The 66,722-nt window shown below is 37.2% G+C and overlaps 1 protein-coding gene across 25 annotated transcripts; it reads right to left on the bottom strand.

The window, feature by feature from the left end:
* Positions 1-6,907: 6,907 nt before the first annotated feature.
* Positions 6,908-52,985, bottom strand: LOC138306987 (CCR4-NOT transcription complex subunit 2-like). 25 transcript variants are annotated; one of them, XM_069247632.1, is made up of 20 exons: positions 52,857-52,985; positions 51,668-51,783; positions 45,880-45,915; positions 43,990-44,134; positions 41,763-41,855; positions 33,020-33,086; positions 32,597-32,753; positions 32,288-32,398; positions 30,340-30,401; positions 27,234-27,350; positions 23,401-23,487; positions 22,891-22,931; positions 21,780-21,894; positions 14,719-14,875; positions 13,752-13,813; positions 10,395-10,444; positions 10,060-10,160; positions 7,328-8,094; positions 7,086-7,183; positions 6,908-7,031 (listed from the first exon to the last, which is right to left on the bottom strand). In XM_069247632.1, the coding sequence occupies exons 2-18, from the start codon at positions 51,724-51,726 to the stop codon at positions 7,875-7,877; spliced, it is 1,680 nt and encodes a 559-aa protein (XP_069103733.1). In that variant the 5' UTR covers positions 51,727-51,783; positions 52,857-52,985; the 3' UTR covers positions 6,908-7,031; positions 7,086-7,183; positions 7,328-7,874. The 25 variants fall into 25 exon arrangements, with proteins under 25 accessions (XP_069103733.1, XP_069103750.1, XP_069103781.1 ...); XM_069247649.1 differs by having other exon boundaries at positions 7,114-7,183; XM_069247680.1 differs by having other exon boundaries at positions 6,908-6,948; positions 7,114-7,183.
* Between the last annotated feature and the right edge of the window lie 13,737 nt (positions 52,986-66,722).

Below are 66,722 nucleotides of genomic sequence, written 5' to 3'. Positions count from 1 at the left end.
ATATTCAGAACCAATCATTTACCCAGCGAACCTATCAGTATTCCAGAACCATGATCATTACCCAGAACCAATCATTACCCAGAACAATCATATTCAGAAACCTACCATCTACCCAGAACCAATCATTACCCAGAACCTACCAGTACCCAAAACCTATCAGTACCAGAACCCATCAGTATCCCAGAAACCATATCACTTACCCAGAACCTAATCAGTACCCAGACACCAATCAGTAACATCCAGAACCTAATGCAGTACCCAGAACCAATATCATTACCTCAGAACCTATCAGTACCTCAGAACCAATCAGTACCCAGACCAATCATTACCCAGAAATCTATCAGTACCCAGAACCAATCAGTACCCAGAACCTATCAGTATTCAGAACCAATCATTACCCAGAACCAATCAGTACCCAAGAACCAAACCAATCATTACCCCAGAACCTATCAGTATTCCCAGAACCAATCATTACCCAGAACCAATATCAGTATCCCAGAACCAATAATTACCCAGAACCTATCAGTACCCAGAACCAATCATTACCCAGAACCAATCATCACTATTTCAGAACCAATTCATGTACCCAGAACCTATCAGTACCCAGAACCAATCAGTACCCAGAACCAATCATTACCCAGAACCTATCAGTACCCAGAACCAATCATTACCCAGAACCTATCAGTATTCAGAACCAATCATTACCCAGAACCTATCAGTACCCAGAACCAATCAGTACCCAGAACCAATCAGTATCCAGAACCTATCAGTAACCCAGAAACCAATCAGTTACCCAGAACAAATCAGTACCCCAGAACCAATCATTACCCAGAACCTATCAGTATTCAGAACCAGAATACCCATTACAATCATTACCAGCCTGAACCTGTCAGTACCCAGAACCAATCATTACCCATAACCTATCAGTACCCAGAACCAATCAGTACCCAGAACCAATCATTACCCAGAAACCTATCAGTATTCAGAACCAATCATTACCCAGAACCTATCAGTACCCAGAACCAATCATTACCCAGAAGCCTATCAGTACCCAGAACCAATCATTACCCAGAACCTATCAGTACCCAGAACCAATCATTACCCAGAACAAATCAGTACCCAGAACCTATCAGTATTCCCAGAATCCATCATTACCACAGAACCTATCAGTAACCAGAACCAATCAGTTACCCAGAGCCAATCAGTTACCCCTGAAACTATCAGTATTCAGAACCAATCATTACCCACTACCATATCAGTACCCAGAACTCAATCAGTACCCAGAGCCAATCAGTACCCAGAACCTCTATCAGTACCCAGAACCAATCAGTACCCAGAACCTATCAGTACCCCGGAATACCAATCAGTACCCAGAGCCCAAATCAGTACCCAGAACCCAGAACCAATCAGTACCCAGAACCTATCAGTACCCAGAACCAATCATTACCCAGAACCTATCAGTATTCAGAACCAATCATTACCCAGAACCTATCAGTACCCAGAACCAATCATTACCCAGAACCTATCAGTACCCAGAACCAATCAGTACCCAGAACCAATCATTACCCAGAACCTATCAGTATTCAAAACCCAATCATTACCCAGAACCTTATCATTACCCAGAACCTCTATCAGGACCCAGATCCAATCAGTACCCAGAACCTATCAGTACCCAGATACCAATCATTACCCAGAACCTATTCAGTAGACTCAGAAACCAATCATTACCCAGAACCGTATCAGTACCCAGAACCAATCATCAGTACCCAGAACCTATCAGTTACCCAGAAACCCAATCAGTACCCAGAACCAATCATTACCCAGAACCTATCAGTATCACTCAGACCGCAGAACCAGATCATTACCGAGAACCTATCAGTACCCAGAACCAATCATTACCCAGAACCAATCATTACCCAGAACCTATCAGAATCAGAACCAATCATTACCCAGAACCTTTCAGTACCCAGAAACCAATCATTACCCAGAACCTATCAGTACCCAGAACCAATATCAGTATCCCCCCCCAGAACCAATCATTACCCAGAACCTATCAGTATTCAGAACCAATCATTACCCAGAACCTATCAGTACCCAGAACCAATCATTACCCAGAACCTATCAGTACCCAGAAATGATCAGAATTTCTGATCCAATCATTACCCAGAGACAATCAGTATTCAGAACCAATCATTTACCCAGAACCAATCAGTACCCAGAACCATTCATTACCCAGAACCTATCAGTATTCAGAACCAATCATTACCCAGAACCTATCAGTACCCAGAACCAATCAGTACCCAGAACCTTTATCAGTGACCCAGAACCATTCAGTACAATCCAGAACCTATCAGCTACCCAGAACCATATATCAGTCACTACCAGAACAAATCAGTCCCCAGGGAACCATCATTACCCAGAACACTATCAGTATTCAGAACAGAATCAATCATTACCCTGAACCTGTCATTACCCAGACTACCAGATCATTACCCATAACCTATCAGTACGCCAGAACCAATCAGTACCCAGAGCCAATCATTACCCAGAACCTATCAGTACCCAGAACCAATCATTACCCAGAACCAATCAGTACCCAGAACCAATCAGTACCCAGAACCAATCAAGTAACCCAGAACCAATCATTACCCAGAAGCTATCACATACCCAGAACCTGAATCACTACCCAGAGAGCCAATAAGTACATCCAGAACCAATAACCATTAGAACCAATCATTACCCAGAACCAATCAGTACCAGAAACCTATACCAATCAGTATTCAAATCCAATCACATTACCTCCAGAACCTATCATACCCAGAACTACTATCAGTATTCAGAGACCCAATCAGGACCCAGAACCTATTATCAGTACCCAGAAACCAATCAGTACCCAGAACCTATCAGTACCCAGAACCAATCAGTACCCAGAACCTATCAGTACCCAGAACCAATCAGTACCCAGAACCAATCAGTACCCAGAACCAATCATTACCCAGAACCTATCAGTATTCAGAACCAATCATTACCCAGAACCTATCAGTACCCAGAAACCTATCAGTATTCAGAACCAATCATTACCCAGAACCTATCAGTATTCCACAGAACCAATCATTACCCAGAGGCCATGATCAGTTACCCAGAACCCAACTCAGTAACCCAGACACCTATCAGTACCCAGAACCAATCAGTACCCAGAACCATCATTACCCAGACACCTTCATCAGTTATTCAGAAATCCAATCATTACCCAGAACCATCAGTACCCAGAAACCAATCAGTACCTCCAGAACCAATCAGTACCCAGAAACCTAATGTAATCATTACCCAGAACCTATATCAGTATTCAGTGAACCCAATTATTACCAGGAACCTATCAGTACCCAGAACCAATCATTACCCAAGAACCTATCAGTATATCAAGAACCAATCATTTACCCAGAAACCTATCAGTACCCAGAACACAATCATTACCTCAGAACCTATCAGTACCCAGAAGCTAATCAACTACCTCAGAAACCTATCACTACCCAGAGACCTATCACATACCCAGTAGCCAATAACCATCCAGAACCAATCATTACCCAGAAACAAATCAGGTACCCAGAACCAATCATTGTACCCAGAACCTATCAGTATTCAGAATCATTCATACCCAGAACCTATCATGTGTACCCAGAACCAATCAGTACCCAGAGCCAATCAGTACTCATGATACCTTTATCAGTACCCCAGGAACCAATCAGTACCCAGAACAGCTATCAGTATTCAGAACCAATACATTTCCCAGAACCTATCAGTACACAGGAAAAGCCAATCAGATACCCAGAACCCTATCATTACCCATTGAATCCTTATCAGTACCCAGAACCTATCAGTACAACCAGAACTCATCAATGTCAATCAGTACCCAGAGCAATCAGTACCTCAAAACCGTATCAGAGTTACCAGAACAAAATCCAGTACCCAGAACCAATCAGATTACCCAGCAACAAAATCAGTACCCAGAACCAATCAGTTACCCAGAAACCAATCAGTACCCAGAGCCAATCAGTACCCAGAACCAATCAGTACCCAGAGCCAATCAGTACCCAGAACCAATCAGTACCCAGAGCCAATAACTATGTGAGATGTCCATGTATGGCTCTGTGAGTGTATGTAATTGTTCTCCAACATTTCATTAAATTGCTGCTAGTTATCAAGGACCTTACCAAATATTTGACATATTCCTGGGGGAACTGATTGAATCACGGCCCTCTAGAGCAAGGTCCAGTAAGTTCTTTTAAAACTCTTCTGCTTTAGGAAAGCTTTGATTTATTTTGGTTTACAACGGCTGCAACTAAAATGGAATCAGTATTGTTTAGACTAAGGATCTTGGGAGAGGTGGGGACTTCATGGTTGATGCATCATGTTTGTTTCTACAAAATAAATTCCTTCTTCTGTTGAAGGACATGATGAGTGGTTTTCATTTGGGGCGTAAAACTTACTAGGGGAATAAACTGTTGAAAGTTATTATGTAACAAATTAATTTAGTCCATCGTGGACTGGATCAAGTAACATGCCTTGATTCATGAATACCTTCTTACGCAAATCTCTCCTCATATAACACTGCTGCTTTCTCCATTGCTATGTCAGGATGTGGGATAGACGCCCTTTCTGCCTCCTGTTTTTATTGGGAAAGAACTGAACAATAATAACAATGAAGTCACTGTCAGATAGATGTTTAATAACAGATGAACACAAATCATTCTAGAGACCAATGTGGTGAGGTCATGTTTATTTACCAGATGAACACAAATGATCTAGAGGACCAATGTGGTGAGGTCATATTTATTTACAGATGTGAACACAAATGATCTAGGAGACCAATGTGGTGAGGTCATTACAGCTTTGTCTCTCCAATGGATTGTGTTGGGCCAGTGTCGACTTTTGATTACTTAACCCAGCCACCTATAACTTGTATAACTACATACATTTATAAACAAACAAATGAAACAAATAACAATCTCGCTTTAGTCATAATTAGAAAACATTTCTACAATAGAGCTAAGGGTTTCAGGTATAATGAAACCATTTTAGAATCTTTTTTCTTAGCCAATCAAAAGTATGGAAGTATATGCTGACATTGATCTGTGATTGGCTAAGTCTAAACTTAGATCTAAACTTTCATTATCTTAATTAGGTGTATAGTGTATCGACCGACGCACTAGCGAAATACTCATCCAGAGACAAGAATTGTCCGCTCTAACTCCACCATTGTTTTATTTTTACATCCATAATGACTATGTTCTGGTGATTCTAGGTTGACGCAGAAGTCAAACGTGTGTAATTAAGTGCTCTACGTGAGAGAGTTTGAGAGGGGAGTAGGGTATATTTCCTGCATTGAAGCTTCTTGTCGGTTTTTTATACTGTTATCATTGTGTATGTAAAATCATTTCATTCTGAAACCTTGTAGTGACCTTTGATTTCAAGATGAAATGACGGGGGTGTAACTGTGGAGACAATGTAGACAAATTTGCCTGGAAAGTGAAGCTTAATAGTGTCACCAATACCTTTTTAAAGGTCTGTTTAAATGTTTTTGATTGACTGTTTACTTTTACCTCCAATGGATGTATGTAAACTTTTATCCTCCATGGGTGACTGTACACTTTTACCGCCCATGGATTGACTGTAGTATAATTGTATCCTCCCATGGAGGTGAATGATTTATACTTTTACCTGCATGTTTGGAATGTACACTATTTTACCTCCTCCATGGTGAGTGTACACTTTGACCTGCCACGGATTGTACTGGTTATACTTTTACCTCCTCCAGGGATTGATCCTTGTACACTTTGACACTGCCGAAGGATTGACTGTTATCTTTACCTCCCAAGGATGACTGTACACTTTACCTACCATGGATTGAACTGTAGTGTACTTATGACGCTCCCATGGAATTGTGACTGATACTATTTGACCTACTACTGCCAAGGATTGTACTGTATACTTTGAGCTCTGCCATGTTTGAAGGTACACTTTGACCTCCCATGATGGACTGTATGTACTTTTACTCTCCTTGATTGGACTGTGTATACTTTTACCTACCATGGATTGACTGTACACTTTTACCTCCTATGGTTGACTGTTCACTTTGGATACGCGCATGGATTGGACTGTATACTTTTACTCCCCATGGTATGAGACTGTATTGACTGTTTGTACCTCCCATGGTTGACTGTACACTTAGATATCTTCATCATGGATTGACTGTTACACTTTTACCTACCATGGATTGATCTGTACACGTTTTAGATCCATGTTGACTGTTACACTTTTGCGAGCCCGCGCTATTAGATTGACTGTGTATACTTTTGTTTTTCTACCCTCTGCCCGATGGTTGATGTAACACTTTTACCTCCCATGGATTGGACTGGATTTACTTTTACCTGTCCCATTTTACTGTATACTTTTACCTCCCATGGATTGACTGTACACTTTTACCTCCCATGGTTGACTGTACACTTTTACCTCCCATGGATTGACTGTATACTTTGACCTCCCATGGATTGACTGTATACTTTGACCTGCCATGGATTAACTGTACACTTTTACCTCCCATGGTTGACTGTACACTTTGACCGCGCATGGATTGACTGTATACTTTTACCTCCCATGGTTGACTGTATACTTTTACCTCCCATGGTTGACTGTACACTTTTATCTCTCATGATTGACTGTACACTTTTACCTCCCATTGGTTGACTGTACACTTTTACCTCCCATGGTTGACTGTATACTTTTACCTCCCATGGTTGACTGTACACTTTGACCTGCCATGGTTGACTGTACACTTTTACCTCCATGGTTGACTGTATACTTTTACCTCCCATGGATCGACTGTATACTTTGACCTGCCATGGATTGACTGTATACTTTTACCTCCCATGGTTGACTGTACACTTTGACCTCCCATGGTTGACTGTATACTTTGACCTGCCATGGATCGACTGTATACTTTGACCTGCCATGGATTGACTGTATACTTTGACCTCCCATGGTTGACTGTATACTTTGACCTCCCATGGTTGAATGTATACTTTGACCTGCCATGGATCGACTGTATACTTTGACCTCCCATGGATTGACTGTATACTTTGACCTCCCATGGATTGACTGTATACTTTGACCTGCCATGGATTGACTGTATTGTAACTTTTGCCTGCCATGGATGACTGTATACTTTGACCTCCTGTGGAGTATATTGACTGTAATTACTTTCCATGGTTGACTGTATACTTTGATCTGCCATGGATTGACTGTATACTTTGACCTCCCATGGATTGACCTGTATACTTTGACCTGCCATGGATTGACTGTACACTTTGACCTGCCATGGATTGACTGTACATTTTGACCTCTCATGGTTGACTGTATACTTTGACCTGCCATGGATTGACTGTACACTTTGACCTGCCATGGATTGACTGTATACTTTGACCTGCCATGGATTGACTGTACACTTTGACCTCCCATGGATTGACTGTATACTTTGACCTGCCATAGATTGACTGTATACTTTGACCTACCACAATGTGACCGTCTCCTCTCACACATTCACACGATGGCTTGTGTACGAGTTGACACAATAAGCTGGGTAGTTTGTTATCACACACGTTCATGCCCAAAAAGGCCGTGTTCATTTATCACACATACACGGCATCAGTGAAGTGTCTGTCAGTCCACTGTTGTACATAGGTTTCACATACACACCACCGGTAATGTGTATCTCTACCTCGCACACACACACACACACACATTGCATGTAAACATGTCCACCTAGTGTCCTGTCCATTGCACGTGACTGAGTTAAATATGAGGGCCTCTGTGCCCTGCTAACTGGCACTATGATGTAAGGTAGAGGGTAATGTGGGGCGCTCCTCAAGCTTGTCGTATTCAAGGTGGAATTCTTTTGGCACCTTCCGCCACCCCTGTGCATCAAAGAAGTAGTATGTACCGCGCTCATACGTATTGGTCTTCACTAGTGGCTCTAATCCTGGTGCTCGTGTAATCCACACCCTCTCTTCTTTGTGGTAGCGCCAGTCTCGCGTGTACCTTGTAAATAAAGGCATGACATGCATGTTATCTACAGAAGTTTATTTTCTTTATCCTCATTTAAGTATATTGGTATTTCAAAACAAGAGGTCCAAAGGGCCTGTATCGCTCACCTGGTTTGTAATGCCAAGTAATGTTCTGAATACAGGATCATTGTTTCTTTTCTGAAGGAATTTTTTACTCTAAATTTCCTGTTGGGCCCTACTCTTACTGCTCCAGGGGGTTAGAGCCAAACTTTATACAAATTCTGTTCCCCTTTCCCAGAGGAAGTTTCTGGCCATATGGGGTTACAATCTATGCAGAAATCTATGACTATATAGTAGCGATTTAAAGGAGTTACCTCTATTTCCCCTATTGGGCCCGCTCCTCCTACCCCCAGGGGTGTCAGAGCCAAAATTTATACAAACTTTGTTCCCCTTCGCTGAAAAATGTTTCTGGCAAAATTGGGTTACAATCTATGCAGAACTATAAGACGATAAAGTAGGGATTAAAAGGATTTACCTTTATGTTACCTATTCGACCTGCCCCTCCTGCCTCTTACAGGGTCAGACCAAAATTTATACAAACTCTGTTCCACTTCCTGAAGGATTTTCTGGCCAAATTTGTTTACAATCCATGTAGAGCTCTATGACAAATAGCGATTTAAAGGATTCACCTTTATTTCCCCTATTCTGCCCCACCTCTCCTGCCCCTGGGGGGTCTGAGCCAAAAATTTATACAAACTCTGTTCCACCACAGGTGTTCGTTTCTAGTATAAGTATAAGTATAATACTGGGTCAAGGTCTATAACTCGGCCGGCCATATAACACTACCCAATTTCAGAAAAAGTATGATTATTAACCAACCGTATAGGATATGACAATAGGAATACTCTCAATCGACAGCCAGATAATTTATCTTTAATTTGGTATATGATAAAATATAAATCATGCCATATAAATGTCACTAGGTATCCAGAAACATTGGAAAACAGCCAGATTTCAACTGGTCGGACACTGTGGTGTCCTCCGATAAACACGCCAGGGCTCTAATGGGTTGCTCAAAAACCACTGCATGTCAACACTTCAGCATCATAAGAATGAAAGTTTGGTAGAAAACAAACTTATCGGTTAGTTAATCCATGGACAAATACCATCCATTTGCCTAACGTAGCCCTTTGAAATTTCCAATTGAAAAATTTATGTCTCTAGCCGCCATGTAAGTATGTGTGCAGTAGATTTGTTTTGTCGGCGTTGATTGGCTCTCGAAAATTAATTGACCAATCAACGCCGAGAAAACAAATGTACTACACATATCAACATGACGGCTAGAGACACACATTTTTTCTATCGGAAATTTCAAAAGGCTGTATTGAGCAAATGGATGGTATATAGATAAACACTAACATACCGGTAAGTTGTTTTTTTTTACCAAACTTTAATTCCTATGAAGCTGAAATGTTGATATGCAGTGGTTTTTGAGCTACCCATTAGAGCCCTGGCGTGTTTATCGGAGGACACCACAGTGTACGACCAGTTGAAATCTGGCTGTTTTCCTATGTTTCTGGATACCTAGTGACATTGATACGGTATGATTTATATTGTATCATATACCAAATTAAAGATAAATTATCTGGCTGTCGATTGAGAGTATTCCTATTGTCATATCCTATACGGTTGGTTAATAATCATACTTTTTCTGAAATTGGGTAGTATTATATGGCCAGCTGAGTTATAGACCTTGACCCAGTATTATACTTATACTTATATTAGAAACGAACACCTGTGGTTCCACTTCCTAAAGGATTTTCTGGCCTAATTTGGTTACAATCCGTGTAAAACTCTATGAGTATTAGTGATTTTAAGGAAATGTTGACAGACATATGCTGCACGGACGAAGACGCCACAACATGACATATTTGACCAATGAATGCTGGTACTTTAGATTCAAATATTATTGAATAATCAAAAGGGAGAAAACTCTTACAATTCAAATGCTGCAGCTAACTGAAGAACATCTCCACCGTTCATGTAGAAAAGATAAAACAAGAGGTCCTCTCCATATCTGTTTAACTTGACTGGAGCGAGCTTTAAAAATAAACCAATAATCGCTTTAGGCCACAAAAAGCAGCTTCCATATCATGTAGGTTTATATTAAAACCTGTTTTTGAACTTACATTACAGTTACATTTTCTTTATGATCAAAATTTTACTCCTGGTACACATACTGCTGTTAATGAAGTCTATTTCAAAATTATTTTCAATAAAAGAAATTTACATAAAAACTGCCAACAGAAATAGTGCATCATGATATCAACCCACCTTGTCACGGATAAATATATTGGTTAGATATTCAGCTGGTACATGGAAATCTGGAGAATGGAAAAGGAAACCATTCATACATACATACACACATGACAGAAAGGGTCAATCAATATCAAAATTATCTTTTGAATGTTACTAAAAGAAATTTTGTGTATCGTAAAATAAAAGATTATGTACATTGAGATAGAAATATAATAGTAAGTATCCAACTAACTTTAACAAAACACTAGTAAATGACGTAGGCCAATCACTGATATTTACATAACCTAGTTATAGCGCAATCTATTAAAATAATGAACAATTAGATAAGGTAGATACAATTTAAAAGAAGGTAGATAAGGTAGATACAATTTAAAAGACGAGTTATTAAACCAAAAATTGTCGCCGAGATACCTTTAATGTTCGACTAAGAGATGAGTTATTAAACCAAAAATTGTCGCCGAGATACCTTTAATGTTCGACTAAGAGATGAGTTATTAAACCAAAAATTGTCACCGAGATACCTTTAATGTTCGACTAAGAGATGAGTTATTAAACCAAAAATTGTCACCGAGATACCTTTAATGTTCGACTAAGAGATGAGTTATTAAACCAAAAATTGTCACCGAGATACCTTTAATGTTCAACTAAGAGATGAGTTATTAAACCAAAAATTGTCACCGAGATACCTTTAATGTTCGACTTCACACAGAGTTATTAAACCAAAAAAATTGTCGCCGAGATACCTTTAATGTTCGACTAAGAGATGAGTTATTAAACCAAAAATTGTCACCGAGATACCTTTAATGTTCGACTAAGAGATGAGTTATTAAACCAAAAATTGTCGCCGAGATACCTTTAATGTTCGACTAAGAGATGAGTTATTAAACCAAAAATTGTCACCGAGATACCTTTAATGTTCGACTAAGAGATGAGTTATTAAACCAAAAATTGTCGCCGAGATACCTTTAATGTTCGACTAAGAGATGAGTTATTAAACCAAAAATTGTCACCGAGATACCCTTTAATGTTCGACTAAGAGATGAGTTATTAAACCAAAAATTGTCGCCGAGATACCTTTAATGTTCGACTAAGAGATGAGTTATTAACCAAAAATTGTCGCCGAGATACCTTTAATGTTCGACTAAGAGATGAGTTATTAAACCAAAAATTGTCGCCGAGATACCTTTAATGTTCGACTAAGAGATGAGTTATTAAACCAAAAATTGTCACCGAGATACCTTTAATGTTCGACTAAGAGATGAGTTATTAAACCAAAAATTGTCGCCGAGATACCCTTTAATGTTCGACTAAGAGATGAGTTATTAAACCAAAAATTGTCACCGAGATACCTTTAATGTTCAACTTCACACAGAGGCAGATAGATAACTTAAATCAACACATCTTTACTTGTGTATCTCACCAAATCTTTCCACATGCGTGCATTTTGGAACATTCAAACCAATAACTGAACAATCAATGTGTATCAAACTAAGACAACTTATATAAAATAATGAACAAAATTGGACATAAATTATGATCAAGTAAACTTGACACCTCTAATCATGAAAATCATGCAAGTATATCTACACAGTGTTAACCAGTCAACAAAATAAGTCAGCTGTCTGCATGCTTCCGCACATCATGTAACAAGCACTTCTGGATAGAAAATATCTTTGAAACAAATTTAGGAACATTGAGGTGATTTTCTTAAAGCTGCCACTTTGTTTAGAAGACATCATTTTCCCTTTATTTGTATAGGTTGTATCTAACTACCAGACCTTTCACCCCCATTATCACATCTACACTATGGGAGGTTGCATTCTGTATTGGCATATTACAAATTTATCTGCCCTTGCAGGTAAGTATTGATTGTGATGCCATGTGTAAACAAGTGTAACATCATACTTTTTAGAGAAAACGATGTGAACTTTGCTTACAAAATAATGACATCACATTGGATACCTACCGACGAGAAAGGATACTCTGTGGTACACAGATGGATTATTAGTACACAAGAATGATCCTGCACATGGTTTCATTACTATCATATCATAAAGTACCAATATTTAACATGCAACAAAAAGAAAACTTTCACAAGTGACAACAAAAGCTAACCTGATCGTTTTTAAAATGTTTTATGTACAGAGTATGACGAGAGTGGGGGATTTTAATCACATTATTATGCAGATCATGCAATTCAAATGTTAATACCCACCTAGCAGATACTGGGTACAAAAAGCATGCCCTACTACATCGGGTGTTGGTTGGATTTAGTTTTTTGTAGACTTTGATTAATGACCAAATTATAATGATTCAACTTGTAATGAATTAGACTAATAACAACTCAGATGGTATGTATCACAGAAGCATCCTACCACAGGTCACAATAAATATTTCACCGTGTACAACCTTAAACATCAGGATGTAGCTGTTCAAGTCTCCATCTATGAAGTTCATTGTCAACTGGTTTTATATCTAAGCAAGGCTGGAAACATCAGGTTATCAATTTAGCCACAGGAGTCTCGATGGCTTTTACAGGGTAACTTAGAATTTAGTTTTAGGCATCCTCTACTGTACCAGGTAAGCTACAACGTTGTAAATGATAAATATCTCAACAGAAATCTCTAATTAATGGTTTAGCAGCAGATGTATTTTACACTAGCTTGATGTCTACCATTATATAGTAAGAAGTGAAACATGAATATTAAATGCAAGAAAATCTTAAAGCTGATCACAAGTCACAAATGCATTCATATAATCCATGCTGATTTTTATTCATCTCAAAATGATGGGCAAAAAAGCAGAATAAGAAAATCATAGTATAACATATAGTATTGATTATGTTTAATCACAAAGAAGATTGTTTTTGTGTTAGACACCACCAGATAAACAATCATTAGAGGAGGCTATAGAGTTAACAAAAATGACTGATAATCAACAATCAAACCATCCGATCTATACACAACAGTCATTTAGTTTCATAATCCAGAAAAAAAAAACACAACAAAAAGTACAATCCACACAGATATTGAAGACGTGCTTTAAAGAATTTGTTTGAGACTGAATGTTAATGGTAAAACAAGTGTAGGTTTCATCTATAATGCACAAAAAGCACAGAATTCATTGGTAACAAGCCAAACAAAGCAGACAGAGTGAAATCAGACCTATATCCTGTGGCCTGCATGGGGAATCGGCCCACGGCGACTGAAATGTGCTGTACAGATTTCTGCAAAAGTCACAGGAACTAACTTATTGTGAGATAAATGTTATATTTTTTCTATTCACCATGATGGCTGTGAGCTCCAGGATTATCTCCGTGACAAGGTAGCTCACTCTGTAAAGCTGAATAAGAGACAGTTACAAAATGCTAACCTATATCTTGTGGTCTGCAAGGCAGGTCTACCCACGGCGACTGAAATGTACTGTATAAGTTTCTGTAACGATGGAAAATTACATGTTAAGAAAATGTTAACATGAACCTGGAAATTAAATTTCAAATTTTCATACATATACACAATATTTAGTGTAATAAATTAACAAGTTCATTTCTACTTTTTTATACAAATTAACAAGTTCGTCTCTACTTTTTTATACAAATTAACAAGTTCATCTCTACTTTTTTATACAAATCTCTACTTTTTTATACAAATTAACAATCTTTTATGTTCTGTATAGTTACTAATATTCCTGGGTTTTAATTTCGCCGATGTTCCAAACTTAGCGAAATTTAACACTTTTTTTTCAAATATCATATTACAAAACAAAGGCATGTATTGACTGCAAAAGTGATTTGCAAAATAAATGTAAGATGCGACATTTTATAAGTGTGAGATTTAACACCTATACAGAAGTAAATTTCATCTCTCCTTTTCATACAAGCAAAACAATCTTTAATGTAATATACATATTATTTTATAATTTCAAATCATAATCTCATGTTTAACTAAGTGTTGTACCGAAGTCTGTACCTGTTCCTTTGTCACTGTATGTTTGAAAACATTTCTGCTTGTATATTAAGATGAAAATGCATGTTTGACGGCCATCAATGAGATCACACATTTAGCATTCCCAACACCTTTCTTGTCATTGTACAAATTGGGGGGACAAATCCCAGAGATCAGCAGTCACCTCAATCCACTTCAATGCATGGAAATCTATACATCTCTGTCTTCATCAATAATTGTTTTAGAAAATGTTGAAATGGGAGAAATATATCTTAAATAATGGTTACAAAAATTACCATGAAATTCCTTAAATAAGTTTGATTATGCTTTATAACCTGATACGGTAAAAATGTCAGCAGTGTGTGTCTAAACCAGTAAAATAAACGATAACTTACTCTGGTGAGTTGAGATTTAGACCCAGCGTAGTCAGATCTATACCAGGAGCTAGAGCCACTAAGTTGGGATCATTTTCTGCTGCACGGATAAATGTTAATAATCCCACAATACCAAACTGGTCCGTTACCATGCCGGTCGGTATATTTGACACTGTACCTGTAGATTAGGAAATAAGATGATACAGTCAGTGTCTTGATTATAGAGAACAAGATGGACACTAGCTATAAAAAGCTTGAATTATAATGTTGTGTGTAAGAGAACAAAATGGACAGTAGCCATAAAAAGCTTGAATTATAATGGTGTGTGTAAGAGAACAAAATGGACAGTAGCCATAAAAAGCTTGAATTATAATGTTGTGTGTAAGAGAACAAAATGGACAGTAGCCATAAAAAGCTTGAATTATAATGTTGTGTGTAAGAGAACAAAATGGACAGTAGCCATAAAAAGCTTGAATTATAATGTTGTGTGTAAGAGAACAAGATGGACAGTAGCCATAAAAAGCTTGAATTATAATGTTGTGTGTAAGAGAACAAGATGGACAGTAGCCATAAAAAGCTTGAATTATAATGTTGTGTGTAAGAGAACAAAATGGACAGTAGCCATAAAAAGCTTGAATTATAATGTGTGTGTAAGAGAACAAGATGGACAGTAGCCATAAAAAGCTTGATTATAATGTACAGTACTAAAAAAGCTTGAATTATAATGTTGTGTGTAAGAGAACAAGATGGACAGTAGCCATAAAAAGCTTGAATTATAATGTTGTGTGTAAGAGAACAAGATGGACAGTAGCCATAAAAAGCTTGAATTATAATGTTGTGTGTAAGAGAACAAGATGGACAGTAGCCATAAAAAGCTTGAATTATAATGTTGTGTGTAAGAGAACAAGATGGACAGTAGCCATAAAAAGCTTGAATTATAATGTTGTGTGTAAGAGAACAAGATGGACAGTAGCCATAAAAAGCTTGAAATTATAATGTTGTGTGTAAGAGAACAAGATGGACAGTAGCCATAAAAAGCTTGAATTATAATGGTGTGTGTAAGAGAACAAGATGGACAGTAGCCATAAAAAGCTTGAATTATAATGTTGTGTGTAAGAGAACAAGATGGACAGTAGCCATAAAAAGCTTGAATTATAATGTTGTGTGTAAGAGAACAAGATGGACAGTAGCCATAAAAAGCTTGAATTATAATGTTGTGTGTAAGAGAACAAGATGGACAGTAGCCATAAAAAGCTTGAATTATAATGTTGTGTGTAAGAGAACAAGATGGACAGTAGCCATAAAAAGCTTGAATTATAATGTTGTGTGTAAGAGAACAAGATGGACAGTAGCCATAAAAAGCTTGAATTATAATGTTGTGTGTAAGAGAACAAGATGGACAGTAGCCATAAAAAGCTTGAATTATAATGTTGTGTGTAAGAGAACAAATGGACAGTAGCCATAAAAAGCTTGAATTATAATGTTGTGTGTAAGAGAACAAATGGACAGTAGCCATAAAAAGCTTGAATTATAATGTTGTGTGTAAGAGAACAAAATGGACAGTAGCCATAAAAAGCTTGAATTACAAGGAGGCCCAGAGGGCCTGTATCGCTCACCTGGTTTTTTGTTAGTAATTATCACAAGACAAGAAAAATAAGCAAAATTGACTACCAAAGTTTAATTTTGAATCACAACCATACAATGATGCTATTGATACTATACAAATATGCTATCCAATACATAGGTTCAGAGACAAAGTAATTTATATGAAAGTAGTAGCCTAATTGACCTTTTTGACCTCGCATCTATTGCCGTTTAAGGCCCCGGGGGTCAGCCCTATCATTTGTACAATTTCAAATCCCAAACCTAAAAGGCAGCTACCATTGCATTATAAGTGCTCTTCCATTCTTAGTTGCAGAGAAGAAGTCGTTTATATGGAAGTAGCTAAATTAACCCCTTTTGACCCCATCCTTCAGGCCCCCGGGGTCAGCCCCATCATTTGCAAAATTTTGAATCCAAACCCTATAAGGATGTAACCATTGCATTATGAGCGTAATCCCATGTTAAGTTGCAGAGAAAAAGTCATTTATATGGAAATTGACCACTTTTGACCCCGCCCCTCAGGCCCCTGGGGGTCAGCCCTATCATTTGCACAATTTGGAATCCCCACCCAATAAGGATGCTACCATTGCATTATGGGTGCTATACCACGCTTAGTTGCGGAGAAGAAGTCATTTATATGGAAAAAGCCGAATTGACCCCTTTTGACCCCGCCCCTCAAGCCCCCGGGGGGGAAGGGGGGGGGGGGGGGGGGCAGCCCTATCATTTGCACAATTTTGAATCCCCACCCTAGAAGGATGCTACCATTGCATTATAGGTGCTATCCCATGCTTGGTTTCAGAGAAGAAGTCGTCTATATGGAAATAGCCAAATTGGTCCCTTTTGACCCCGCCCCTCAGGTCCCCGGGAGGTCAGCCCCATCATTTGTACAATTTTGAATCCCCACCCTATAAGGATGCTACCATTGCATTATAGGTGCTATCCCATGCTCGGTTTCAGAGAAGAAGTCGTTTATATGGAAATAGCCAAATTGTCCCCTTTTGACCCTGCCCCTCAGGCCCCCGGGAGGTCAGCCCTATCCTTTGCACAATTTTGAATCTCCACACTATAAGGATGCTACCATTGTATTATGGGTGCCAGGAGGTCAGCCCCATCATTTGCACAATTTGGAGTCCCCACCCTATAAGGATGCTACCATTGCATTATGGGTGCTATACCACGCTTAGTTGCAGAGAAGAAGTCATTTATATGGAACAAGAGGCCCATGGGCCTTAACGGTCATCTGACTCATGGCACAAAACAACAAAGTCACAGTATAAAGTATTCGTTAACGATTAATATAAACAATACAAGGAACTCCTTAGTTGAATATGTAAGTTTCTGAAATAGCTAAATGTCATTTGTTGAACAAACTTGGTAGCCCTTCATCCATATATGGTTGTAACCCATTCAAGGATTAATATGAGGAGGAGTCAGATTTTAAAGCCAAATTTCAGCAAAGCTCCCATTTTGGACCTCCACCGTACTATCCCCATGGCTCTTAGCTCAGTCCTTTATAAAATATGATTGTCCTCACCTAAAGTTCCCCCTTCTGAATCAATTAAAACCCCTATAGACCAATTTTCATTGAGATCGGAGACTGAAACCTGAAAACAGGAAGTGGGCCAGTGGCCATCTTGGAATACCAAAATCTTTACAAAAAATGTTTTCATGTTGTTCGGCATCAATTAAAACCCCTATGGACCAATTTTCATTGATATCAGAGACTGAAACCTTAAAACAGGAAGTGGGCCAGTGGCCATCTTGGAATACCAAAATCTTTCCGAAAATGTTTTCATGTTGTTCGGCATCAATTAAAACTCCTATAGACCAATTTTCATTGAGAAAGGAGACCGAAACCTGAAAACAGGAAGTGGGCCAGCTAAAATTAAGAAAATTTGCCCTTTTGGGGCCCCACCTCTCAGCCCCTAGGGGTCAGACCAGACTCATTTATATAAAATATGATTATCCTTCCCAAATGATGTTTCACACCAAATATTGATAAAATCCATCCAAGGATAAAGGAGGAGTAGGATTTTAAAGCTAAAATAAAGAAAATTTGCCCTTTTGGGGCCCCACCCCTAAGCCCCTAGGGGTCAACAAGGCTCATTTATATAAAATATGATTGTCCTTCCCCAATGATGTTTCACACCAAATGTGGATGAAATCCATCCAAGGATGAGGAAGGAGTAGGATTTTAAAGCTAAAATTAAGAAAATTTGCCCTTTTGGGACCCCGCCCCTCTGCCCCTAGGGGTCGGACCTATCTCATTTATATAAAATATGATTGTCCTTCCCCAAGGATGTTTCACACCAAATATGGATGTAATTCACTCAAGGATTTAGGAGGAGTAGGTTTTTGTATAAATAGTTTTACGCACGACGCATGACGACGGACGAAACACGATGATAATAGGTCATCCTGATCATCATGCATGACCTTCGGTCAGATGACCTAAAAAGCCAAATTGACCCCTTTTGACCCCGCCCATCAAGCCCCCGGGGGGGTCAGCCCTATCATTTGCACAATCTTGAATCCCCACCCTATAAGAATGCTACCATTGCATTATAGGTGCTATCCCATGCTTGGTTTCAGAGAAGAAGTCATTTATATGGAAATAGCCAAATTGACCCCTTTTGACCCCGCCCCTCAGGCCCCTGGGGGTCAGCCCCATCATTTGTACAATTTTGAATCCCCACCCTATAATGATACTACCATTGCATTATGAGTGCTATCTCTTACTAAGTTTCAGAGAAGAAGTCGTTTTTATGGAAATAGCCAAATTGACCCCATTTGACCTCGCCCCTCAGGCCCCCGGGGTGTCAGCCCCATCATTTGTACAATTTTGAATCCCCACCCTATAAAGATGCTATCATTGCATTATGGGTGCTATCCCATGCTTGGTTTCAGAGAAGTCGTTTATATGGAAATAGCCAAATTGACCCCTTTTGGCCCCGTCCCTCAGGCCCCCGGGGGATCAGCCACATCATTTGTACAAGTTTCAGTTAGTAGCCCATAAGGATGCTACCAGTCAAATTTTGTTGAAATCCAACCAGCAGTTATGGAGAAATCGATTATTGACGGACGCTGGACGCCAGACGACGGAACATGATAGACAGTAGCCATAAAAAGCTTGAATTATAATGTTGTGTGTAAGAGAACAAGATGGTTAGTAGCCATAAATAGCTTGAATTATAATGTTGTGTGTAAGAGAACAAGATGGACAGTAGCCATAAAAAGCTTGAATTATAATGTTGTGTGTAAGAGAACAAAATGGACAGTAGCCATAAAAAGCTTGAATTATAATGTTGTGTGTAAGAGAACAAATGGACAGTAGCCATAAAATAAAAGCTTGAATTATAATGTTGTGTGTAAGAGAACAAGATGGACAGTAGCCATAAAAAGCTTGAATTATAATGTGTGTGTAAGAGAACAAGATGGACAGTAGCCATAAAAAGCTTGAATTATAATGTTGTGTGTAAGAGAACAAGATGGACAGTAGCCATAAAAAGCTTGAATTATAATGTTGTGTGTAAGAGAACAAAATGGACAGTAGCCATAAAAAGCTTGAATTATAATGGTGTGTGTAAGAGAACAAGATGGACAGTAGCCATAAAAAGCTTGAATTATAATGTTGTGTGTAAGAGAACAAGATGCCAATTTTCAGGGAGATAGACAGTAGCCATAAAAAGCTTGAATTATAATGTTGTGTGTAAGAGAACAAAATGGACAGTAGCCATAAAAAGCTTGAATTATAATGTTGTGTGTAAGAGAACAAGATGGACAGTAGCCATAAAAAGCTTGAATTATAATGTTGTGTGTAAGAGAACAAGATGGACAGTAGCCATAAAAAGCTTGAATTATAATGTTGTGTGTAAGAGAACAAAATGGACAGTAGCCATAAAAAGCTTGAATTATAATGGTGTGTGTAAGAGAACAAAATGGACAGTAGCCATAAAAAGCTTGAATTATAATGTTGTGTGTAAGAGAACAAAATGGACAGTAGCCATAAAAAGCTTGAATTATAATGTTGTGTGTAAGAGAACAAGATGGACAGTAGCCATAAAAAGCTTGAATTATAATGTTGTGTGTAAGAGAACAAAATGGACAGTAGCCATAAAAAGCTTGAATTATAATGTTGTGTGTAAGAGAACAAAATGGACAGTAGCCATAAAAAGCTTGAATTATAATGTTGTGTGTAAGAGAACAAAATGGACAGTAGCCATAAATTGAATTATAATGTAAGAGAACAAATGGACAGTAGCCATAAAAAGCTTGAATTATAATGTTGTGTGTAAGAGAACAAAATGGACAGTAGCCATAAAAAGCTTGAATTATAATGTTGTGTGTAAGAGAACAAAATGGACAGTAGCCATAAAAAGCTTGAATTATAATGTTGTGTAAGAGAACAAAATGGACAGTAGCCATAAAAAAAAGCTTGAAAAGCTTGAATATAATGTTGTGTGTAAGAGAACAAGATGGACAGTAGCCATAAAAAGCTTGAATTATAATGTTGTGTGTAAGAGAACAAAATGGACAGTAGCCATAAAAAGCTTGAATTATAATGTTGTGTGTAAGAGAACAAGATGGACAGTAGCCATAAAAAGCTTGAATTATAATGTTGTGTGTAAGAGAACAAGATGGACAGTAGCCATAAAAAGCTTGAATTATAAGTGTTGTGTAAGTGTAAAAAGCTGATTATAATGTTTGTAAGAGAACAAGATGGACAGTAGCCATAAAAAGCTTGAATTATAATGTTGTGTGTAAGAGAACAAGATGGACAGTAGCCATAAAAAGCTTGAATTATAATGTTGTGTGTAAGAGAACAAGATGGACAGTAGCCATAAAAAGCTTGAATTATAATGTTGTGTGTAAGAGAACAAGATGGACAGTAGCCATAAAAAGCTTGAATTATAATGTTGTGTGTAAGAGAACAAAATGGACAGTAGCCATAAAAAGCTTGAATTATAATGTTGTGTGTAAGAGAACAAAATGGACAGTAGCCATAAAAAGCTTGAATTATAATGTTGTGTGTAAGAGAACAAGATGGACAGTATGCCATAAAAAGCTTGAATTATAATGTTGTGTGTAAGAGAACAAAATGGACAGTAGCCATAAAAAGCTTGAATTATAATGTTGTGTGTAAGAGAACAAGATGGACAGTAGCCATAAAAAGCTTGAATTATAATGTTGTGTGTAAGAGAACAAAATGGACAGTAGCCATAAAAAGCTTGAATTATAATGTTGTGTGTAAGAGAACAAAATGGACAGTAGCCATAAAAAGCTTGAATTATAATGTTGTGTGTAAGAGAACAAGATGGACAGTAGCCATAAAAAGCTTGAATTATAATGTTTGTGTAGGAAAAAAAGTGACTTTTTACTCCAACATAAAAATATTTTATAACATTTCTGTGATAATGATGTAAAGAGTGTTTGAAAATTGTATGATAGCCTTTCACAACAAAACAGACAAACGTGCTTACCATCTGGATGTGTTTGTATCCCACGCTTAGATTGGGCATTGTTCGATTTGTCTCCTGGGAACTTTCCGTCTTTACTGACTGCTTGTTCATACGTAGCAGACGCCACACTTGTAGGCTTTTAAATACAAAATTTAGGCTTAGTTATAATAATATAAATATTTTATTCTAACAATGTTGTAAATACACATACATAACTTAAAGGGACATGAACCTTAAATAATTTGTTCTGTATGCTTAGATATGGTTTTCAGATGTTTATTTAATGTTTTATTACAATGATTGGTTATCTAAAACGACAGGAAAACGTGGGGAATACCTACCTCAAAAATGATAAAAATAGACCGTCATATTCTATATTTGGAACACAAAACGAAAGCTGGCCGAAAGCGAGGTTATAATGAACAACAAACTTGCTGACATGACAAGGAATAATAGTTTTCCACATATTAAGATTATTTTCTAATTTAGGATGGTTGACAAATGAAGTTTAAGCCATATTTGTTATAAAACAATTTGTATTTAGCGTAAGGAGGTTCCTGACTTATTGCACATATGTACATCAAGCAAGTATAAAGTGAGGAGTTGCTCCCGTCTCTTGCATTTCAGTGATCCATTTATATTTACCTACTTTTCCAATCGCGCACGTTACTGACTCTTGACATGCACTGTTTTCTATCGGAGTTCGTTTGTGTTCGCTTCACCCACGTTTTTGACCCACCATTTTGTTTACATGCATTCAATTTGCGCAGTGCATTGTGGGAGGTCACAAAAGTTCAACAACTCTATACTATCGTTACAAAATTCGACCGGGCCGGTTCAAAATACAGAAAGATGGAATTTCCATTATAATTATTTTATTTGACACATTTGCACAATAACCGAAATATATTACTTAGTAAGGTATCTGACAAGTCTTAAATTTTTACTCAAATTTACATGGTTTATTTAGGTTCATGTCCCCTTAAGAAATGACCCTCATTAATTGAAACTTTTATATAACAGACATCAGTAACAGCATTTTGCTGGTCTCCTCAAAACTTGACATTAACTTGAATATTCTTTTCTCTTGGTCTTACTATCTAAGATGTATATGGCGTTATAATGCACTCACCGTTTTTCTGGCACCATCTCCTGCTGAACTTGATGGGGGATCTGCAAGCACGATAAACATAAAAATGATTCTGTTACTAAGCACCTTTTTTTTTATTTATGGTTGTTTAAGGATGTGGCAGAGAAACATTCCTCGAGTCAGTAATAGTTACAGATCTACATTCAAACTCCAAATAAAGCATACCACATTTAAATTTCTATCTACAAAATTAAACATACAGCAACATTACTACTGAGGCACAAATAACACCAATAGCTTGCAAATATAACCGTGTTGTTTTTTAATCTTCTGCTTTGAAAACCTTTATACAGTAGATGAAAATACTGAAATAAAACTTTGCGAAAATTGGATGAAAATGTTTCCCAAATATGTAATTTTGTACTTACTTCAGTACTAACTTAAACACCTTTTGCCAGTAAGTTTATGAATTTGTTTTCCATATTTGTTTTCCATAACTATCCATAACGATTGAGCGGTGTACATGTATAGATATTTTAAAATTGTACTTACTCTGTGCTCCTGGTAACGCGGGGAAATCTTCTTGTTGGATCTGGAACTCTGGAGTCTGGTCTAACACAGGTTTACTGACCATCCCAACTACAAAACAAACCAAGATTACCAGCACCAGGCCGAACAGACTTAGTACAATCACTCAGCTCTATAGACATAAGAATTATCATTCTTTGGCTCCCCCCTTCTTATAATCAATCATTAATACAGTTAACAAATTATCATATCAATTTATCATTAAGTTTAATTTTGGTTTTTGTAGAAAAAAATCTTTCTGTTCTTATTTCAAAGTGACGAATTACATGAAAGGCATTGTCTAGGGTACACCTTGAGAGGTTTGAAATAAAGATTTCTGAAGTTCAACATGAGCTAAAATCAGGGCACCACACTTCACTCAGGGGAAATTACAGGGACGTGTTCCTGTTTACATTCATTCACTCGATAGACACGTTGGCTGGTAGCTGATCTAGTAGGCTGGTAAATGATGCAGTAGATTAGATTTTAGGTGGCATGTAACGAAGGCACTGATTGGCTGAAGCATCAGCAGCCCGACTGATTGCCCCCTGACTGACAAGGTCGCCTACAACATTGATAAGTAGGCGGAGCCAGCGGATCTTTGATGTTCATACCCCACTCTGTTGTACAATGTGTTTGATCACGTTGTGTACTAGAATCTATTTAATTTTTTACACTGTATACATTCAATCACTGAATCAAAAATTCGTAATTGTTTTGTTTCACTTATTAAGCGAAATTATTGAGGATGTTTTGTTCATAAATTATTGGCCATTTCTCTCGACTTCGGGGAGTAGTAATACTGTAGCGTAACGTTATGTATTTACCAACGTTCCAATGGATAAAACTTTTCATCGCGTTTATTAATGTGTTGGGTTTAGATCTATTGTATCCATTCTAATGTTACATGTAATGTCACAGCCGAATCTAAAGTTAGCTACTGTTGTACTTTCTGACTGACTTTTCCGCTGTGCAAGGTCCGTTTGGTGTGGAAAAACAAATCAGGTACGGCAGACAATAGATTATGTCTTATCAGAATATATTCCGATCAAACACGGTTTTGATACATACCTGGATGTAACATGTAGTAGGGATCTTATTCTAGTTGTAGACTTTAAGTTTGAATGCATTGCCTAAATATTTATAATTTAATTTGATTCATATTCGAGGTAATGTTCTCGGACATTGGCGCATGCGCGGCGGTAGTTTACAAAATGTAGGTTGATTTTAGCCAAGAAATTGTCAACACTAGATGTAAATGCTTCTCTGTGATTAATTACTGGTGACAAAGTTAAAAAAAATCTACGCCTACAGCTGGAATAGCATCCCCTACTAACATCCAGGTATGTGTCAAAGCCGTGTTTTATCGGAATATATTTTGACAAGACACGATGGTCGGTTGTACATTGTACCGAATTTGGTTTCACACACCTTGCGGTAAAGTAATAATTAGTCAGAAGCAGGTGATTTCTTTTCCGTACAATTTCTGATTGACTTTTCCACTACAACAGAAGCTCTTTCCATACGTAATTTACTGATTAGCGCCGATTTAGAGTCTATACATGAGGTAATTAAAATGTATTTGTGTAACCTTTTTACATTATGAAGCTAACGATGCCGATCATTTTATGTAGTAATCGACGACAGACATTTCCAACTGTTTTAGCTCCGTCCCTACATTGAAGTGACAGCCAATGAGAGCCATGCTTACACAGCTTTTGGAATGTCGTTGGCAAACTAACTAGCTACCATGCAACCTGGCTAGCTATCAATCAAGCGAACCACCAACTAGACTGGCCGTCACACATACGCTTATTGTAACGGCGCTGTAAGATATACTGTAAAACATTCACTAAATTTCTGGTAGTGTAGAATATCCTTCATGCAAATTCAAATATACATGCATATACCTCAATACAAGAGGCCCAGAGGGCCTGTATCGCTCACCTGGTTTTTTGTTAGTAATTATCACAATACTCTGACAATTAGAAAAATCAGCAAAATTGACTCCCAAAGTTTAATTTTGAATCACAAACATACAATGATGCTATTGATACCATACAAATATGCTATCCAACACATAGGTTCAGAGACAAAGTAATTTATATGAAAATAGTAGCCTAGTTGACCTTTTTGACCTCGCATCTATTGCCGTTTAAGGCCCCCGGGGTCAGCCCTATCATTTGCTCACTTTGGAATCCCCAGCCTACAAGGATGCTACCAATGCATTATGGGTGCCATACCATGCTTAGTTGCAGAGAAGAAGTCGTTTATATGGAAATAGCCAAAATGACCCCTTTTGACCCCACCCTTCAGGCCCACGGGGGGTCAGCCCCATCATTTGCAAAATTTTGAATCCAAACCCTATAAGGATGTAACCATTGAATTATGAGCGCAATCCCATGTTAAGTTGCAGAGAAAGTCATTTATATGGAAATTGACCACTTTTGACCCCGCTCCTCAGGCCCCCGGGGGTCAGCCCAATCATTTGCTCAATTTGGAATCCCCAGCCTACAAGGATGCTACCATTGCATTATGGGTGCTATACCATGCTTAGTTGCAGAGAAGAAGTCATTTATATGGAAATAGCCAAATTGACCCCTTTTGACCCCGCCCCTCAGGCCCCCGGGGGGTCAGCCCTATCATTTGCAAAATTTTGAATCCCCAGCCTACAAGGATGCTACCAGTGCATTATGGGTGCTATACCATGCTTAGTTTCAGAGAAGAAGTCGTTTATATGGAAATAGCCAAATTGACCCCTTTTGACCCCGCCCCTCAGGCCCCCGGGGGGTCAGCCCTATCATTTGCATAATTTTGAATCCCCACCCTATAAGGATGCTACCATTGCATTATGGGTGCTATACCATGCTTAGTTTCAGAGAAGAAGTCGTTTATATGGAAATAGCCAAATTGGCCCCTTTTGACCCCGCCCCTCAGGCCCCCGGGGGGTCAGCCCCATCATTTGTACAATTTTGAATCCCCACCCTATAAGGATGCTACCATTGCATTATGGGTGCTATCCCATGCTTGGTTTCAGAGAAGAAGTCGTTTATATGGAAATAGCCAAATTGACCCCTTTTGGCCCCGCCCCTCAGCCCCATCATTTGTACAATTTTCAGTTAGTAGCCCATAAGGATGCTACCAGTCAAATTTTGTTGAAATCCGACCAGCGGTTATGGAGAAGAAGTCGATTGTTGACGGACGACGGACGCTGGACGACAGACGCCTGACGCCGGACGCTGCGGTATCCCATAAGCTCACCTCGGTCCTTTGGACCAGGTGAGCTAATAATCACTAAATATTTAGCGGGGTGAAGAAAGTTAGCTTATAACAAAATTTACTGGAAAATGAACACCAAAAAATCAACAGGAGATACTGCTCAGGTCCTCTAGATTAAATTTTTGATTCTATATAGGTAAATCTGTAACCATATATGCAAGTAAAAATTAGCATTCTGGCACTATTTGTTAAAAAAAAACCTCAACCTACTGGGTATTGGCTCATAGTCAAATCAAAGAGAATGAAAGGAAATCAATACTTAATATTCTTTGAAAAGTTCAAACCTTCAGAGAAATCAATTAAATTAAAACGTAGAGAAAACTAAGAGAAGAAACAAAAGAAGTAAAGCTTTTCAACCAAGTTTTATGAAATTCAATTGAATTTTACATTAAAATTTGTGACTGATATTTGTTTAAACTTCAATAGCATTTCTGAAAAAAGCACTAAGTACATTTTACATAAAAACTCAATTGAATTTCAAAGTAAGGAAAAGGTAAAGAAATAAAATCAAATGAACGTTGGCTTAAAATGAAACTGACATTTACCGTAATTTCTTGCTGCTGGGATTGGATTTGAGGGCATGTTGTTTCGGTTGCCAAGCGTCGGGAATTCCGATAGGTCTAACCCAGGCTGTGAGGAGTCATCCGTTCCAAAAACTGGAAAAGAAATCATTGATAGAACCCCCAGGATGGACAGTGGACTCTCGATAATCCGGAAAACTCGTAATCCAGTCTAAACCGTCCGGATTACGAGTTTTCCGGACTGCCAAATTCTGTGCTCCTAGTCAATTAAATTGTCATGTACAAGTTACTCCCCTTGACCTTGTAATCGATGACAGGCTTTTATGTAATACACGTGTATTATAATCAATACTTTGTTTGTTATGTTTTATAGGTATTTATATATCATTACATTAAGAATAATAAATAAATGTATTTCTTTTTCAAAATACGAAACCTAAAGCCATAGTTAATTGTATACTATGTATGCATATATTAGCTACGTATCCCACTCTTGATCTGTTGTACGGCAAATTGCCTAACCAAGTATCAATATCATCTACGTTCTTGGCATAAAAAAAACCCTATGATAACAAATAGTTGTGAACATTTTAGGAACTCGTATAATTGTTATTTTGTATAATGTGTGTTTTTAATGACAATTTCTATAAGTCTTTGCTTTCTGACTTACAGACGTATGTAACAACCACGCGCCCGTTCACGTCTAACTTCGTGCACAATGTCACACACGTTATGGCATGTGTGGTTGCTGTAGCCTTTATATCTTATACCACATATGATGAATTCGAATAGATTCATATATATTTAAAATTCTTATTAATTTTGTAAGTATTATCTCACTTTACAAGCTAACCGATACTTACATTATATATATAATTGGCTTCTTAGGTAAAATCTGTGTTTTCGTTTAAATATCACATACAGTGTATGTAACAATAAAGATAATAAAAAAGCTAACCGAATTTTATAACATATATGTATAATTCATTTTTCACAAAAAATAATACGGGCAGCCACTTGAAACGTCATGATATACATGTGCATATCAAAAGTTCTCCAATACTTTTAAATGACATACGCATCAATTTAATCGTTTCAGTCATAATTTGCGTGCACCTGTGTTTTGGCTGAGGTGACCAAGATTGCATTTTACGGTCTCGGAATAGCAGTTGAGAGTGCTTGTTTTACACATGTTCATAGAAATTTAACTGTCGAAAACAGATATATCTAGATTTAATATCCGATGAAAAGTTACATAATACGTATAAGACCACGATCGAGAGTATCGTGGGTAGCGATAGGCCAAGGACACCTCCTTGCAGGCGGTGTAAGGGATTTGCAAATTATTAAGTCTAGATGAAATAAACGATTATTCTAATTACTGGTTTATGTAAATAATGAATGTACTTGCAATATTTCCAATTTTGGATATTTTTATATTGCTATAATTAATATCGATGCTGCTATGGTTTGTGCGATGAGATGAGATGGTGAGGTTTTGCGGTCATTTCGTTTTCCTGTCGAGTCCGTTTTCGGTTTTCCCTGTCGACACCAAAACAAAGCAAATGACCGTGTATTGCGAAACGCTTCTTTGATGATCAAGAAAAGAATGCATTCACTAAACCGAATGAGTGTACACCTTTTTACTACCGTGGAAATATGTAAGCGACGTCATTCCAGTGATTGTGACGTCAATGTTTGGCGGGTCTGACTGCCGTTTCATTCACTCCTACTAAAAGTGACGTCAGTGGAATGTTCGGGATCAAGTCATCAAATTTAGAAATTGAATCAAACGAAAGAAATTAAACAATTATTTACTGACATTGTAATATTTTCCTATTGCAACTATTACAGGAAATTCTTATTGGCCGGTATCGAGTTCTGTGCCCGACTAATGTCGATATTAGTGTTGAAAATGCATTGTTTCTTGATATTGTTCCGCTTCCTTTGTTGACTTCAAATTCGTAAAATGAACTTAACCCGGGAAGAGCGTCAGAGCGCTTGTTTTCAACAGGAATAAACACCGTAGTGATAAAGACATTCCAAGTATGGCAACAGTAAATATTTGCATCAGGGAAATAGGGACACAAAAAGTCGATTTTCTCCAAAAGTAAGTAATTTACACTACATTAATTTTGCTGGAACACTTAAAAAATCGTTCTGATTTCAGAACAATTGGAATTATGAAGAAACCTCTTACAGTATTTTTATTATTATTATTATATATAATGTAAGTTAATTATATCCGATACTCATAGCGATATATTCTGCATGCGAAACAAGTAAGGTATCTACAGCATACGTAAACCGTACCCAAGCTCAAACTTCATGTATAAAAGTGTATGGCTAAAAATATATATTGCGTATCTCAATTACAACACTGAAGTTTGATCTATAGAAAACCATGAACCGTTACATGACTGCATGTACCTGTGTGAAATGTGTTTAGGTAAACGCCCGTGGCTATGACCTGGCAGCAGTCGTCATGACAACTAACTCAGTGTCAAATGATAGTGTGTATTGTACACATGACTGTAACTGGTCTTGGATTTTCTCGGCACGTGGCGACAACAAATTGTCTGGATTATTGCGGAAATTTATTAACGAAAATTACATTCCTTTCCAAAAACGGGAGTTCTGGACTCGGAATACGAATTTCCGGACTATCGGTGAGTATAAATAACGTTACCTGACATTTCCGTCCGGATTGTGAGTTTTCCGGACTATCGATGTCCGGATTATCGCGGGTCCACTGTATATGTCCAATAACTTAGATCTGTACAATGTACAGTTGACCCCAACTATCTTGTGATCAATTAAACATGTGAGCTATCCAAAGTATCTAAGATATCAAATTATAAAATAAGACATTCTTTAGGAAGGAAGTGGTTTATTATTTTGTTTATTTGAAGTTAGAAATAGTGATGTTATGACAATTTAAACCTGGTGCAAGACCAAATAAAAATTAAAAAAATAAATAAAAGATTTTTGTTTTATATCTTATTTTACATTTTATATAAACACTCAAGTCTGAAACAAGTTACATACAAGCTGTATTAGAAATCATCAACACTCAAGTTTGACCAATTGGATTTCACCATAGCATAACATGTAAAAGCCTTACTTTGTCGACTACTTTGTCCGAAGTTGTAATTATTGTTGAGACTTGACAACGGAGTACTGGAACTGGAACACAACAAATAAATTCATCAGTTAAATCTGCACCATCATTTTCAAACTATTTTTTTTCCTAACCACAGTATCTTTTTATCTTCACACTTTTTAATACTAAATTCAGGATTACAGCTCTTCCCCAAACAAAGTTTGTATGTATTAATATTTTATCAGAAAAATAACACATGCATGAAGAAGCCTACTTGCCAAAAACTTGTTTTTATAAATATAACTATTTGAGGAATACAGACTATGACTAACTGTCCCAGATTCAGACTCAGTATATATACGTAGGTATAGGGGAGGCCTGACTTTCCAAGGATTCCCTGTCTAAAAACAGACTCAGTAGGTATAGTATCACAAGGTTTTCTTTCTAAATATTGACTCAGATAGTATAGGAGAGGCCTGGCTATCCCAGGGCTTGCATCTATAGATAGACATACTAAATAGACATTACTTGGGGAGACCTGACTATCACTTTGGTTTGTTTAGTTTTACGTCCTATTAACAGCCAGGGTCATGTAAGGACGTGCCAGGTTTGTTGGTGGAGGAAAGCCGGAGTACCCGGAGAAAAACCACCGGCCAGCGGTCAGTACCTGGCAACTGCCTCACATGGGATTCGAACCCGCATCCCAGAGGTGGAGGGCTTGTGGTAATATGTCGGGACATCTTAACCACTCGGCCACCGCGGCCCTCTACCTGACTATCACAGGGCTTTTCTCTATAAATAGACTTATTTGAGAAAGCCTGGTTTTCGCAGGTCACGTTTCTATAAATAGACTTACTTCGGGCCAGGTCTTGCTTCTATAAATAGACTTTAATACTTGGGGAGGCTTGACTATCCCAGGTCTTGTTTCTATAAATAGAGCTATTTGGGGCCAGGCCTTGTTTCTATAAATAGAGCTATTTGGGGCCAGACCTTGTTTCTATAATTAGACAATCTTGGAGAGGTCTGACAGCTGTTCCATGGCTCATTTTCAGAAATGGATTTACTTGGGAAGGCATGTCTGCCCCACGTCTCATTTCTAAATTTGAATTACTTGGGGAGGCCTGACTGTCCTTGTTTCTATAAATAGACTTACTTGGGGAGGTCTGACTGTCCCAGTGCATGTTTCTATAAATAGACTTACTTGGGGAGGCCTGACTGTCCCAGTACTTGTTTTTATAAATAGGCTTACTTGGGGAGGCCTGACTGTCCCAATGCTTGTTTCTATAAATAGACTTACTTGGGGAGGCCTGACTGTCCCAGTGCATGTTTCTATAAATAGACTTACTTGGGGAGGCCTGACTGTCCCAGTGCTTGTTTTTATAAATAGACTTACTTGGGGAGGCCTGACTGTCTCAATGCTTGTTTCTATAAATAGACTTACTTGGGGAGGCCTGACTGTCCCAATGCTTGTTTTTATAAATAGACTTACTTGGGGAGGCCTGACTATCCTAGTGCTTGTTTTTATAAATAGACTTACTTGGGGAGCCCTGACTGTCCCAGTGCTTGTTTCTTTAAATAGACTTACTTGGGGAGCCCTGACTGTCCCAGTGCTTGTTTTTATAAATAGACTTACTTGGGGAGCCCTGACTGTCCCAGTGCTTGTTTCTTTAAATAGACTTACTTGGGGAGCCCTGACTGTCCCAGTGCTTGTTTTTATAAATAGACTTACTTGGGGAGGCCTGACTATCCTAGTGCTTGTTTTTATAAATAGACTTACTTGGGGAGCCCTGACTGTCCCAGTGCTTGTTTTTATAAATAGACTTACTTGGGGAGCCCTGACTGTCCCAGTGCTTGTTTTTATAAATAGACTTACTTGGGGAGCCCTGACTGTCCCAGTGCTTGTTTTTATAAATAGACTTAGTTGGGGAGCCCTGACTGTCCCAGTGCTTGTTTTTATAAATAGACTTACTTGGGGAGCCCTGACTGTCCCAGTGCTCGTTTCTGTAGATTAGATAATGACTGGTTGCTCTGATTTTGATTCATGACACTTCGCTGTCCACCAATGGCTGAGATCACATTTCTAAAACCAAACAAATAAATATTACGTATATATAGAAAAGATTTCTTAGGAATAAGCGTATTTTTCTGGATAAGCAGGACATTTATGTCTTCCTATATTACTTGGTTTCCAATAGATATCACTATATATACTGAAGAATATGTTACAATCTACACAATACCATCAGAACATACTGTAATCATGATAATTTCTCTATACCTGTTTGGTGAGGGTTGCTGTGGAGGTTGCTGTAGATTCATCGGAAAGTTAGGGTTCATACTCGTGGGAGTTACATGTCCCTGACTTGTCCCTCTAAACTGTGGCCCTGTCACACCTGAAACTGGGCCCCTCGGCTGTAGGGCATAGTTGTTCAGACCTGACAGCAAAAGACATAACACTCAGACACACCACAGAAGAAACAAATGCTGTTTATGTATCTGACTGACTAAACAAATCCTTTGGAATCTTTTCTTTGAATGCTTTTATTTTTTGTATGCCATCATTTCTAATTCTAATTGCAAAGTTGTGGTTTGAGAAGTCATTTGGCTTTTTTTTATAACATGTTGATATTTCATCTGACACAGTGATCTTGAAAAGAACTTCATTATTCAAGAAACTACTACAAGAACATTAAATGTGCACCTCCTTGGTTGTAGAAGTTGTTTCCAAATCCTCCAGACAGTTGTGATGGTGACTGGGAATTCATAACCTGTAGAGAAAAGTTACACATACAGTCTGACACTATTCCACACAAAATATGTTTATGATGCAAAAGTACTAGATTCTGATTCTATAAGTACTGGTTAGTGAAATCCTTGAAATGGTCTATCTTATTAAGACAGTGCTATGTTTGGTAGTGATTAGTGATGAAGTTGTCCTTAGAAATGGTCTATCCTATTAAGACAGTGCTATGTTTGGTAGTGGTTAGTGAATTCCTTAGAATGGTCTATCCTATTAAGACAGTGCTATGTTTGGTAGTGGTTAGTGAATTCCTTAGAATGGTCTATCCTATTAAGACAGTGCTATGTTGGGTAGTGGTTAGTGAATTCCTTAGAATGGTCTATCCTATTAAGACAGTGCTATGTTGGGTAGTGGTTAGTGAATTCCTTGAATGGTCTATCCTATTAAGACAGTGCTATGTTGGGTAGTGGTTAGTGAATTCCTTGGAATGGTCTATCCTATTAAGACAGTGCTATGTTGGGTAGTGGTTAGTGAATTCCTTGGAATGGTCTATCTTATTAAGACAGTGCTATGTTGGGTAGTGGTTAGTGAATGGTTAGTGAATTCCTTAGAATGGTCTATCCTATTAAGACAGTGCTATGTTGGGTAGTGGTTAGTGAATTCCTTAGAATGGTCTATCTTATTAAGACAGTGCTATGTTGGGTAGTGGTTAGTGAATTCCTTAGAATGGTCTATCCTATTAAGACAGTGCTATGTTGGGTAGTGGTTAGTGAATTCCTTGGAATGGTCTATCTTATTAAGACAGTGATATGTTGGGTAGTGGTTAGTGAATTCCTTGAAATGGTCTATCTTATTAAGACAGTGATATGTTGGATAGTGGTTAGTGAATTCCTTGGAATGGTCTATCTTATTAAGACAGTGCTATGTTGGGTAGTGGTTAGTGAATTCCTTGGAATGGTCTATCTTATTAAGACAGTGCTATGTTGGGTAGTGATTAGTGAATTCCTTGAAATGGTCTATCTTATTAAGACAGTGATATGTTGGATAGTGGTTAGTGAATTCCTTAGAATGGTCTATCCTATTAAGACAGTGCTATGTTGGGTAGTGGTTAGTGAATTCCTCGGAAGGGTCTATCCTATTAAGACAGTGCTATGTTGGGTAGTGGTTAGTGAATTCCTTAGAATGGTCTATCCTATTAAGACAGTGCTATGTTGGGTAGTGGTTAGTGAATTCCTTGGAATGGTCTATCCTATTAAGACAGTGCTATGTTGGGTAGTGGTTAGTGAATTCCTTGGAATGGTCTATCCTTATTAAGACAGTGCTATGTTGGGTAGTGGTTAGTGAATTCCTTGGAATGGTCTATCCTATTAAGACAGTGCTATGTTGGGTAGTGGTTAGTGAATTCCTTGGAATGGTCTATCTATTAAGACAGTGCTATGTTGGGTAGTGGTTAGTGAATTCCTTGGAATGGTCTATCTTATTAAGACAGTGCTATGTTGGGTAGTGGTTAGTGAATTCCTTGGAATGGTCTATCCTATTAAGACAGTGCTATGTTGGGTAGTGGTTAGTGAATTCCTTGGAATGGTCTATCTTATTAAGACAGTGCTATGTTGGGTAGTGGTTAGTGAATTCCTTGAATGGTCTATCCTATTAAGACAGTGCTATGTTGGGTAGTGGTTAGTGAATTCCTTGGAATGGTCTATCTTATTAAGACAGTGCTATGTTGGGTAGTGGTTAGTGAATTCCTTGGAATGGTCTATCCTATTAAGACAGTGCTATGTTGGGTAGTGGTTAGTGAATTCCTTGGAATGGTCTATCTTATTAAGACAGTGCTATGTTGGGTAGTGGTTAGTGAATTCCTTGAATGGTCTATCCTATTAAGACAGTGCTATGTTGGGTAGTGGTTAGTGAATTCCTTGGAATGGTCTATCTTATTAAGACAGTGCTATGTTGGGTAGTGGTTAGTGAATTCCTTGGAATGGTCTATCTTATTAAGACAGTGCTATGTTGGGTAGTGGTTAGTGAATTCCTTGGAATGGTCTATCTTATTAAGACAGTGCTATGTTGGGTAGTGGTTAGTGAATTCCTTGGAATGGTCTATCCTATTAAGACAGTGCTATGTTGGGTAGTGGTTAGTGAATTCCTTGGAATGGTCTATCTTATTAAGACAGTGATATGTTGGGTAGTGGTTAGTGAATTCCTTAGAATGGTCTATCCTATTAAGACAGTGCTATGTTTGGTAGTGGTTAGTGAATTCCTTAGAATGGTCTATCTTATTAAGACAGTGCTATGTTGGGTAGTGGTTAGTGAATTCCTTGGAATGGTCTATCTTATTAAGACAGTGCTATGTTGGGTAGTGGTTAGTGAATTCCTTGGAATGGTCTATCTTATTAAGACAGTGCTATGTTGGGTAGTGGTTAGTGAATTCCTTGGAATGGTCTATCTTATTAAGACAGTGCTATGTTGGGTAGTGGTTAGTGAATTCCTTGGAATGGTCTATCCTATTAAGACAGTGCTATGTTGGGTAGTGATTAGTGAATTCCTTGAAATGGTCTATCTTATTAAGACAGTGATATGTTGGATAGTGGTTAGTGAATTCCTTAGAATGGTCTATCCTATTAAGACAGTGCTATGTTGGGTAGTGGTTAGTGAATTCCTTGGAATGGTCTATCCTATTAAGACAGTGCTATGTTGGGTAGTGGTTAGTGAATTCCTTGGAATGGTCTATCTTATTAAGACAGTGCTATGTTGGGTAGTGGTTAGTGAATTCCTTAGAATGGTCTATCCTATTAAGACAGTGCTATGTTGGGTAGTGGTTAGTGAATTCCTTGGAATGGTCTGTGTTATTAAGACAGTGCTATGTTGGGTAGTGGTTAGTGAAATCCTTGGAATGGTCTGTCTTATTAAGACAGTGCTATGTTGGGTAGTGGTTAGTGAATTCCTTGGAATGGTCTATCCTATTAAGACAGTGCTATGTTGGGTAGTGGTTAGTGAATTCCTTGGAATGGTCTATCCTATTAAGACAGTGCTATGTTGGGTAGTGATTAGTGAATTCCTTGGAATGGTCTGTCTTATTAAGACAGTGCTATGTTGGGTAGTGATTAGTGAATTCCTTGGAATGGTCTATCTTATTAAGACAGTGCTATGTTGGGTAGTGGTTAGTGAATTCCTTGGAATGGTCTATCTTATTAAGACAGTGCTATGTTGGGTAGTGATTAGTGAATTCCTTGGAATGGTCTGTCTTATTAAGACAGTGCAATGTTGGGTAGTGGTTAGTGAATTCCTTGGAATGGTCTATCTTATTAAGACAGTGCTATGTTGGGTAGTGGTTAGTGAATTCCTTGGAATGGTCTATCTTATTAAGACAGTGCTATGTTGGGTAGTGGTTAGTGAATTCCTTGGAATGGTCTATCTTATTAAGACAGTGCTATGTTGGGTAGTGGTTAGTGAATTCCTTGGAATGGTCTATCTTATTAAGACAGTGCTATGTTGGGTAGTGGTTAGTGAATTCCTTGGAATGGTCTATCTTATTAAGACAGTGCTATGTTGGGTAGTGGTTAGTGAATTCCTTGAATGGTCTATCTATTAAGACAGTGCTATGTTGGGTAGTGGTTAGTGAAATTCCTTGGAATGGTCTATCTTATTAAGACAGTGCTATGTTGGGTAGTGGTTAGTTGAATTCCTTGGAATGGTCTATCCTATTAAGACAGTGCTATGTTGGGTAGTGGTTAGTGAATTCCTTGGAATGGTCTATCCTATTAAGACAGTGCTATGTTGGGTAGTGGTTAGTGAATTCCTTGGAATGGTCTATCTTATTAAGACAGTGCTATGTTGGGTAGTGGTTAGTGAATTCCTTGGAATGGTCTATCCTATTAAGACAGTGATATGTTGGGTAGTGGTTAGTGAATTCCTTAGAATGGTCTATCCTATTAAGACAGTGCTATGTTGGGTAGTGGTTAGTGAATTCCTTGGAATGGTCTATCTTATTAAGACAGTGCTATGTTGGGTAGTGGTTAGTGAATTCCTTGGAATGGTCTATCTTATTAAGACAGTGCTATGTTGGGTAGTGGTTAGTGAATTCCTTGGAATGGTCTATCCTATTAAGACAGTGCTATGTTGGGTAGTGGTTAGTGAATTCCTTGGAATGGTCTATCTTATTAAGACAGTGATATGTTGGGTAGTGGTTAGTGAATTCCTTGAAATGGTCTATCCTATTAAGACAGTGCTATGTTGGGTAGTGATTAGTGAATTCCTTAGAATGGTCTGTCTTATTAAGACAGTGCTATGTTGGGTAGTGGTTAGTGAATTCCTTGGAATGGTCTATCTTATTAAGACAGTGCTATGTTGGGTAGTGGTTAGTGAATTCCTTGGAATGGTCTATCTTATTAAGACAGTGCTATGTTGGGTAGTGGTTAGTGAATTCCTTGGAATGGTCTATCTTATTAAGACAGTGCTATGTTGGGTAGTGGTTAGTGAATTCCTTGGAATGGTCTATCTTATTAAGACAGTGCTATGTTGGGTAGTGGTTAGTGAATTCCTTGAATGGTCTATCTTATTAAGACAGTGCTATGTTGGGTAGTGGTTAGTAGTTAGTGAATTCCTTGGAATGGTCTGTCTTATTAAGACAGTGCAATGTTGGGTAGTGGTTAGTGAATTCCTTGGAATGGTCTGTCTTATTAAGACAGTGCTATGTTGGATAGTGGTTAGTGAATTCCTTGGAATGGTCTATCCTATTAAGACAGTGATATGTTTGGTAGTGGCTAGTGAATTCCTTGGAATGGTCTATCTTATTAAGACAGTGCTATGTTGGGTAGTGTTAGTGAATTCCTTGTGGTCTTCTATTAAGACAGTGCATGTTGGTGTTGTGAATTCCTTGGAATGGTCTGTCTTATTAAGACAGTGCTATGTTGGGTATAGTGGTTTGTGAATTCCTTGGAATGGTCTATCCTATTAAGACAGTGCTATGTTGGGTAGTGGTTAGTGAATTCCTTGGAATGGTCATGGTCTATCTTATAAGACAGTGATATGTTGGATAGTGGTTAGTGAATTCCTTGGAATGGTCTATCCTATTAAGACAGTGCTATGTTGGGTAGTGGTTAGTGAATTCCTTGGAATGGTCTATCTTATTAAGACAGTGCTATGTTGGGTAGTGGTTAGTGAATTCCTTGGAATGGTCTATCCTATTAAGACAGTGCTTATGTTGGGTAGTGGTTAGTGAATTCCTTGGAATGGTCTATCTTATTAAGACAGTGCTATGTTGGGTAGTGGTTAGTGAATTCCTTGGAATGGTCTATCCTATTAAGACAGTGCTATGTTGGGTAGTGGTTAGTGAATTCCTTGGAATGGTCTATCTTATTAAGACAGTGCTATGTTGGGTAGTGGTTAGTGAATTCCTTGGAATGGTCTATCTTATTAAGACAGTGCTATGTTGGGTAGTGGTTAGTGAATTCCTTGGAATGGTCTATCCTATTAAGACAGTGCTATGTTGGGTAGTGGTTAGTGAAATCCTTGGAATGGTCTATCTTATTAAGACAGTGATATGTTGGGTAGTGGTTAGTGAATTCCTTAGAATGGTCTATCCTATTAAGACAGTGCTATGTTGGGTAGTGGTTAGTGAATTCCTTGGAATGGTCTATCCTATTAAGACAGTGATATGTTGGGTAGTGGTTAGTGAATTCCTTGGAATGGTCTATCTTATTAAGACAGTGATATGTTGGGTAGTGGTTAGTGAATTCCTTGGAATGGTCTATCCTATTAAGACAGTGCTATGTTGGGTAGTGGTTAGTGAATTCCTTGGAATGGTCTATCTTATTAAGACAGTGATATGTTGGGTAGTGGTTAGTGAATTCCTTGGAATGGTCTATCCTATTAAGACAGTGCTATGTTGGATAGTGGTTAGTGAAATCCTTGGAATGGTCTATCCTATTAAGACAGTGCTATGTTGGGTAGTGGTTAGTGAATTCCTTGGAATGGTCTATCCTATTAAGACAGTGCTATGTTGGGTAGTGATTAGTGAATTCCTTGGAATGGTCTGTCTTATTAAGACAGTGCTATGTTGGGTAGTGGTTAGTGAATTCCTTGGAATGGTCTATCCTATTAAGACAGTGCTATGTTGGGTAGTGGTTAGTGAATTCCTTGAAATGGTCTATCTTATTAAGACAGTGATATGTTGGGTAGTGGTTAGTGAATTCCTTGGAATGGTCTATCTTATTAAGACAGTGCTATGTTGGGTAGTGGTTAGTGAATTCCTTGGAATGGTCTATCTTATTAAGACAGTGATATGTTGGGTAGTGGTTAGTGAATTCCTTGGAATGGTCTATCTTATTAAGACAGTGCTATGTTGGGTAGTGGTTAGTGAATTCCTTGGAATGGTCTATTATTAAGACAGTGCTATGTTGGGTAGTGTTAGTGAATTCCTTGAATGGTCTATCTATTAAGACAGTGCTATGTTGGTAGTGGTTAGTGAATTCCTTGGAATGGTCTATCTTATTAAGACAGTGCTATGTTGGGTAGTGGTTAGTGAATTCCTTGAAATGGTCTATCTATTATTAAGACAGTGCTATGTTGGGTAGTGGTTAGTGAATTCCTTGAATGGTCTATCTATTAAGACAGTGCTATGTTGGGTAGTGGTTAGTGAATTCCTTGAATGGTCTATCTTATTAAGACAGTGCTATGTGTTGGGTAGTGTTAGTGAATTCCTTGAATGGTCTAATTAGGTCTATCTTGTATTATAGTGAATCAGTGTATAGACAGTGTATGTTGGTAGTGGTTAGTGAATTCCTTGAATGGTCTATCCTATTAAGACAGTGCTATGTTGGGTATGGTTAGTGAATTCCTTGGAATGGTCTATCCTATTAAGACAGTGATATGTTGGGTAGTGGTTAGTGAATTCCTTGGAATGGTCTATCTTATTAAGACAGTGATATGTTGGGTAGTGGTTAGTGAATTCCTTGGAATGGTCTATCCTATTAAGACAGTGCTATGTTGGGTAGTGGTTAGTGAATTCCTTAGAATGGTCTATCCTTATTAAGACAGTGCTATGTTGGGTAGTGGTTAGTGAATTCCTCGGAATGGTCTATCTTATTAAGACAGTGCTATGTTGGGTAGTGGTTAGTGAATTCCTTGGAATGGTCTATCCTATTAAGACAGTGTATGTTGGGTAGTGGTTAGTGAATTCCTTGAATGGTCTATCTTATTAAGACAGTGCTATTGTTGGGTAGTGGTTAGTGAATTCCTTGGAATGGTCTATCCTATTAAGACAGTGCTATGTTGGGTAGTGGTTAGTGAATTCCTTGGAATGGTCTATCCTATTAAGACAGTGCTATGTTGGGTAGTGGTTAGTGAATTCCTTGGAATGGTCTATCTTATTAAGACAGTGCTATGTTGGGTAGTGGTTAGTGAATTCCTTGGAATGGTCTATCTTATTAAGACAGTGCTATGTTGGGTAGTGATTAGTGAATTCCTTGGAATGGTCTATCTTATTAAGACAGTGATATGTTGGGTAGTGGTTAGTGAATTCCTTAGAATGGTCTATCCTATTAAGACAGTGCTATGTTGGGTAGTGGTTAGTGAATTCCTTAGAATGGTCTATCCTATTAAGACAGTGCTATGTTGGGTAGTGGTTAGTGAATTCCTTGGAATGGTCTATCTTATTAAGACAGTGCTATGTTGGGTAGTGGTTAGTGAATTCCTTGGAATGGTCTATCTTATTAAGACAGTGCTATGTTGGTAGTGGTTAGTGAATTCCTTGGAATGGTCTATCTATTAAGACAGTGCTATGTTGGGTAGTGTTAGTGAATTCCTTGAATGGTCTATCTTATTAAGACAGTGCTATGTTGGTAGTGTTAGTGAATTCCTTGAATGGTCTATCTTATTAAGACAGTGCTATGTTGGGTAGTGGTTAGTGAATTCCTTGGAATGGTCTATCTATTAAGACAGTGCTATGTTGGGTAGTGGTTAGTAGTGAATTCCTTAGAATGGTCTATCCTATTAAGACAGTGCTATGTTTGGTAGTGGTTAGTGAATTCCTTGGAATGGTCTATCTTATTAAGACAGTGCTATGTTGGGTAGTGATTAGTGAATTCCTTGAAATGGTCTATCTTATTAAGACAGTGATATGTTGGATAGTGGTTAGTGAATTCCTTAGAATGGTCTATCCTATTAAGACAGTGCTATGTTGGGTAGTGGTTAGTGAATTCCTTGAAATGGTCTATCTTATTAAGACAGTGCTATGTTGGGTAGTGGTTAGTGAATTCCTTAGAATGGTCTATCCTATTAAGACAGTGCTATGTTGGGTAGTGGTTAGTGAATTCCTTGGAATGGTCTATCCTATTAAGACAGTGCTATGTTGGGTAGTGGTTAGTGAATTCCTTGGAATGGTCTATCTTATTAAGACAGTGCTATGTTGGGTAGTGGTTAGTGAATTCCTTAGAATGGTCTATCCTATTAAGACAGTGCTATGTTGGGTAGTGGTTAGTGAATTCCTTGAAATGGTCTATCTTATTAAGACAGTGATATGTTGGGTAGTGGTTAGTGAATTCCTTGAAAAGGTTGATTTCTTCAAAACATAACTTTTTTCTTTTGATTTATGATAGTTGCTTGGTATATATTGCGAACAAAATATGTTTTTGTCATTATTTTGCATTGATGTTTTTGGTGACCAGAGGTAACATGTCTGTGATTATATATGGAACCGTGTACATACATCTCTGTCAGGTCTAAATACGGAAGATTGAAGACCAGACGAAGGTGGGAAGTACATACTGGTCTCACTGTCGTCATCCTCTCCAAACAAACCCTGCAACACCAAACACACAGCTTAAGTGATACTTAAATACATATATTGTATCAGTTAAGAGTATCTCTCAAGGGATTTTCTTTATTATTAATGAAAGAAAAAAATTCATACTGATAACCAAAACATTCCAGAGAACAAAACATAGATGGCAATACAATGATTTACTTTCCTGGGTTTTGAGGGTTATTAGGGATGAGGGGGTTGGTAAATGTTTACCTTCCTGGGTTTTGAGGGTTGTTAGGGATGACATGGTTGGTAAATGTTTTACTTTCCTGGGTTTTGAGGGTTGTGAGAGATGAGGGGGTTGGTAAATGTTTTACTTTCCTGGATTTTGAGGGTTGTGAGAGATGAGGGGGTTGGTAAATGTTTTACTTTCCTGGGTTTTGAGGGCTGCGAGGGATGAGGGGGTTGGTTAATGTTTTACTTTCCTGGGTTTTGAGGGTTGTGAGAGATGAGGGGTTTGGTAGATGTTTTACTTTCCTGGGTTTTGAGGGTTGTGAGAGATGAGGGGTTTGGTAGATATTTTACTTTCCTGGGTTTTGAGGGTTGTGAGAGATGACGGGTTGGTAAATGTTTTACCTTCCTGGGTTTTGAGGTTTGTGAGCTGGGTTTTGAGGGTTGTGAGAGATGAGGGGGTTGGTAAATGTTTTACTTTCTGGGTTTTGAGAGTTGTGAGAGATGAGGGGTTTGGTAAATGTTTTACTTTCTGGGTTTTGAGGGTTGTGAGGGATAAAGGGTTGGTAAATGTTTTACTTTCTGGGTTTTGAGGGTTGTTAGGGATGACATGGTTGGTTAATGTTTTACTTTCTGGGTTTTGAGGGTTGTGAGGGATGAGAGGGTTGGTAAATGTTTTACTTTCCTGGGTTTTGATGGCTGCGAGGGATGAGGGGGGTTGGTAAATATTTTACTTTCCTGGGTTTTGAGGGTTGTGAGAGATGACGGGTTGGTAAATGTTTTACCTTCCTGGGTTTTGAGGGTTGTGAGCTGGGTTTTGAGGGTTGTGAGAGATGAGGGGATTGGTAAATGTTTTACTTTCCTGGGTTTTGAGGGTTGTGAGGGATGAGGGGGTTGGTAAATGTTTTACCTTCCTGGGTTTTGAGGGTTGTGAGCTGGGTTTTGAGGGTTGTGAGAGATGAGGGGGTTGGTAAATGTTTTACTTTCCTGGGTTTTGAGGGTTGTGAGGGATGAGGGGGTTGGTAAATGTTTTACCTTCCTGGGTTTTGAGGGTTGTGAGCTGGGTTTTGAGGGTTGTGAGAGATGAGGGGGTTGGTAAATGTTTTACTTTCCTGGGTTTTGAGGGTTGTGAGAGATGAGGGGGTTGGTAAATGTTTTACCTTCCTGGGTTTTGAGGGTTGTGAGCTGGGTTTTGAGGGTTGTGAGAGATGAGGGGGTTGGTAAATGTTTTACTTTCCTTGGTTTTGAGGGTTGTGAGAGATAAGGGGGTAGGTAAATGTTTTAACTTCCTTGGTTTTGAGGGTTGTGAGAGATAAGGGGGTTGGTAAATGTTTAACTTCCTGGGTTTTCAGGGTTGTGAGAGATGAAAGGGTTGGTAAATGCTTTACCTTCCTGGATTTTGAGAGTTGTGAGAGATGAGGGGGTTGGTAAATGTTTTACCTTCCTGGGTTTTGAGGGCTGCGAGGGATGAGGGGGTTGGTTAATGTTTTACCTTCCTGGGTTTTGAGGGCTGCGAGGGATGAGGGGGTTGGTAAATGTTTTACCTTCCTGGGTTTTGAGGGCTGCGAGGGATGAGGGGGTTGGTAAATGTTTTACCTTCCTGGGTTTTGAGAGTTGTGAGAGTTGAGGGGGTTGGTAAATGTTTTACCTTCCTGGGTTTTGAGGGCTGCGAGGGATGAGGGGGTTGGTAAATGTTTTACCTTCCTGTGTTTTGAGAGTTGTGAGAGATGAAAGGGTTGGTAAATGTTTTACCTTCCTGGATTTTGAGAGTTGTGAGAGATGAGGGGGTTGGTAAATGTTTTACCTTCCTGGGTTTTGAGGGCTGCGAGGGATGAGGGGGTTGGTAAATGTTTTACCTTCCTGGGTTTTGAGGGCTGCGAGGGATGAGGGGGTTGGTAAATGTTTTACCTTCCTGGGTTTTGAGAGTTGTGAGAGTTGAGGGGGTTGGTAAATGTTTTACCTTCCTGGGTTTTGAGGGCTGCGAGGGATGAGGGGGTTGGTTGGGTTGCGGTGGTTGTGATGATATCCCCGACATGTTCAGGTTTTTTCTAGCTCCAGGTGATAATTCACCAGTAGTTTTTCTTCCAAGATTATTTAAACCATACCTGTAATAAAAAAGAATCAAATTATATACCTGCAAATATATGATTGTATTCATAATTATGTAAATAATACAAATAACTACAAAATTATACCTACAACTGTAAAACCAAACTGGTAATTGCAAAACTATCAAAGCAATAATATATCATGAATCACAAGGAATACTTAAAAAATAACAAACTATACATTTAGTTACAAACTGTACCTGTAATTACAAACTATACATTTAGTTACAAACTGTATCTGTAATTACAAACTATACATTTACTTACAAACTGTACCTGTAATTACAAACTATACATTTACTTACAAACTGTACCTGTAATTACAAACTATAAATGAAATTACAGAATGTACCTGTAATTATACCAAAATTACAAACTGTACCTGTAATTACAAACTGTACCTTTAATTACTAAACTATTTAATTACAAAATATCTCTAATTACCAAACTTTATAACTAATTACAAACTGTACATTTAATTACCAAACTATATATCTAGTTACAAACTGTACATTTAATTACCAAACTATATATTTAATTACAAACTGTACATTTAATTACCAAACTATACATGAAATTACAAACTGTACCTGTCATTACAAAACTACGGTAGATATAAATGGTACTGTTCCTGTAATTATCAAATCATAGATACCTGTTATTACAAACTGTAATTAAAAAATCACTATATATACTATTGAAATGCTACTGACTTGATGTTGCGTACAATGAACTAATTATAAATGGTAGTTGATAAAATTCAAGATACAGTATATTATATAAAACCGTGAGTAGTGTATGAACCTTTACAGCTATGGTAGAATTGTTGACACCTGTGGAAAAAATCACCCACAAAATTACCAATGGGAGAGATACATTACCCCAAATACATACAATGTCACATTAGACTGTGCTATACTATATATATATATACCAACCAATTACCACAACAATAACACCCCAAATTGTACAAGACATGATATATAAAAAAGGAGTTTATTTGATAATTCATAATTATTCTGTAATCCCAATGCATCATAATTAGTTATTGATACAATATACAAAATCTTTCATTCATCGTCACATTTGCATGACCCAGTGGGTTTTTTTTAGTGTTTTTTTTCCAGAACAAATGTTTGCTTTTAGTAGAAATCTAAGAAGTTGGAAAGTAAAGCCAATATTTTAATGTGTAAATTATTTTGAAATTAAGCTGAGTTGACTACTAATGGGCAAGTGCTTTTAAAATTTTAAGCATTGGGTACAATGAAATAAAGAGTTTGTAGTGATTAGGATATTGGCAGGATGTTGTAAACCTGTTGATTGTGTGAACATTATTGCTAACATTGATGTCAGTTCGGTCAATTTAGGTCAGAATTGTTTATTGTTAATTTTATTTCAGTAGAGTTTTACAAGTTTTTGTTAAATATGTAAAAATAAATCAAAGTGACAATATGAATAAAAACATTACAATATCTACCACAAAATTCACAATACAGTATAACTCTGCCACATAAGATGGTGTCTTAAACCCCATCTAATCTTATTTCTGTTCCTGCTGATACACTTTGTATATTTCCCTGTAAAAATTATTTTCAGGAAAGACAAAAAAATAATACATTTCTTTTAAAGTTATATAAATATTTAGGTTTAGGATAAGCAACAAGAACTGCATGCAGAACTGTTGGCATGCAGCCACAAGAAGCTGGGACTCTGCAACAGGAGTAGCTGTAATATCTACTTACTGAGTGTTCCAGGTAAACTGATCAGTTGTAAATCTTCTGGAGCAAGAGAGCAGAGCATCATCAATCTCTTCACACACAATTCTTATTTCATTATGTTATAAAAACTCAGGATATATATTGCACTTCCTATAACCACAATCTTCTACGCTTTTGGGTTTAAACTAAGCCACTATCCAGGTGAGTAACAACAATGGAGTAATATATATAGCAGTTATATTTCTAAACAGAATGATGATCAGTAATATATATAGCAGTTATATTTCTAAACAAAATGATCAGATGGCATATCTGTGCTTTAATCACTGTCAAGCTTAAGCTTTTAACATACAGGAAGCTCAACAGTTCATCAATAAAATCCCTAAACGTAAAAGTTTAATTAAAGGATTTCAATTATATCACAGTCAAAAAAAAGAAATTTTATTATTAATTCTTTACAACAGAGCAAAAATTAAATTCACCTTTTTAAATTTTGATTTGATTCAGAAAAGAAATGGCTTTACAAATTAAGATATCCCATGTTTTCCTGGAACAACTCAGTTATAATATATAAGAGCATGTGATAATTAATCTGTATGATATTGATATGAAGTTAGTGTTTCCCACAGGAAAAAAAAGGGCATGGTGCTGGGTTTTGAAAAGGGCACTTTGACCGCGATAAATAACCATCAGAGGGGCACAAAGGTTATATCGACGACTTCCAATACAAGGGAAAATCTTTAAAACTGTCTTGTTGTTTATGTAATTCTGGTCCAACTTAATATCATTTAAATGCTTTAAACTCTCTTAGTTGCTAAGTAATATCAGGACATCTATTTAATTATTCTGAGTGAACAAAATGATATTGGAAATAGTTATCTGCCGATCATATATGATCATGACTATAATTGATTCACAAGAAAGATCTAAATTTCATTTATATTAATTAAAAGAATGGGAAAAATGCAAAATGTATTCCTTTATTTCAATCCAATTACCTTTATTTTAATATATATCTTTATTGAAATATTAAAAATACTGTATTGAATTGAATAAGATAACATGTTTCATTATAATGGATATTTAATTACAAAAATGTTCTAAATTTACAAGCATTAAATTAAGAAAATACAGATAATTAGATTAGTATTCCAAATATTTTAATTTAATCTGATAGAGAAAAAAAATTATTTCTTTTTAATTTGATTTATTTTAATTACTTTGCCATTAAAGCGAATAGTCGGGCAAGTGACTGTAAAATCGGTAAAAATGGTATTAATATATCCGGTATAATTTCTTATGAATTAGAAAAATAAAACTTTCTGTCAAAATCGCTGTACATGCGAAGAAAATAATAATATCTATGGGAATCCTAAAAGTCCTCCCGACTGGCTATGAGTGCAGGTCAATCTTAACGCATGCGCAACATCCACCACTCTCCGTAGTAAACAAAACATGGCTACCGTAGTTTTGAACCAAAAGGTTTCCGCCAAAACAACCAACTGACTCACCTAAAATGCGAAAGGAAAGGCAATGGAGCAGCGACAATCCCAACAACTGACTCAGTAAACATTACGACGCATGGAGAGTGTTAATACAACTTGTTATAGTGAAGAGAACAGTTCAAACGAGCACGCGGCTCCGGACCGCTACTGTATGTACCTAGGCCTACTACCCGGTACTCCCTGCTCAGCTGATAGTGAGTGAGTCTTCGTATTTTGATCATTATGTAAATAGTCCCTAGCAGTACTTTTTCATAAATGAGTGGTCACATATGGTCACATGTTTCATACCTGTTCCCCAATCGCGTAAAACGTAACCCTGGGGGTAAATAGCGGTTCTTTCGTGGGGCCTCTTTAGGGGTAATGAATGCCCTGTACAGTTAGAATGTAACAGTTAGAATGTAACCGCTAGTGCATTATCAAGCTAAGATTTGTTTCAATTAATCTATAATATTATGCTACCGGTCAATTCATACAGTTCTGATGTATATATTTATAGATTTTTAATTTGTAAATTTTTGTTCTGTACATGTTCTGGTAGTGTTATACACATACATTGTATATAGGATTTACATTGTAGGTTAATTGGTAGAATTGTATTGTATATGTTCTGATATACACATATACATATGTACATGTAGGTTTTAGCTTGTTCTTTAGATATATTTGGAGGACACATACAGTATTATTTCTGGTCATAATAATAAATAGTGTTTGTATATTTATTACAACTGTACCTGGTTCATGTGTATATGACAAACTTTACAGAGTTGAAATGTACTGCAGCCATGTATCATTTATAATTATTCTGAATTTTTGTTGGAACTATAGATAATGAATTTTGTATCTTTTTTGAAACAATATTTGATTCTATCAAATGCATCTGTGACACATTCACAACTTATAAAATGTTTTATCTAAAATAAAAAAAAACCTGTAGAATGAACCTACATTTATTCATTTATATATATTTGAAATTGATCATTTCAATTTTTGTCATATTCAACAGATATAAAAAAAATTGTTGGTTCTTTTTTTCAGGCACCATGCATGCATAGTGACATGAATACAGAAAGTTCATCCCTTGGACCTGTATACAAGTGTATTTATACATATACATACAATTAGCATCATATGAAGACTGAAGAATGTTGATATGAGTGCTCTTGAAAGTAAACTTTTCCAATATGGACCTAGAAGATCATGAACAGAACATTTAAACAGTATTAATTTATTAAATGTTCCTTTCAACTGTAATCATTAAATAAAATTATGATGCAATACTTTTTCATTGTTTAACTTTGTAGAAATATTTGTTTATATTAGTCCTCTAGATCCAGTGATTATAATTCTTGCATCCATATGCCGGCCCATTTGTTTGTCAGGGCTTGTGAGATAGCTTTTCAATTACTTTTAAAATATAAGGATTTTTTTACATATAGCAATATAGATACCATTGTCTTAGCATTTCTAAATTCTACTTTACAAGAGAGTAGACTCAACATATAAATAAAACCATAAAACTAGCAAGTTATCTGAAATGTTAAAAATCTTTTTGTCTGAACCAAATTTCACATTTATTGTCTATGTGTAACTTGTACATAGACCATTTATGTATTAATACTGTAGTAACAGTGATTACAAACACATAGACTAAAATGTAGTATGTAGTACTATGTACATCTGTCTTTGATTTGAGTTCTAAACAAAAAAGTGGTACCTATTGGGAAGTTGTGACTTGGGCGGAGGGTGAAATACAGAAGAAATAGCTACACATGGAAAAAAGAAAGATATACAGTACCATATGGATTCAAAGTTGCTCCAAAATCAATGAGACTAAATAACCAAAAAAAAGCCATGTAAACCCCAAATATGCAATGACCAGATCAATGATAAAGCACCCTTCCACTTCCAGTTATCTGTAGCTATTTCTTCTATATTTCAACCCCCCACTCAAGTTACAACTTCCCAACCTCATGATTCTTCTGTCTTTTAGCCCCCCCCCCCCCACCCCCACCCCCACCCCCACCCCCCAACACACACATACCTGATTGATTGTCATGTTATTTCAGGTTCCTATTCAGGTATTATTCCTAAAAACCAAAAAGGGTATACACACTGTGTACTCTCAAAGGAGGGGAACCACTTCATTCAAAAATGGAATTTACAATTTCATCTTAATTTTTGAAATTTTCAATTTAATTATTAATTACTGGACTATTAAAACAGTATAGAACCCCCTCGGCTACAGACAAAGTACTGTGGTACACATTTCTCTTAATTAATTACTTTTCTTCAACTCAATCATCTTTTTCTTCAGAGCACAAAAAAGAACAGGAAACAACAGAAAAGGAAAGTAACATACATGTAGGCCTATATGTTTTCTGGAAATATATATGATGTGTTAATTCTCACAGCATAGGCCTACATGAATGTGAAGAATTAAATATTATCAATGTTTGAGAGAATTTCCTAGTTGTAATTCTATAGCAGCTACATGGAATGTACGTTTACATATATACATTGTACGATACATATACATCATAAAAGTTTCTTTCCTTCCAGCTGGACATTCATGTCATCTCTCTCCAGAACTCAAATATTGTTTACAAAAAAAACCAAACAGAGACATAGATAATTTAATTTAATCTCTGCAAAAAACTACACAAATAATTGAACACATATATTGTACTTGTAAAATATCTATGTATGAGCTAATTTATTTTCACATCTTTGAAAGCTACATGCATGGACGTTCTATGGAACGTTTTCGTGTGGTTTTAAATGGGAAATTATGTTACGATTATTTGTACTTAACCTTCATGATTCGGTTGATGTAAAATACGACGAATGCGATGCTGCAATAATTGCCCCTTGCCGGGGCCCCATCTCTGCATCGGCCGAATATTTGTGTCGATTTCCATGTACAAGATGCTTTTATCGAAAAATTATTACAAAGCATTGTCATTAATGTAAGAATACTTCATTTGCATCAAATGTATCATCTCAAAACAACAATTTGCATACCGCATTAGTGGTTTATCACACGAAACGAAACCGACACGACTGAGAAACACATGTCCATGTTGACATTTCCACGCAGCCTCGTTTTCAAAGAGTTTGGCGAATTTATATTTAGAACTGTGCTAAATTTACACGGGGCTTCCCCAAAATTTCAATGGTCAAAACTGGACACCGTAAGCAGAACTTGACCATCATTATGGTATACAATGACTTTTGGAAGGCCAAAGAACGCATTTAGACTGGTTTCCTTTGCCCGACTATTCACTTTAATAATTTTATTATTATTAATATATCTTTTCTAAAAATAAATTCACATCGAAATTCTAAAAAAATTATACCGTTTTTATTTTTAAAAACGTGTACATATTAGTAAAAATCCTGAAATTCAATACCTCCGGATCTACTTTTACAATACACCCAAAATGGCGGCCATTACGATTGCAAATTTTGTGACATCCATCAGATATAGATAGGGCTATTTAACATTAAAAACGTGAGTAAATAATTTACAGTTGTAAGCAGTATTTGTTTTTGAAGTAATGCTCACTATCTGTAGTCATAAAACTTATTGAAAGACCAGCTGATTGTTTTCTAGGCTGCCGATCAAGATCGGCTGCTCAGACTTCAGCTTACGTAATACACAGACCTGAAAGTGACACCACAAGCCAAGGTGGAAATAGCCCAAGGCTGCTAATTAGGGCCACTGGGGTATTGGTCAGGGGGTCTGGGAGTGGTCACACCTCTTTTGTTTACTTAATTATCAAGCCACTGCCTGGTATTTTGGTAGTTTAGTAAAAGTGTACTGGGGACAAACGGGGCAGGGCGTTAGGTTATAGGGGCATGGCGTCAGGTAAAAAGGGCACGGCGCGGCGCCATGCTAATCGGGGCTGTGGGAAACACTAGAAGTATGTGATATTGTTGTGACCATAGTATAGATAGCTAAACACATGCTCGTTTGGTATAATAATATAATGTAACATTTTGTACACCATACCTCTATGTCTATTACCTCAATATTTAGTCTGAAATCTAGTTTTAGATTTTGAATAATATCCTTATATATTATGATATAGAAAACATACCGGTACTCTATCAAGGTGGAAAGAGCCAGCACACTGAGAGTCTAGATCTACAATTATGATAGGTTTAGATACAGTGGTCAAGTACTAGTCCATATTGGAAAAAAGAAACAATATCCAGTTTTTTGAAAATCACTTTCCAGATAAATGAATGTAATCAATACCATATACATACTAAAGTGGTCAAAGTAGAACTGTATTACTTACTGTCCCATTCCTGCCATGTTATTGACATTGTTGTCCAAGTTGCTTCGAAACGCTGCCATTTCAGCGTTCAGTTTTCTGTTCCACTAATTATAAGTGAAGAATTATGGCAGTCACTCCTGAAATTACAATAATAAATTTAAAAGATATTTAAATTCATCCATACAAAACTGGATATTGATGAAACTTATTTAAATTTTCCGTTGCATATACACTTCCCGATATAGAATTATAGATCTATAATCAGACTTCAGATAATAATGACAATTAATGTCTAAACTTCTAATTAGACTCTATTGGATTTCATATATGGGGCAGAATTCTGTCTGTAATGGATTCAGAATTTCTCAAGTAATCCATCTCATTCTGTTTTAGCAAATCTTAGACCATCTTGATCACATTTACTAAAATATAACTTCACTGTTGAAGTTTCGTACTGTAGTTGAATATTTCATGAGTTCTTGAAAGTCTCCACCTAAATATTTGTAAGCCTGCTTGAATTGTTGTGTATGTTCTGGTTTAAATGAAATTTCAGGAACACAGGTACAGGTAACAGGACAGGTGCAAGATTATTCTTGACAACAAAATTCTTGTCGATATCAATGATGCTTATCAGATATTTCTCATCGCGGTTAAACAACAAACTTTGTTGTTTGACTTGTTAATTGGCTTTAAATTTGATTGACATATTACATGATCTTATTTTTATTTACAGAAAATGGCGTTTATTTGGTCATATATACACATTTTGATTAATTCATGTAAAGTACAAAATGTAAACTTTCAAGTTTTCATATATAAGTATGCAATTGATTTGTAGGCTTATATTTGATTCAATGTAAAAATTTATCTTTTCGTTAAAATTTTGTTTCAATTCAGTGGATTCACTTTTATCATCGTGCACACATTTGCAGTATTTGTGAAATCCGTAGGTCCACAACTGAAAATAAACCACGATCAATGTGCAATTACACATTTTATGATATAAACAGCTTTAAACAAATATCGAAGTTAGCAAGTGCTGATATTATCACCATTTTGGCTATTACTCAAACGCAAATATTTCGGAAATGGGTGATTTAGATATTTTTATCAACCTTGACCTTACTCCAAAAAACTCGATACCATAATGCAATATTAAGCTTCCGTTATCCAAACTGGATATGCATCTGTATAGGGAAACGGTGTTTACCATTTAGAAATAAATACTCCGACAAAGAAGGGTTTCACGATCAGATCAAATAAAACAATGCAGTTTTCACAAAACCGGTGTTCTTCTTCGTTGTAGCATCGGAACTCTTTCGTGTTGAAGGTAAAAATTTATCGCAGATCGTGCTGCCACCTAGTGGCATCTTTACTTTAGACAATGCATGCACAAAAAGAGCAGGGTTCGAAACACAGCAAGGGCAGAAATGTGTGTGTGATGATTTTATTTATTTATTTATTTATTCTTTTTGACAAATTATTCGAATACATCCAATATGGCATAAATGATTCCTCGCGTTTTGATTAATTTGTGACATCAACCGTGTTGTGTGGCTCTTTACAGTATTTTTTAAAGATGCTCCACCACTGACAGAGCAAATGATAACTTATTTATCATTTGAACAATAATTGGTGTTAAATCGTGTATATATATGCCTAGTCAACACAAAAATAATATGAAATGATTTATTTCGCCTTTGATATGCATGCGCAATCAGTACTTCATTCCATATAGGATATAGTGCCACGGAATATTTTCGGGATGCAATTAATTATTTTTCATATTTTTAACCTGAAGTAAAATTAGAAGCTCGAACTTTTCAATGGTGGTAATGGTGTAAAGTAAGTAACTTTTGTAACTGAAGAAAAATACTAAATCGTCTGCTCCTGGTTTAAAGGCCCACTACCTTTCCGAAACGGCTTTTAATTTTTAAAATAGAAATGTAAAACGAGATTGATAATTTTGTAGAGTCGCAAAAGTTATCAACTTACCGGTAATGCTACACTTATCATCACCTTCTGAACAATTTAATTTAAATAAATAAAATGTTAATTTTCATAACGCGGGTCGTCTTATGTTTCCCGCCGTCGTCCTAAATGCCGCGCGGTAGTTGACTATCACTGCCCCAGAAGGCAAAACAGTGAAATGAAACTCAACTGTCATCATATATTACGCAGGAAAACTTGCATAAGCTTCATGTTATAACCTCATCTTAGGCCATTGATATATATTTTCTTATGTTATCTATGATTTTTAGAAACCTTTAAATTTTGCTCCGGAAAGGTAGTGGGCCTTTAAGCCCCTTTGATAAAAATACCATTTGTCAGCGGTGGAGCTAGCATCTTAATTAATATTCCTAATTACACATGTAAATCATTTTGATTTCCGGGGAATTCATATTCCAGGGGTAACTATCATTGTATATTCACGATGAGACGATCGTGAAAGTAACCCGTGAAATATCTAGGATGCGAAGGATTCCAAACGGGTGAGGATAGGTAGACTTTTCTTCGTCCGCTAAACATGCCTATATTATTAAACTATTTTTAAAGGCCCACTTCTTTTCCGAAACAAAAAATAAATAATATAAAAGGTTACAAAGCCAAACAAATGCAAATTTTCCTGCGTAATCTATGTTTAGAGTGAAGATTCATTTAGCTGTTTTGCCGTCTGGCGCAGTGATAATGGTATTTAAGACGACGGCGGGAAACATTATACAACCCGCAATATGATTTCTGATTTAAACATATTTTATTGCCAAATGTGCAATGGGATTGGGCACAAGTTGTACAACTTATATAAAGCCCGTCCCAAAAACATTAAAACATTCAAATTACATAGACAAGATGGCGTTTACAATAAAAGAAATACATGATATATAAAGCTGTATTTGAGAGAGAGAGAGAGAGAGAGAGAGAGAGAGAGAGAGAGAGAGAGAGTGAAGAAAGAGAGAGAAAGAGAGAGATGGGGGGAGAGAACTATTTTATATTTTATAACAAGTATGCTCCTCAATGTGATAATTTCACCTCCTAATGTACTTTTATTTAAAAATCTATCCCTCCGATAAAGACGACAGAAGTTCTAAACAACTTTTCATAACTTTCAACTTCTCAATGTTCATATCATCCTTTCCTTCGTTTGTCTTTCTCCTGGTCACTCTAGGCTCCCTTTGAATATACGTTTCTCTTTTATCGTCAGGATCGGAGGGTTATACAAATATGATTTAAGTGTAAATACAAAACCAGTAAGATGCTGGGAAACCGCAATGACATTTTTGATCTGTTACAATATTTGCTCTGAATAAATGACTACGTAAGGAACTTGAACGATTTCTGAACTTTGTATGTATTATGTTTAATTTACGGTCTCCAAAATAGAAAAAATCGGGTACTACAGGTAAGTCTTGGTACCGGATAGCATGTTTAAAATCAGAGAAAGACTCACAATGTCTGGTGTTTATAGGCAACTGGTTCCATAAACGAATGGTAGAAGGGGGGAAAAGAAATATTTGAAGATTCAAGTCTATTTTTAGGAAGAGTATAATTTTCTGCATTACGTAAATGTGTTGGGTTTTATCAGTAACTATAGAAGGATGGAGTGTTTGTAGATAAGTTGGGGTTAGCCCATGATGTATTTTATAAAAGAGTTGGTGTTTTCTGCGAGACCGTCTGTTAGACAAGGGCTCCCAGCCAGATTCACAATAAATAGAGTTTCTGCTTGAGAACGATGGTAATCCCGTAACAATGCGACCTGCCTCTAATTGTAATTTTTCCAATATTTCAGCTTCAGCGAACTTACACCCGTCTTACAACTCACAACAATATTCCAATATAGGAAAAATAAAAGTTCTATAAATTTTGCTTAACGTATGTCTAGAGAGAATGAATTTTAATTTGCGAGGAACTTCTAATTGAAATTAACATTTATTTTTATTAGGTTGTTTAGGGATTGATAATAAGTATAATATTAACGTTAAGTCAACAACTTAATCAATATCGTTTTACCACAAACATATATCTAATATTTCTAATATATGTGTCTGGTTTTACATTACCATTTTCCAAATCCAGAGCCGTTTCGGAAAGGTAGTGGGGCTTAAAAGATAAAATTGCCTAATATAAATATATAAAAAGCATGATAATATAAGCAGGTGTTTCTGATGTTCATATTAGAAATTGTTAGGTGAAGATAAGAGTTATAGTTACCATGTAGACAAAGTTATTGTTCGTACTCTGGCGTTTTCATTTTAGTCGTTAAGTATCAAAATATCTGGGATATTGAGTTCCATTATCTTTACAAGAGTGCATCAAATATGATATAGAAAATAAGGTACATGGGTTATTTCAAAATGTAGGTATATTAATGTTAAAGGTTGTATAATGGCTAACAGTCAAAGGTGGAGATGTGCTGATTTTCAAAGAGATATGTTATAAATGATCTGAATCAATTAAAGGAAAGTGGTAAGGGTTGTAGAGTAATGGGAATTCCCATGAATGTCCCTTCTCAGGCTGACGATATAACATTCATTTCTAACAAGCCATTGATCTCAAAGCATGAGTGTCAAGTTGGGCCCTCTGGTGGTCATGACCGATAAGCATGACTTTTTTTGTTTACAGATACCCTGGGTTTAAAGGATTTGTGCAGCCAAAATTTTTTTTGATAATACGTCAGGATATTGCTTTGGATGAATGAAAAATTAAGTCCCACCCAACGAATCGCCTAGCTTTTAGCGCTATCGGTTGGTTTTGGTCGTGATTTACGGGTAGTGTCGACTACGGTTCAGAGATAATGAGCTAGGCGGTCACGTGGTCTTGTGATGTCACAGTAGTCCGCGGCTACACAAGGTAAGCCTAGTACTATACATATATACAGCATATATACGTATATGTTAGATCTACGATTTGAGTTTTTCGAGTAAATGGTTATTCTAGCTTTATGATGTAGATATTTTCAGTTTCAAAACATTCCATTTACACCATTTCAAAAATTCAAACAAGCATATATCTAACTTTAGATTAGATAATCAGTCCAATTTGATAGCGATATCAAAATGATGTTCGGATCAGTCTGGACTGAGATTTAGATAGCATATGATGTAAATTTCAGTGTAATAAAAAACAGTATAATGTAACACTATCTTTTTACGAGTAGAATCCCAAAATTTAGCATGAATATATCTAGAATCCGTGTTTTTATTTCAAACTTCTGCTATAACGATGCAAACACGGCACAGTTTTTGAGTAAAAGTAAAATGTGGACGGTTATCAGTTATGTGATATTGGAGTAACAGTACCGAACTTATACCGAAAATAATATGTATATCTATATTGTTGCCTTTGAAACCATCCATAACGTTTACTAAAAAGCAGAAATACATCAATGGTATTTCTGATATATGTTCCTAAATTACAGTTTAAGTGTAGATTTAAATTTATTATTTCAAAATTATACTAAATCCTTAAAATAGTATATTTATTGTCGACCGTTTTGTATATCGTACCGAGATTTAATAGTATGATATATGAACATTTATCGTATAATCCAAAAAGTAACCACATAAAGTGTTCAAATGAAAATTGAAATTACTTGTATATAGGCATTATAAATAGATATATCTTGTACCTTTTAAAAATATACTAAGTGATATTTAAATAAGTATATTTAGTGTGATAATGCTGTAACCCTTCTTGTATGACTAAACATGTACATTTAGATTCGAAACGATGAAACTGATCCATGCTTAGAATTTTTACTAATACCTTAGAAATTACGGAAGATTGCTATATGCCACGATTCCGTAATTACAGTACTAGACTGGAATAATTTTTAAGGTTAAACCTTTAGTTGAAATAGTTTTTAGAACCATTTTTGTTTCTGAATAAGTCACCTTCCATTTTTGTTTTACCTGTGTACGACATATATATATATGTTTGTATGTAATATATATTCCTAGGTATGATCAGGTATATTTTATTTCCATTTGCTTTTACATCTTCATTTTAAAAATGGAGGTGACAATAAAAAACCTAGAGCATAGATGGACGGGGTTTCCATAATTCAAATCACAATCCAATTAACGGATGTCCTTACCTGATTGACAGTAAGACAATAGCAAATACCCGATATAAATTGCCCGCGGCCAGGTAATTACAGGTGAGTTCGATGAATGGCGTTGTGTACAACATCCTTGTTAATGTATTACATAACCATCCAACCAAATGCATGGTTAATTATATATCTATAATATCGGTGTATCTACTCGTATATCGATTAAAAATTGAAGGAGGGCTGAAGTTGGTTGCGAGTTCCTAGTTCCTAGTTCCGTTTAATAAACGGAACTAGGAACCAGACCCGAGTTCCGTTTAACTTAAACGGAACTAGGAACCAGACCCGAGTTCCGTTTAACTTAAACGGAACTAGGAACCAGACCCAAGTTCCGCTTAACTTAAACGGAACTAAGAACCAGACCCGAGTTCCGTTTTACTTAAAGGCCCATTACCTTTCCGGAGCAAAATATAAAGGTTTCTTAAAAACCCCATTAATAACATCAGAAAATGCGTACCGATGACCTAAAATAAGGTTACGACACAAAACATATGCAAGATTTCCTGCGTAATAAATGAAAACAGTGGAGAGTCAATTCGCTGTTTTGCCGTCTGGCGCAGTGATAGTCAACTACCGCCCGGTATTTAGGACGACGGCGGGAAACATAATACGACCCGCGTTATGAAAATAATTTTTTTATTTATTTTAATCAAATCGTTCAGAAGGTGATGATAAATGTAGTATTAACGGTAAGTTAATAATTTTTGCGACGCTACAAAGTTATCGATCTTGTTTTAGATTCCTATTTTAAAAATTAAAAGCCGTTTCGGAAAGGTAGTGGGCCTTTAAACGGAACTAGGAACCAGACCCGAGTTCCGTTCAACTTATTCGGAACTAGGAACCAGACCCGAGTTCCGTTTAACAAAAGTACTGGTCAACGAGCCGAGTTCCGTTTATTAGGATTTCTACCTCTAATTGCATGTTCAATTACATATCATATACGGGAATCGAACTTAAAGCTTACATTCATAATACAGAACAGAATTCATATCTATAACACAGATTTCCTTAAACGGATCCGATACCTAGACCTCAGTTCCGTTTAACTTAAACGGAACTAGGAACCAGACCCGAGTTCCGTTTAACAAAAGTACTGGTCAACGAGCCGAGTTCCGTTTATTAGGATTTGTACCTCTAATTGCATGTTCAATTACATATTATATACGGGAATCGAACTTAAAGCTTACATTCATAATACAGAACAGAATTCATATCTATAACACAGATTTCCTTAAACGGATCTGATACCTAGACCTCAGTTCCGTTTAACTTAAACGGAACTAGGAACCAGACCCGAGTTCCGTTTAACAAACATGCTGGCCAATGAGCCGAGTTCCGTTTATTAGGATTCCTACCTGTAACTGCATGTTCAATTACATATTATATACAAGAATCGAACTTAAAACTTCCATGAATAATGCAGCACAGAATTAATCTCCTTAACACAAATTTCCTTAAACGGATCTGACAACTAGACTCCAGTTCCGTTTAACTTAAACGGAACTAGGAACCAGACCCGATAGGCCGGGATCTAGGGGGGGGGGGGGGGGGGGGTCTACGTGCACCCCCCCCCCACAACTTAACGAACCAATGTTTTTCTGAACCCTTATGACCCACTGATAACGAAATCGAGAGGTAACATTGTATAAACTGGAATGATCTTCCGGTTATGACGTCATCAAGATGGCCGCCATCTCGAATTTCACTAAAGATTGAAAAATAGTCATAACATTGACATTTTTCAACCGAAGAAGACAAATGAGGCATCAAAATGACCACAATAGAACAACAAATACATATCAGGACCATATAATCCAATATATATAGTTATTTCTACGCAGGAAATGAAAAAAAATCGGATTTTAAGCTAAAAAATGGTAATTTTTAAGCAAATTTTTCATATTTGGCTTGACGCAGCAAAAATGTTTGCCAACAGCAAACTATTATTTCTAATCAGTTATTTGACCTTTTATCAATCGGTCCCAAATCACAATATGCACAACTAGGGCCCTAGGGGAACCTACATGTGAAATTTGGGAAAGATCCATTCAATACTTTCTGAGAAATAGCGATAACAAACTTTGAATAAAAAAATCCAAGATGGCTGCCTGGCAGCAATTTTGTTGACCAATCGGTCCCAAATCGCAATATGCACAACTAGGGCCCTAGGGGAACCTACATATGAATTTTGAGACAGATCCCTTCAGTACTTTCTGAGAAATAGCGATAACAAACTTTGAATAACAAAATCCAAGATGGCTGCCTGGCGGCCATCTTGTTAACCGATCGGTCCCAAAATGCAATATACACAACTAGGTCCCTAAGGGAACCTACATATGAAATTTGAGACAGATCCCTTCAGTACAATCTGAGAAACCGTTTGGTCCAAAAATGCAATATGAACAACAAGGGCCCTAGGGGAACATACATATTAAATTTGAGAAAGATCCCTTCAGCACTTTATGAGAAATGGGGATATCAAACCTTAACTATCAAAATCCAAGATGGCCGCCTGGCGGCCATCTTGTTTTTCCGATCAGCCTCAAAATCTGTATGGCACAAATAGGGACCAAGGGTAACCTCCATGTGAAGTTTGAACAAAATCCCTTCAGTGGTTCTCAAGAAATATCGATAACAATTTTCAACTGCCAAAATCAAAGATGGCTGCCTGGCGGCCATCTTGTTTTTCCGATCAGCCTCAAAATCTGTATGGCACAACTAGGGACCAAGGGTAACCTCCATGTGAAGTTTGAACAAAATCCCTACTGTAGTTCTCAAGAAATATCGATAACAAACTTCAACTGCCAAAATCAAAGATGGCTGCCTGGCGGCCATCTTGTTTTTCCGATCAGCCTCAAAATCTGTATGGCACAACTAGGGACCAAGGGTAACCTCCATGTGAAGTTTGAACAAAATCCCTTCAGCAGTTCTCAAGAAATATCGATAACAAACTTCAACTGCCAAAATCAAAGATGGCTGCCTGGCGGCCATCTTGTTTTTCCGATCAGCCTCAAAATCTGTATGGCACAACTAGGGACCAAGGGGACCCTCCATGTGAAGTTTGAACAAAATCCCTGCAGCAGTTTTTAAGAAAAAGTGATAACAAGCATTGTTTACGGACGGACGACGGACCACGGACCACGGACCACGGACGCAGGGCGATTTGAATAGCCCACCATCTGATGATGGTGGGCTAAAAATAGTCATAGCATTAACATTTTTCAACCGAAGTAGACAAATGAGGTATCAAAATGATCATAATAGAACATCAAATTCATACCAGGACCACATAATTCAATATATGTAGTGATTTCTAGGTAGGAAATGAAAAAATCGGATTTTAAGCTCAAAAATGATAATTTTTTAGCAAATTTTTCATATTTGGCTTGACGCAGCAAAAATGTTTACCAACAGCAAACTATTATTCGTAAACAATTATTTGACCTCTAATCACTCAGTAAAACAATAAAATGTAAAGAGATATAAAAAAGAATTATTGTTATACCATCATTAAGTTTACAAAACATCACCGGGTGCGTATACTGGGTATATGCTATTTTTCTAACTCCAAACCGCTGACACTACAGTTTCCTGGTGTATTATAAGTTCCTTAAATAAATTTGACTATTGGCGATTTATAAGTAGGAAACATGATTGTAATGTTGACAGAATATCTAGCCGCGGGTAGGACAAGTCATAGTTTCGTTTATTTCCTATGCATATTATTAGCAAAATGTCAGATGGTTACCACAATGTCACATATTTCTTTCACTGGTTCTCAATTATAACCATTATCATTGTGCGTGCTTTCCCACCTCACTGCACTATCCTCTGACGTGACTCGGCATGTCTGGTAGCTAGTACATGCAGTCCAAATCAGAGTAATCGAGATATCAGTATCCAATTCGTCGAAAGCCAGAGCGTCGTCTTCGATATCGATGAGTTGATTTGACACTACATTACCAGTGGTGTTCTAGCCTGTCATCTTTCATGGCCCATCCATTGCCAGAGTTTATATCAGGAACAACAGGTTCAGGGATGTGGGATTTCCTTCAGATTCTAACATATCGTATATGCTGTTTCAGACTTCTCAGGAAATTACACCAGATCCAGATTCTTCGAATGGTGGAATGATTCAAGCACCATTCATCAACATTGTGGACACTCGTGCGACTATAGATGGCACAGGTTATATCCTCGAGGTCTTTAATGAGGTCATAAATGGTGAATGTTTTTCATTGGTCATACTTTCACATGTCCCTTGAAGGTACTGGTTGTGTCGCATCTGGTGCATGCGTGGATACACCATTGAAGACTCTCCAGAAAAAGTTTTCTACAGTGCTCTCCAGACTTGGCAAAGAGAGGAACTTCACTATAGACCTCATTTCATTTATGACCTCAAAGAATTCACCTGTGTCATCTATGGTCACTGAGGGTTCACAAGAATGAGGAATTGTGCTTCATACGAATTAAGGAGAAGCAACTTAACCCTTCAGAATGTGGCTCTGGTGTCTTTTCCATCCTACCGGAGAGGTCTGGAACATCATATACGATATGTGAATCACTAGGTTGAAAACAGGATGAGCTCCCACATACACGAACCCGATGTTTTTGATGTTACCTCTGGCCATGGACGGTTGACAAGTTAGAACCACGATGGTAAACCGGTAATGTAATGTCATATCAGCTCATCAGCTCATCGACACTCTGGCGAGAAAGCACGCACAAAGATAATGCTTATCATTAAGAACTATTGAAAGAAATATGTGATACTGCAGTAACCATCTGACATTTCCTTACGTTATACACAGAAAAATAAAGTTAATAATGGATGCGCTATTTCTAAAAGAAACAAATTTCGGAAAGTGTCGTGGTATTAACGGAAACAAATGCTTTCTTCAGTTTTAATTTGATACCCTATTAGTTGGCGTTGTGCAGTAAAAATTCATTGAGACGCTACTAGTCTACAAACTTTCGAACATGAAAATGGATTTTGTTAGGAAATTGTCAAGTCCCACTTAGATATTAAGCCAACTTAAAATTCAAATGTGTTAAGATATGAATCGTCAATTGCCAATGTTATCTTCAGGAAGTTCTAAGACATCCGGAAACTGTAGTGTCAGCGGTTTGGAAAAAACAGCAATCATATACCCTGTATACGCACCCGGTAATGTTTTGTAAACCAAATGATGGTATAACAATAATTCTCTTGCATTTCTATATATTTGTGTTGTTGTTGTTTTTACTAATTAATAAGAGGTCAAATAACTGATTACGAATAATAGTTTCTTGTTGGGAAACAATTATAGCTGCGTCAAACCAAATATGAAAAATTTGCTTAAAAAATTATCATTTTTGAGCTTAAAATCCGATTTTTTCATTTCCTACCTAGAAATCACTACATATATTGAATTATGTGGTCCTGGTATGAATTTGATGTTCTATTATGATCATTTTGATACCTCATTTGTCTACTTCGGTTGAAAAATGTTAATGCTATGACTATTTTTCAATTGTTAGTGAAATTCGAGATGGCGGCCATCTTGATGACGTCATAACCGGAGCTCATACAATGTTAACATTGTTTTTTTTGTTGGTGTTGTTTTTACTGATTGATAAAAGGTCAAATAACTGATTAGAAATAATAGTTTGCTGTTGGCAAACATTTTTGCTGCGTCAAGCCAAATATGAAAAATTTGCTTAAAAATTACCATTTTTGAGCTTAAAATCCGATTTTTTCATTTCCTGCGTAGAAATAACTATATATATTGGGTTATATGGTCCTGATATGTATTTGTTGTTCTATTGTGGTCATTTTGATGCCTCATTTGTCTTCTTCGGTTGAAAAATGTCAATGTTATGACTATTTTTCAATCTTTAGTGAAATTCGAGATGGCGGCCATCTTGATGACGTCATAACCGGAAGTTCATCCCAGTTTATACAATGTTACCTCTCGATTTCGTTATCAGTGGGTCATAAGGGTTCAGAAAAACATTGGTTCGTTAAGTTGTGGGGGGGGGATGCACGTAGCCCCCCCCCCCCCCCCCCCCCCCCCCCCCTAGATCCCGGCCTACGAGTTCCGTTTACCACAAATATACTGGTCAATGAGCAGAGTTCCGTTTATTAGGATTTCTACCTCTTATAAGATAATAAATTACATATGTTATAAAGGAATCTAGCTCTGAGCTTCAGGATAGATACAACTTATATAATTTATCTCTAAAACACAGATTTTCTTAAACGGATCTGACACCTAGACCCTAGTTCCGTTTTGCTTAAACGGAACTAGGAAACAGACCCGAGTTCCGTTTAACTTGAAAGGAACTAGGAAATAGACCCGAGTTCTGTTTAACACAAATATACTGGTCAATGAGCCGAGTTCCGTTTATTAGGATTTCTACCTCTTATAAGATATTAAATTACATATGTTATAAAGGAATCTAGCTCTGAGCTTTCAGGAATGATACAACAGAGAATTAATCTCTATAACACACATTTTATTAAACAGATCTGACACCTAGACCCCAGTTCCGTTTTGCTTAAACGGAACTAGGAACAAGACCATAGTTCCGTTTAACACAAATACTGGTCAACCAGCCGGGTTCCGTTTATTAGAATTTCTACCTCTAATAAGATGTTTAATTACCATTGTAATACAGGAAACGAACTTAAAGCTTCCATGAATAATACAACACAGAATCAATCTATTTAACACAAAATTTCATCAGCGGGTTTGACACCTAGACCCCGGTTCCGTTTAACTTAAACGGAACTAGGAACCAGACCCGGGACCTGTTTAAGCTCAAACAGAACTAGGAACCATATTCGAGTTCCATTCATTTGATCGGAATTAGGAACCAGACCCGAGGTCAGTTTAGAGCAGACGCTTGCACAGATGTGACTTTTTAAGATATATTTTTACAGGAATCGTCTTTGAAATTTCAGGAACATGTAATCAAAGTGAAAATAATTTCAGTGTAGATTTCTTTTCACGAAGCCGTCAACGAAACCTGTTCTGTTCGGTTTAATATTATACGGATCTAGGAACCAGATCTTAGTTCTGTTTAAGCCGATGTTGGCCTATACATTGCCTTTAAAGACTTTAATTAATGAATATCCTGATGCTTAATAGGGCCCCGTATAGCAATACGGGTGCCTTATAGTAATCAGGTTGTCGGTCTATCTGTCCGTCCGTCTGTACGTCCGTCCGCCTGTTCTTTTTTAGTTTTTTTGTTACCAAGAAGTCTTAAATTGCAGATGTAGATTACCTTAGTGTCCCTGTTCTGCATATTACATTTTAGGGCTAATCGACATGATGGCCGACAGAGAAACAACTTTGATTTTGGAAGTTGAAGATGTTTATCTCTATTTCTCAGAAAGCACCAAAGGGATCTGTCTGAAATTTCAGAGGTTGGTTTCCCCTAGGTTCCTAGTTGCGTATAAGGCATTTTTGAACCGATCTATCAACAAGATAGCCCCAAATGGGCCATACAACTTAATGAAACAAAATCAACAAGATGGCCAAGAGGCAGCCATCTTGGATTTTAATATTTATAGTTTTAAAAGCAGAGAAATTATTCCTCTTTCGTCAGACATACATCATTCTTTGGTAGGCGCCAAGAATCCTCTAAGATCTCCTGTACTATACTGTCATCAATCATTTTGAAATCAGAGCTTCAATTGTACATTTCATTGTCAAGATATTACTTTTCCTAATCGCAAAGCACCTTGAGCGGTTCCTTTTTTGACGTGTCAGTGTTCTAGCATTTTACAGTAATCGTCTTCGGAACCTTTAGGAACATATGATCACAGTAAAACTCAATATAGCGTAGAAACGGAGTCGACAAACCATGTCCGAGTCCCGTTTAAGATCATACGAATTTAGGAATTAGACCCGAGTTCCTTTTAGCCCACGCATTCAAATTCCATATTCAGTTCACGTGCTTTTACTGACCAATGCGTTGAGTTTGTTTATTATGATCCCCACGTGTAATAAGATGTTTACTAGATATTTTCATTGGACAATTTGACGGGTGTTTCTCTAACAAGAAAAAGTGGTCAATGGCATTCATATCTTAACTTGGATATGAAGAAGAATGTTTCCTCATCTCGCACACTTAGGTTAGCCCTGTTGCACCTCAGTTTTGGTCAAAGGTTCAAGCCCCTGGTTATGCAATACACGATAGACTGCCGTCCTCTTTGCCAGCTAAGCTTGAGTGTTGAACTCGGGAAACTTGGTCAGTGAACCAGGTAGTGTTCGGCTCCAAGGAGCACCACAAGATGGAGAGGCTGTTGCGTCTCTCCGTCCAGAATGTCATATATAAACTTGAATACTTCTGCCCTGAACAGGACATTGAGAGCATTGGCTTCTTTGAAGGTGTCATTGTTCATCAATGTCTTGTTGGCTAGGCGTTTCTCTCTGTTTTGAAAACAAAACCGCTCTGTCGAAGAACCTTACCGGTCCAGTTTGTTGATTACCCTTTCTCAGAGCTCACTCTTCCTTCTGTTCTGATTTGGAGCAGGACGTGGTCCCTTCTTCCCTTTTTGAGAATTCAGAGATTGAAGGCCATTACCTCACAGAGGTCAGCACCACCAAAGAAGAAGGCTAGAAATTCTGCTCCCACTGTTATATGCGACCGAAGTCAAAGCCTTATTTCAAGGATAACATTGGGAAGGGTAGGAAGAGTACAAACCCTCATTTGGACAAGACGAAAAGTTCCTGATTCGTTTCTCCGTCCTTGATCGTTCCATACGAAAGGTCTGTTCTTGAGAATTCAGCCAGTCTCAGATTCAAGTCCTCATTTCGTTAATTAGGGTTTGGGTTAGGCAACAATTCTCCATCTGTGAAGGTCTCGATATTCCTCGTTTTCATCTTCCTGTAGGAGATCGTCAGTCCACCTTCTTTCTAGAGTCAATGGAAGAATATCACACAGGACTCTTGAGCCTTTTCTGTAGTGAAGGAGCGG

The sequence above is a fragment of the Argopecten irradians genome, chromosome 1 (genome assembly GCF_041381155.1).
Source record: "Argopecten irradians isolate NY chromosome 1, Ai_NY, whole genome shotgun sequence".
Taxonomy (NCBI): domain Eukaryota; kingdom Metazoa; phylum Mollusca; class Bivalvia; order Pectinida; family Pectinidae; genus Argopecten; species Argopecten irradians.
Note: the sequence above shows the minus strand (reverse complement) of the source record. Positions and strands in the feature narration are given on the sequence as shown.

Coding starts and splice junctions, on each gene's coding strand:
- LOC138306987 (XM_069247597.1), bottom strand. CDS start 51,726: ATGGCAGCGTTTCGAAGCAACTTGGACAACAATGTCAATAACATGGCA. Junction 13,814..14,718: donor CTAAATCTCAACTCACCAGA/GTAAGTTATCGT, acceptor CCATCGTTACAG/AAACTTATACAGTACATTTC. Junction 10,161..10,394: donor ATATATTTATCCGTGACAAG/GTGGGTTGATAT, acceptor TTATTTTTAAAG/CTCGCTCCAGTCAAGTTAAA.